This window comes from Marmota marmota, unplaced genomic scaffold, assembly GCF_001458135.2.
Source record: "Marmota marmota marmota unplaced genomic scaffold, marMar, whole genome shotgun sequence".
Classification (NCBI taxonomy): Eukaryota; Metazoa; Chordata; class Mammalia; order Rodentia; family Sciuridae; genus Marmota; species Marmota marmota.
The window spans coordinates 12,525,115-12,597,203 of NW_025999960.1; the positions used below are offsets into that span (position 1 = coordinate 12,525,115).

Below are 72,089 nucleotides of genomic sequence, written 5' to 3' on the forward strand. Positions count from 1 at the left end.
CTCTAGCAAGTCATTGGGAGAGAGAATACATACAAAATTGCTTTCTGTCTCTGTCTCTCACACACACATTGGAGACTGTCACGTCTGGCTCTTGTGACTTCCTGTGGAAGGAGATGCTGCCAACTCCTGAGGCAAACACAAGAAAACTGAAGTCTCTCAGATCCTGAGTCCAGTAACTAAGAGGTACAACTGTCAGAAGTCTGTGTTCTGAGACTGTTGGCTACCATGGCAACAAAGGAACCAAATTAGAGCCAGAAGTGTGGAAAGAGAAAAGGGGGATAGAAAATCAAAGGACCCATCTCTTTGTCTCGGTCGTTTTTTAAAAAATTTGTTATAATTAGTTATATATGACAATAGAATATATTTTGGCACATCATATATAAATTGAATATAACTTCTCATTCTTCTGACTGTATATGATGTACAATCAGTTGTGTAATGATATATAGGATAATAATGTATGATTCGTTATATTATCATTCCTACCTTTAAACCTCCTCCCCTCCATTTCATTCCCCTCTGCCTAATCCATAGTACCTGTAGTCTTCCCTAGCCCTGCCCCCCACCTCCCACCCCTGCCCCATGAATTAACATCCACATATCAGAGAAAACATTTGGCCTTTGTTTCTTTGGAATTGGCTTATTTTGCTTAACAGATATTCTCCAGATCCATACATTTTCTGGCACATGATATAATTTCATTCTTCTTTAAGGCTGAGTAATATTCCATTGTGTACAAATACCACATTTTCTTCATTAGTCTGTTGAAGGACACCTAGATTGGTTTCATAGTTTATCTATTGTGAGGTTAGCTACTATAAACATTGATGTGGCTGTGGTCACTGTAGTATGCTGATTTTAAGTCCTTTGGGTATAAACCAAGGCCTGGGATGTCTGGGTCATACAGTGGTTCCATTCCAAGTTTTCTGGGAATCTCCATACTGCTTTCCATAGTGGTTGTAACAATTTGCAGTCCCACTAGCAATGTATGTGTGTGTCTTTTCTCCCACATCCTTGCCAACATTTATTGTTACTTGTAATATTGATAATTGCCATTCTGACTGGAGTGAGATGTGATCTTAGAATATTTTTGACTTGCATTTCTCTAATTGCTAGAAATGCTGAACATTTTATCATATATTTGTTGATTGATTATATTTCTTCTTCTGTAAAGTATCTGTTCAGTTCCTTAGCCCATTTATTGACTGGGTTATTTGTGGGGTTTTTCATGTTAAGTTTTTGAGTTCTTTATATATTCTGGAGTTTAATTCTCTATCTGAGGTACATGTGATTAAAGATTTTCTCTGATCCTGTAGGCTCTCTATTCACATTATTAATTGTTTCCTATGCTGAGAAGAAGGTTTTAAGTTTGAATACATCCCATGTATTGATTCTTGGTTTTCCTTCTTGCACTTTAGGAGTCTTGTTAGGAAGTACTTCCCTAAGCTGACATGATGAACATTGGGCCTACTTTTTCTTCTATTAGGTGCAGGGTCTGTTTACTAGTGTCTTTCTTTGATTCACTTTGAGTTGAGTTTTATGTATGATGAGAGATAGGGGTTTAATTTCATTTTGCTACATATGAATTTCCAGTTTTCCAAGCAATATTTGTTGAAGAGGTTATCTTTGTGTCACTGTGATCAAAATATACAACAAGAAGTTCATAGAGATGAAAAAGTTTGTTTGGGACTCATGTTTTCAGAGATCATAGATGACTGTCTTACTAGCTCAGGGTCCAAGGTATGGGAGTACATCATGGGGGAAGGGTCCAGAGGAAGAAATGTGTCAACAGATGGTGTTCAGGATGCAGAGTTAGGAAGGGGCCACAGGAAAACAACGCTTCCAGGGCCAACGCCCAGTGACCCAACTCCTCTAAACATGTCCCACCTTCCTACAACTACTACCCAGTGAGTTCATTCAAAATAGGATGGGCTCATTAGATGACAGCCTTCACAATCTACTGCTTTGACCTCTGAATATTCTTGCATTAACAGGAGCTTCTGAGGGACACCTCACATCCAAAACATAACATTCTGTATTTCCTAAATACCTCACAGCCTTCTCACAGAGCAAGATGCATTCAGTTTATCTCCAAGAGTCTCATAGTCTCTACAGCTCTGGCACTGCCCAAGAGTCCAGTCCACATTTCAAGTCTCCTCCGAGACTCAAGACCAACTCTTGGCTGTGATTTCCTGTAAAAATCAAAACCCAGGTTCATATATTCAAAATACAGTGGCACAGAATAATCATTCCAATTTCAAAATGAAGGACAAGGGCATAGAAGAAGGACTGGGGCCAAAATAAGACCAAGACTCAGCTGGGCAAAGAGGCCCCCGAGTCCACTTACAGTAACCAGGACACTTGACTGTGAGGGATTACTTCCTCAGGACTTGGTTGCAGTGCACACCAGCTCTCTTTTAGTCTGGTGGTCTCTGCAGCCCCCAGCTTTGCTCAGCTGACCGTCCATGTTACTAGCATCTCTTATTCCCTGGGTCTCAGTTCAAGCTTTGGTCTCTCAGGGGCAACCTTCAAGGACTTGGACCCTGCAACACTTTTCCTGGCTTCCAGGTGTTCCTTTGAAATCTTGGTGGAAGCCTTCATGACCCCTTATTTATTTGTTAAAAAAGAGCCATGGATTTAAGCACACCTGAAAACACCCACACAAACACACACACACACACACACACACACACACACACACACGCTTACCTAAAAGTAGAATAAAGCCAAAAAATATCTATGTGAACTAAAAGAACCTCAGTGCTTTGGAATCTGTCAGTTTGATCTTTCCCAAATATTTGTCTCTATTTCCATTCAAGAAGATACTACTTCAAGTTTGCCTTGACTTTCTTACATTTTTCACTACTGAACTGGACTTAAAATTTCTAACTTCTGTTCAATAAGATTGTTGTAGGTGACTGTGTTTCAGAGTTTTGATGGCATGATGCGAGAAATAGGTAGAGCTGGGGTTGGGGAGAAATACCTAGTATCCAGAGAGGCAGCCTGGAAGTGCCTGTAGGCTGCCCCACCTGCCAGGAGGGATCTTGGTCTCCCTGAGTATATGCAGGTCTTGTGCTCATTTCCCATGCCCCTTTCCTCGTGTTAGTTTCTTTTAACCTCAGAGAAACCTATCAGCTATGTTTCATTGTTTGCCTCATTCTACAGAAGAACGTATAACATGTATAATTAGATAACCAGCTCACATTCCCACATCATAACCCCAGGCACCTGGATTCAGAGCAATCTGGCTTCAGAGCCCCAACCCCTGACCTCCATATGCCTCATCTTTGGGGAACTGAGCATTCACCCTGGAGACTGCCAGGGGAGCTCACAGAGTCCACAATCAGATCCATTTGCTGGTTCCTTGGAAGAAAGTCCCCTGGGGGTTACTTCATGCTCCATGGGAGAAGCAAGAGGAGTTGGTGATCCATGGGACTGGTCCTAAGCAGTGTGGCCTACATTTGGAGTAAGGGAAAAGGAAGATTTAAAATAAGTATTAAGCATCCTTTTTGGCATAATGAGATCTAAAAATCTTCTGTTTTGGCTTTTCGTGAGATTTCTGAACCTGTCTTCTAGGAAATTGGGGCCGTATCTTTCCTTCTGCACAGCTGGAGTGAAGCTGTGTGTTCTGTGGTTACCCATGAAATGGAGCACTTTGACCACAATCAAACACTAGAGGATGAAAGAATAATTTTCTAACCTAGACCCTTGACAAGTAGAGTGATTCTGAAGACAAGGGAGCTTTAAAAGGAGAAAACCTAGGAAAAGGAAAGAGGATGGGGATAGGAAAGACAGTAGAATGAATCAGAGATAACTTTCCTATATTCATATATGAATACAAGACCAGTGTAAATCCACGTCATGCTCAACCACAAGAATGGGATCCTAATTAGACTAAGTTATGTTCCATGTCTGTATAATATGTCAAAATACATCCTACTGTCATGTAGATCTAAGAAGAACAAATTAAAACACAAGAACAGTCCTTTTTAACAACTAATTAGTGTTGGGGCAACTGGATACTCACATTCACAAGGACGAAGTTGAACTGCTTCACACACACAAGATTTAACTCTATGGTCCTCAGACCCAAAGGTAAGAGCCCAAACCTTAAAACTCAGAAGAAGACAGAGGAGTAAATCTTTGTAATTTTAGGTTAAGCAAAACCTTTTTAGATATAGTGTCAAAAGCACAAGCAATAAAAGTAGATAAATTAGAGCTCATCAAAATTAAGACTTTGGGGCAAAACCCACTATCAATAATCTGAAAACTCAATAATAAAAAGACAACCCAATTTAAAATGGGCTAATGACTAGAATAGAGAGTTCTGCAAAGAAGACACACAGATGGGCATCAAGTCCATGAAAAGATGCTCTACATCATTAGCCATCAAAAGCAAATCAGGAACATATAATCACTAGGATTGCCTCATCAAATAGATAAATAATAGCAAGTATTGCTGAGGGTGTGGAAAAACCAAGTCCTTGTGCACTGCCTGTGGGGACAGAGAATGGTGCAACCACATGGAAAGACAGATTGGCAGTTCCTCAAACTGCATGACACAAAAACACCACTCCTAGGCATGCACTCTAGAGAATTGAAGACTTATGTTTGCATAAAAACCTGGACATTAATGTTCATTGAAGTAATACTCATAATAAGCCCCAGAGTAGAAAAAACCCAAATGTCCATCAGTAGATGAAGGGATAAACAATATATGGCAGATCTACCACATGGAATATTACTCAGTCATGAAAAGGAATGAAGTACTGATTCGTGACTAAACATATATGAACCTTGAAATCATGATCTCAGTGAAAGAAGTCAGTCACAAAAGATCAAATATCATATGCTTCCTATAATAGGAAATACTCAGAATATGCAAATATAGAGAAAAAGAAAGTAGAAGAGTATTTGCTGAAAAATACAGAGTCATTCCTAATGGGTCCAAAGTTTCTTTCTGGGGCAATGAAAATGTTCTAGAAATACACAGTGGTGATGGTTTCACCATTCTGTGAATACATAAAATCATATAACTGTACAGTATAGACCATGGCATGTGAAATATATCTCAATAATGCATCTTAAAAGGTAGAAATAAAGCACAGCTCTTGGCAGAGAAAGAGGGAAGGGGGCGGGGAGAGAGAGAGAGAGAGAGAGAGAGAGAGAGAGAGAACCTCAGAGAAAAATGGAACTGTTATTTATTTTTACCATTTCTCTGAATGTATGTGTGTGTTGCTCTCTGACCATACAAAGGCACATGCACACACACACACACACACACATTTTTCCCCATTTGAAATATGCAACTCAGGTAGTGAATGTCCTGACCCTAATACTCTCTCCTGCCTCAGAAATATAGATGATTACTGTTTGTAGTTTAGTATGTATATTAATTTATTCATATTTTTGTTCCAAAGCTTCTTAGAAGTTGCAATGACGCTCATCCCCCTTGCATGACATGCTGAAGAGTGCAGTCACTGCTAAATGATAACTGAGTTTTCACTGCTGTTAACAGATTAGGGGATTAGGGGTCCTCCTTCACAATACTTCTAGTGTTCCTTTCTTTCTTAGGGCCTTAATCAGACTTACTGCTCTAGCTCTTTTAGATTACAGGTTCATTATCTAAAATGGCATAAACTGTCTTCTCTTGAAGAAACATCATAACAAATCTTCTCCAATTATTAAAAATGATAATGTGCTGTGGATCTATGCTTTAGATCTAAATAAAGATCAGTAATAACAGTGACTTTCAGAGTTGGAACTTCCTGATATCCATTTGACTTAATGGGACTCGGAACCATAATACAAAAAGGAAGTTTCTAATTTACAAATTAAGCTAATATGATGGTTAATATTATATGTCAACTTAATGGGCCATTGGGTTTCTGGATATTTGTTTAAGCATCATTCTGGGTGTGTTTTTGAGGATGTTTCTGGATGAGGTTAATATTTGTACTAGTAAGCCAGGCACTGTGGCACATGTCTATAATCTCAGAGGCTTGGGAGGCTGAGGGAGGAGGATTGCAAGTTCAAAGCCAGCCTCAGCAACTAATCCAGGCTATAAGCAACTCAGTGAGACTGTCTTAAAATGAAACATAACAAAGGGCTGGGATGTTGCTCAGTGTTTAAGCACCTCTGGGTTCAATCCCCAGTAAAGCAGATTGACTTCCCCAGTATGGGTGGGCCTCATCCCAAACCACTGGAAGTCTGAATACAACAGAAGACTTCTCGGCCCAACTGTCCTGAAGCTTGTACATAATTCTTCCCCTGCCTCTGGACTTGGACTGAAACTTTTCCCATCAGCTTTCTGTTTCTCATGTCTTCAGACTCAGACTAAAATATTATCACCGGCCCTTCTTCGTCTCCAACTGGCAGGTGGCAGGTCCTAGGACTTCTCTGCCTCCATAACACCATAAGCAAACTCCTTATAAAAGTTTCTCTCTTTATGAATACAATCTTCCATTTTATTTATTTATTCATTTTGGTAATGGGGATTGAACCCAGGGGTGCTTAACCAGTAAGCTGCATCTGCAGCCCCCCCTTTTTAATATTTATTTTATAGTTGTAGTTGGACACAATACCTTTGTTTTATTTATTTATTTTTATGTGGTGCTGAGGATCGAACCCAGGCCCTCACACGCACTAGGCAAGCACTCTACTGCTGAACCACAAACCCAGCCTTCTGAAGCCCTTTTTAAAAAATATATTTTATTTAGAGAAAGGTTTTGCTGAGTTGCACAGGGCTTCACTAAGTTACTGAGGCTGGCTTTGAACTTGCAATCCTCCTAGCTTACCCTCCCAAGCCACTGCGATTACAGGCATGCACTACTATAATGTCCAGCCTGTAATCTCCTATTTAAGTTGCTTTTCTAAAAATTCCAGGTTACCTACTCTACCCTTCCTTCCTTCCTTTTTTCTTTCCTTCTTTCTTCCTTCCTTTGCAGTGCCAGGCATCAAACCTAGGACCTTGTACACACTAAGCAAGTAATCTACCACTGAGCTATACCCCTATCCCTTATTTTATTTTGAGACATGGTCCTGCCAAAATACCCAGATGGACCTTAAACTTGTGAAACTCCTGCTTCAGTCACCAGAGTAGATAGGGTTACAAGATGTACCACGGCACCTGTCTTCCATTTGTGATACAGTTAAAAGTATAAAAAGAGGCATCCTGAACCTGTCATATAATGCACAGAAGGCCCCACAAAGCTTCTGGGGATTCTTGCCAATGTGCATCATGTTTTTTTATTTGTTCTAGCTAATTATACTTAGAATGCATTTTGACAAAGCATACATAAATGGAATATAAATTCTCATTCTTCTGGTTGTACATGATGTACAGTTACACTGATTGTGTAGTTATTTATGCACATAGGATAATAATGTCTGATCCATTTTACTATCTTTCCTACCTCCATACCCCTTCCCCTTCCTTCACTCCCCTCTGTCTAATATAAAGTCCCTCTATTTTTTTCTTTATATCCCCACTTATTGTAAATTAGCATCCACATATTAGCAAAAACATTTGGCCTTTGTTTATTTGGGATTGGCTTATTTTGCTTAGCATGACATTCTTCAACTCCATCTATTTACCAGCAAATGCCATAATTTCATTCTTCTTTAAGGCTGAATAATATTCCATTGTGTATATATACCACATTTTCTTTATCCATTCATCTGTTGAAGGGCACCTAGGTTGGTTTCATAGTTTAGCTATTGTGAGTTGAGCTGTTACAAACATTGATGTAACTGCATCACAGTAGTATGCTGATTTTAAGTCCTTTGGGTATATACTAAGGAGAGGAATAAGTGGGTCAAATGGTGGTTTTATTCCAAATTTTCTGGGGAATCTCCATACTACTTTCCAGAGTGGTTGCACCAATTTGTAGTCCCACAGGCAATCTATGAAAGTACTTTTCTCTCCACATCCTTGACAGCATTTATTATTACTTCTATTCTTGATAATTGCCATTCTGACTGAAGTGAGATCCAGTGTCAGTGCAGTTTTAATTTGTATTTCTCTAATGGTGAGAGATGTTGAACTTTTTTCATGTATCTGTTGACCATTCATAATTATTATTCTGTGGAGTGCCTGTTAAGTTCCTTTGCCCATTTATTGATTAGGTTATTTGATTTTTTGGTGTTGAGTTTTTTGAGTTCTTTTTATATCTTGAAGGTTAATGCTGTATCTGAGGTACAAGTGGCAAAGATTTTCTCCCATTCTATGCGCTCTCTCTTCACATGATAGTTTCCTTTGCTGTGAAGAAGCTTTTTAGTTTGATATCATCCCATTTATTGATTCTTTATTTTACTTCTTGCACTTTAGGAGTCTTGTTGAGAATTTCAGTTCTTAAGCATACATGATGGAGAGTTAGGCCTACTTTTGCTTCTCATAGGCTCAGGGTTTCTGGTCTAATACCTAGGTCCTTGATTCACTTTGAGTTGAGTTTTGTGCAGGATGATAGATAGGGGTTTAATTTCATTTTGTTACATATGAATTTTCAGTTTTCCCAGCACCATTTGTTGAAGAGGATTATCTTTTCTCCAATGTATGTTTATGGTACCTTTGTCTAGTATGAGATTACTGTATTTATGTGGGTTTATCTCTGGGTCTTCTATTCTGTACCATTGGTCACATGGTGCTAATACCATGTCGTTTTTGTTACTATAGCTCTATGGTATAATTTAAGGTCTGGAATTGTGAAGCCTCTTGCTTCACTTTACTCCCTAAGGATTTATTTGGCTATTCTGGGCCTCTTATTTTTCCAAATGAATTTCATGGCTGATTTTTCTATTTCTATAAAGAACATCATTGAAATCTTAATAGGAATTGCATTAAATCTGAATAGTGCTTTTGGTAGAAAGCCATTTTGACAATATTAATTCTACTTATCCAAGAGCATGGGAGATCTTTCCATCTTCTAAGGTCTTCTTCAATTTCTTTCTGTAGTTTTCATTGTAGAGGTCTCTCACCTCTTTTGTTAGAATGAATCCCAAGTGTTTTATTGTGGGGCCGAAAACTAAGATGGCACCTAGCTAAATGCCAGTAGGAGGACACTGAAGTTGTTTTGAAACCTCCCTGATTGGCTTAGTTCTCTTCTGTGCTCTTTAATTCCTCCTGCTGATTTAACTTTCATGTTGATTGGTTCCTGCTTTTCTGTGTTTTAAAATGATTGGCTTTTTCCCCTTTCCCCTCACTTCCTCTTATATGTAATTTTGTATAACAAAGAGGGTCTCCTTCCTTTACCATGCAATTTCCCTTCTCTCTTTCTTTCCCTCCCCCACTCTTGACCCTGTTTAATGGGTGGTCTTCTTCTCATGCTCTTCCTCCCTATTCTGTTCTTAGTTGCTCTCCTTATATCAAAGATGACATTTGGCATTTGTTTTTTAGGGATTGGCTAGCTTCACTTAGCATAATCTGCTCTAGTGCCATCCATTTCCCTGCAAATTCCATGATTTTGTCATTTTTTAGTGCAGAGAGAGAAATGAATTACAGTAGATGGGGTAGAGAGAGAAGATGGGAGGAGAGGGGAGGGGAGGGGAGGGGGGATAGTAGAGGATAGGAAGGGCAGCAGAATACAACAGACACTAGTATGGCAGTATGTAAAAAAGTGGATGTGGAACCGATGTGAATCTGCAATATGTATACGGGGTAAAAATGGGAGTTCATAATCTGCTTGAATCAAATGTATGAAATATGATATGTCAAGAGCTATGTAATGTTTTGAACAACTAATAATAAAAAAAAGAATAAGAAAAAAAAAGATCACTATTGTGCCAAGAGAAAAAAAATAAAATAAAATGATTGGCTTTTACTCCTTATATAAGTTGTGTGTGCTTCCTCAATAAATGAGATCCTGCTTTGACTGGTCTCCCCGGTGTGTCTGATTGTCCTCTGGTGAGGAGGGCTGGGTGGGCGGCCGGCTGACCCTCACAATTCTTGATCCGTCCGGGTTGGGGCGTGCTCTCCTAAGCTTCTCTGAGGGACAGAGTGGATAGAAGAAGCTAAAAACCCCAACATTTTATTTTATTTTTTGAGGCTATTATGAATGGGATAGTTTTCTTAATTTTTCTTTCAGCTGATTCATCATTGTTTGTATTGGAACACAATTGACATTTGGGTGTTAAATTTATATCCTGCTACTTTGCTGAATTTATTTATGAGTTCTAGAAGTTTTGTGGTGGAGTTTTCTGGGTCTTCTAAATATAGAATCATGTTGTTGACAAATAGGGATAGTTTGAGTTCTTCTTTTCCTATTTATGTCCTTTTAATTTCTTTCTTCTGTCTGATTGCTTTGGCTAGAGTTTCAAGGGCTATGTGGAATAGAAGTGGAGAAGGAAGGCATCCCTGTCTTATTCCAATTTTTAGAGAGAATGCCTTCAAATTATCTTCATTTAGAATGATGTTGGGCTTGGGTTTAACATAGATAGCTTTTACAATGTTGAGGTATGTTCACACTATCCCTGTTTTTTTTCCTAGTTTTTTGAGCATGAATGGATGCTGTATTTTGTCAAATGCTTCTTCTGCATCTATTGAGATAGTCACGTGATTATTGTCTTTCAGTCTATCAATGTGATGAATTATGTTTATTGATTCCTGTATGTTGAACCAACCTTGCATCCCTGGAATGAACCCCACTTGATTATGGTGCCCTATCTTTTAAATATGTGTTTGTATACAGTTTGCCAGTATTTTATTAAGAATTTTTGCATTTATATTCATCAGGGATATTGGTCTGAAGTTTTCTTTCCTTGATGCATCTTTGTCTGGTTTTGGTATCAAGGTGATACTAGCATTGTTGGTAGGATTTTGATGACATCCTCAGTTTCACTGCTTTAAATTAACCTGTTAAAATTCTCTAGGTCCAATGTTTCTAGAAATTTGTTTTTGTCTTCAAGATTTTCTATTTTATTGGAGTATAATTTTTCAAAATAGTTTCTAATTATCTTCTGTATTTTGGTAGTGTCCATTGAGATATTTACTTTTTCATCACAAATTTAGTAAGTTGAGAGCAGGGAGGAAGAGCAGGAAGAAAAGATTAACATTAAACAGATACATGAGGTGGGACGGAAAGGGAGAGAAAAGGGAAATTGCATGGTAATGGAGGGAGACCCTCATTGTTATACAAAATTACATATAAGAGGTTGTGAGGGGAATGGGAAAATAAACAAGGAGAGATATGAATTACAGTGGATGGGGTAGAGAGAGAAGATGGGAGGGGAGGGAGCGGGGATGGTAGAGGATAGGAAAGGTAGCAGAATACAACAGTTACTAATAGGGCATTATGTAAAAATGTGGATGTGTAACCGATGTGATTCTGCAATCTGTATTTGGGGTAAAATTGGGAGTTCATAACCAACTTGAATCTAATGTATGAAATATGATATGTCAAGAGCTTTATAATGTTTTGAACAACCAATAAAAAAAATAAAAAATAAATAAATAAAAAAAAAACAAATTTGCTAAGTTGAATTTCTCCCTCTTTCTTTTCATTAGCTTAGCAAGTGAAGAAAAGTTTATCAATTTCATTTATTTTTTTAAAGAGCCAACGTTTTGTTTCATCAGTTTTTAAATTTTTTTGTTTAAATTATATTGATCTTTGGCTCTGATTTTAATTATTTCTTATCTTCTACTGATTTTGGTGTTGATTTTGTCTTTTTTGTCCAGAGTTTTGAGATGTAATATTGGGTTATTTATTGGCAATGTTCTATTCTTTTAATGAACTTTCCTCTTAGAACTGCTTTGATAGTATCCCAGAAATTTTCATATGTTGTATTGCTATTCTCATTTAAGTATTTTTAAAATTTCATCCCTGATTTCTTTTGCTATCCATTCATCATTCAATAGCATGTAATTTAGTCTCCAGGTGTTAAAGTAGCTTCTATTTTTTATTTTATCATTGATTTTTTATTTCATTCCATTATGATCTGATGGAATGCAGGTTATTATCTCTATTTTTTTTTATATTTGCTAAGAGTTCTTTGTGGCATAAGATATGAGCTATTTTAGAAGAGGGTCCATGTGCTCCTGAGAAGAAAGTGTATTCAGTCATTGATAGATGAAATATTCCTTATAAGTCTGTTAAGTCCAAATTATTGATCACATTACTTATTTCTACAGTTTCTTTGTTTAGTTTTTGTTTGGAGGATCAATCCAGGAGTGAGAGAGGTATATTAAAGTCACCCACTTTTATTGTGTTGTGGTCTATTTGAGTCATGAAATTGAGAAGGGTTTGTTTGATGTCTGCAGATGCTCCATTGTTTGGGACAAAAATATTCATGATTGTTGTGTCTTTTTGTTGTATAATTCCCTTAAGCAGTATGAAATACCTTCTTTGTCCCTTCTGATTAAATTTGGCTTGAATTCCACTTTTTCTGATGTTAGAATTGAAACCCTTGCTTGCAAATTATATGTGAATCCATGTGAATTATATGTTTTTTCCTATCCTTTCATCTTTAGGCTCTGGATGTCTTGGCTCCAAGAGGTGAGTCTCTTGGAGCATACTGTTGGGTCTTGTTTTTTTTTTAATTCAATCTGCCAGTCTGTGTCTTTTGGTTGATGAGTTTAGGCCATTAATATTCAAGGTTATTGTTGAGATATAATTTGTATTCCCTGTCATGTTTGGTTTATTTCTGATTTTTAATTTGAATTTCTTTCTTCTTTGATTATTCCTTTAGTGTAGTTCCTTGCTTTGCTGATTTTCACTTTCTTTTTTTCAATTCATCTTCAGAGACTATTTTGTTGAGAATGTTCTGTAGTACAGGCTTTCTAGTAGTAAATTCTCTTAACTTTTGTTTGTCATGGAAAGTTTTTATTTCATCTTCAAACCAAAGCTTAATTTTGCTGGGTATAGTATTTTGGAATCCATTTTTTTTTCAGAGCTTGGTATATATTATTTCAAGACCTCCTAGCTTTGAGGGTCTGGTTGAGACATCATCTGAGATCCAGATTATTTTTCCTCTAAATGTAACCTGTTGTTTTTCTGGTGGACTTTAAAATTCTATATATATTCTCTATATTGGTCATTTTCATAATAATGTGCCTAGGTGTGGATCTGTTGTAATTTTGTATATTTGGGGTCCTCTTGTATTTGATTTTCCTTTTCAAATGGTTTGGGAAATTTTCTAATATTAATTCTTTGAAAAGATGTGCATTCCTTTGGTATGTATGTCTGCACTTTCATCTCTCCTGATAAATCTTAAATTTGGTCTTTTTAGGTTATTTAATATTTCTTGGAAATTCTGTTCATAGTTTCTTAGCATCTTCTCTGCATGGTCAACTTTATTTTTAAGATTATAGATTTTGTCTTCATTGCCTGAAACTCTGTCTTCTAAGTGGTCTAGTCTATTGGTGATGCTTTCCATTGAATTTTAAATTTGGTTTATTGATTCCTTCACCTCAAGGATTTCTGCTGCTTCTTCTTCTTTTTTTTTTTTTCCCAGAATCTCTCTTTATTGCAATGATCTTTTACCTCTTGGATTTTTCTCTCTGATTTCACTCCTTACATTGTCCTTTACCTCCCAGATCAGTTTAACTATGTACATTCTAAACTCCTTTTCTGACATTTCTTCTCTTGTGGAGTCATTGGATTCTATTGTTGGTGCATCTTGGTTTGTTTGGGGTGATTTGTTCCCTTGTTTTTTTTATGCTGTTTGTGTGTCTACCTATCTAGTAGTGTGGATCTGATGCAGGACAGTTTGTAGACTTATAGTGTCCCTGAAGGTTTCCAGTACCTTGCCTTTAAGGGGGAGACAAATAATAACAGCAACCAAGGCAAAAAATATATATAACCCTAAGCCAAATAGCCCACTACAACATCTACAGTTTTGTCTCAATAACATAAATAATGTGTTTCATTATTGTCTACAATAAAAACCATAAGTTTGCAAAACAGTTTACAATTTCAGATAGTGGACAAAAAAAAAAAAAAAAAAAAAAAAAAAGAACAGGAGTGTTGTAGGATGTGATGTTTATGAGGAAGGAGGAGAGAAGATGGAAGTAAAAAATTATAGCAACAGTGAAAGAGGTTGATTATTAATCGAGATTGTTAGTAGGAGAAAAGAGAGAAAGAGAATCAAGGGAAACAGAGATTTCAGAGAAAAAATATATATGTAATACAATTTTTTTAAAAAAAATCTAAAATTAGAAAAAGGTATAAATAAAAGCATGCAAAACAAAACTGAAATATAGTATTCAGGCATCCCAGTCGTCAAAAAACTGATACATGAACAATAATTGCTTTCAAAAATAGTAGAAATGGGAGAAAAAAAGAAAAAGAAAAGAGAAAAAAAAGACTTTGATGAAAAACTGAATATTTGTTTCCATTGGAGTTCAAAAGTTTCTCAGCTTTCTTTCTCATCAATTAGGTGGGGTTGTCATCTGTTCTGTGAAGGGAAGATCAAGGCTGGGTACCTGGGCCTGTGGGCTGGTGCTGGGACCTGTGGTTGGCTAAGAAGCTGTGTAGTGGAAGATCTAGATTTCCAGTTTCCTTAGGCTTTGCCATGCTATAGTCCCAAGATTGTTCCTGTTTTGTGGACCTGTAAATTCTATATTTGATAAGTAAAAAATAATTACTTGTTAAAATTTCTTTTAATTTGAGCATATAATATTCTTAGTTTGATATCTGGCCATATATTTTTCTGGTAGGATTTTAAGTACAGCTTGATGGTTATTATTCAACCAGTCATCAATCTAGCCTCAAACATGTTTCTGGGTCCCAGGGAGAGAAAACTGTCTTTAACTAAAAGCCAAAATATAATTTAAAAAAGGTTTCCTTAAAATCTTCAATATATTGGTTCCCAAAAGTCTTTGATATCACACTCATAGAGTAAGTTATAAAGCTAAGGGAGAGACCTGCCACTCCTGCTACGCACAATGTGGTTTGTGTACTTTGAAGGTTGGTTGTGGCTTTCTCTAAAGAACTGCCATATGTGGCAAAGCCATAGGAGGGACTATGTTAAATATAGGGAACAGCATGTGATGGTGTTAAGTTTCCACCAGTGGTTGATAGAGCTGCAGTAGTCATCAGTAAAGAATTTCTTTGCTTTGTTTCACGGAGGAGTAAAAGAGGGATTTTTTTTGGGGGGGGGGCTCTTTATTTGTTTTGTTTCATTTGTAGTTCACTAGAACAAATATGGTGAGAGTTTAGGACCAATGAGATATCTAAGGAATAATTATTGGATAATTTGCAAGGAATTAAAATCATGTATATATCATTAGCAGGGAACAACTAGGGAATCAATTTGAGACTTAATAAAAACATGATAAAATGATGATGACAAGTGGAATTTAGGCTACCCTGTATTCATATCTATTCAATATCTTTACATGAGCCCTTTCTACCTTTGTTACTTCTAGTCAGATGTAGAAGTGTTTTTCTTAGCCTAAAGTGCTAATCTTTGAGTGGAAGAGGCAAATAAGAAACTTTTGCTAAAATCATATCTGAGAGGATAAACTATAACTCATGTTGGCTTATACATTGTGTCAAAAAAGGTGAAGCAAGCCAATATTTATTATCCACAGTCATTTTTTATTATTATATATTAAAGAAGGACTTATCCTAATTTAAGGAAATTGAGGAGTGACTCATTCCACTCTCACATTTTAAAAAAATGTAGTCCTATTAAAAGACCACCAATCTTGACCATTTCTTCCAAATTAAAATATACATAGGAAAATTTAATAGCATCAAAGAGAAAAAGTTCCATAATTATAGAAGCCAAAAGAAAGAATTTCCGTATTTTGAAGAAACAAGGAAATGAGATGTTAGATAATTGACCATATAATGCTTTCTTGCCATATTGTCGCCTGAGGAACATATTTGATAGATGATTTCCCTTAAGTAGTGATCAAGTTATTTCACAAGGAATCCCTACTGATTATCTTAATATCACATTGTTTTAGTTCTAACATTTAATATTTCCTGAAAATTCTGAAACAGTACTAAAGAAAAGACATTTAAAATTTCTATTACTCAAGGGAAGAAATGAGCATTAAGTTTCTTTAAAAATGGTGATAGAGATAGAATTCCCTGAGCTTTCTTGCTCAGGATTTGAAAATCCATCATTCTGAGTACCTTGTCTAATTTGGAAACAGATACATTAATTCTGTAGCAGCCTTGAATTGTCCCTGAAGCTGATGAGGTTTTTACAGTGCTTTAGAAGAATGTACAGTCATGATAAATTTTTCTCAGATAACTTGTGTTTTCCAGAAACATTAGGAATCAATGTAAGGTAGGTACCTGTTCATCTTGGAAGAAATTTTATTTTAAAATTTATTCATTGGCACAACAAATGTGGAATGTGACAGACCATTCCTTGTGTAATTTTTGTCATAGACTGCTGTGAGCTACACAGATGAACCCTAGAAATTTGTGAGGTACAACTAGGGATTAAGAAACATACATAAACATTTACAAAGAGAAAGCTGGGACCAGGTGGGACACTGACCTCTGATGGAGGAACAGTGACCCAGAGATAGCACAGCACATTTATTATATAGATTTTAACATCAAAAGACTATTTGTGGGAAGGTTTCCCCAAAGCAGGCAGGCTTGAAGGTTATAGCACTTACAAGATATTATAGTTATGTTGCTATGCTCAGAATTCTCTATCCCCAGCAGCTGGTGTCTGAGCTCAAGATCAACACTGAAATGAGTAGTGATCAAGTTATTTCACGAGGAATATTTCCATGAAATGCAAGAATAAATGCCTTTGCATGAAAAACTCTGCATCTTTTCATGGAACTTCCTCAGGCAAGGCACTGGCATAGCTCTGGGAAATATCATCCTGCATTTTTAAACAGAATATTCCCAGGGCAAAGTGTAGCCATAGCACTGAGGCAAAGACCATGGTCCACACCACTGCTCTCCACAATAGATATTACTTTAGGATCTAAATTTCAACATTTTAAGTTATTCTAATTTTAAAGCATAGGCTTGATTGGAAGGGAGTCTGTATTAATTTTAGTTATATTAGATCTCTGTCATGTGAAGGTATCAAAGTGGTTTGGGGAATAGAGGTAGTTGTGGTAATAGTAGATTCACAAATTCAAACATTTATTTAACTAATTTTTTGAATGACAGTTATATATGGATTCTAGGGATTCATGCTGATAGTATTAATAACTTCACATTTTCCACATTTGTTTAGAGTAACAAACTTCACGAATTTTCTGCTCCTGTGTTTTTGTTTTCCACCTATACAGTAGAATTCTTTTCAGCCATAAAAAGGAATGAGCTATCAACCACCAAAACCAAAATCAAAACAAGAAGAAAAACAAAGGTGAATTTTAGATGCAGATCACCAAGACAAAGAAACTAGTCTGAAAAGGTTATATACTGTATAATTCTACGTATATGACATTCTGGAAAAAGCAAGCCTATATTTATGGTAACCAGGTCAGCGGTTGCTTAAGATTTTTAGAGATGGCAAGTTTGAATTGGTGACAATTAGATGCATTTACGTTGGTAATGATCATGTATAGTACTAGAATGGTGATACATTATATTATGTATTTGTTAAATTAGTACTTTATAGCACAAATGGTGAATATTATTATAGTGAGTTTTTTAAAAAATCATTTAAGTGGTTGTGGAAAAGAGGGTCCTAGTATGGAAGTCTGGAAAAGAATAAAGTACATCTCAGGAACTGGGAAGAGAGGAAGTACTGACCTAACTTTGGAGTGAGTGGAGTTGAAGACAAAAGGTGAAGGAACTGTATATAAGCTCTATACTCTGGCTCGCAAATCTGTTTCTCATAGTGAACAATTCTGAAATCATTATAAATGTATAGTGGAATTAAGTAAATGAATAGTGAATGTTGGGAACCAAATTAGAGAGAGAGGTGAAGACAGCAAGGAGGCAAAGGCTGGAATGATCCATTCAAAGATTAGAGCTAGAGACCCCAATATGAACTCATATTTCACTAATACACATACCAACAGATATACAATGGAATATTTACAAATATGTGTATGTAAACAAATTAGTACACACACACACACACACACACACACATTTTCCTCACTCGGTCAGCTAGAGAGGACCTAGAAACACTGACAACCCGGCAGCAATCAGCATACCCAGCATTCAAATCTTGGTTCCTCATACCATTCTCCAATAAAAGAAACCCAGGCTCCTTGAAGAAATAGCTGATTATAGAGCTGGGGTAGGGGATATATAAGATGCTCTGAAGCATCTTATAGTGCCAGAAGGTAAGTGCTGAAAGGAATTAAACAACAATAATGGGGCATATCAAAGGGGCAGTTGGCCAAGTGAGAGAGCTCCCCACAACCAAACTGGAATAATGTGAATAACTAAATAACTTATTGGATTACAGCCCAAAGTATGAAAGAAATTTCAGTGAGACCATACCAATATATTTACTTTAGTGAGTAAATGTGGGAGAATATAAAACTTCCTGTGTAAGAACATTGCAAATAATTTATGCAGACATTCCACTGTCAAGGAGTTACACTCCTTGAGTTTGGGATGTGCTCAGTGACTTTCTTTCAAAGAATACAGTATAAAGAATGAGGCAAAAAAGAGTAACTATACAATGGGGAAACCTACCTGAAAAGTACTATCTCAGCCAAGTGATCAAGATGAACACCAGCAGTGGTAACTGAAGTTGATAAGCACAATACCTGTGTTATGTGAGGAGAATGGCACTTTACCTGTGTGGTTTTCCCTCCAAAATGCAGAACCCCTTGCCCAGTCATCAGAAAAACATAAGGCAAACTCCATTTGGAGGACGTTCTACAAAATACTTGATCAGTACTCCTCAAAACTGTTAAGATTATTTTTAAAAAGGAGGGGTCTTAAAAACTGTCACTATTTAGAGGAGCCTAAGGAAACATGATGATTAAATGTATAGTATCTTGTATAGTATAGAACCAAGAAGGACTTTAGGTAAAAATCAAGGAAGTTGGGATAAAGCATGGACTCTGGTTAACAATGTATCAATATTGATTATTAGTTGTAATAAATGTATCATACAAATGTAAGATGTTAACAAAAGGGGAATCTGGTTGAGAAGTGCATGAAACTACTGTTTCTGAAGCGGCTCTATAAGTCTAAATCTCTTCTAAACAAAGTTTTGTTTGTTTTGTTTTTTAATATTTTATTTTTTAGTTATAGATGGACACAATACCTTTATTTTATTTATTTTCATGTGGTACTGAGGATCGAACCCAGGGCCTCGCACATGCTAGGCAAGTGCTCTACTGCTGAGCCACAATCCCAGCCCCTTTTTTTGTTGTTTTTTTAAGATATAGAATTTGCTTTCATATAAAAACACATTCATGGATAATGTGGGCAGATGAGATCCTCCAGCTTTCACTTTGTGATTCTAGAGCTGGTGTGGGGAATATATAAGATGATCCTGTGGCATCTTATAGTTCCAGAAGGTAAGGCAGTACTTGAAAAAATTAAAACTACAACAATGGAGTATGTCAAAGACACAGTGGGACCAAGTGAGAAAGCCGGCAGTGGCCATTACCTATCCATTAGTAGCTCATGTGACAGTGCCCACAGAGGCAGAGAAGGTGGCACCGTGGTTCTGTGCTCTGGGTTTAGAGCCCTGCCCTCAGCAGTTGGGGTAGACTTTGTTATTAATAACTCTTGACAGACACAAACAGGAAACAGCTGTGACCATAGACGTGCCCACAACAGCACGTCAGTTCTCCTTAGCTTCCTCTGCAGCCATATCACAGAGCACTCTTCCCCTGATCTCTCTACTCTAGCCATACTGGATTTTTCTTAGTTCCTCAAGTCTGAGTCTTTGCCTCTGTTTCTCTTGTATTCTTTCTTCCTCTCTTCTTCCCCCTCTATTCCCACTCCCTCTTCCTCCTCTTTCCCTCTTCACTTCTTCCTGTGTCTGCCTGCCTTTCTGCCTATTACTCATATTTGTGAATAATACAGGAAAGATGAGAGTGGACTAGGGCAAGATAGGGAAGGATGAGCAGGAGCAGACCTATTGCCTCTCTGATATAGGATTGCAAAATGTACTAAATGAAAATATAGAGTACTTGGTTAGATTTGCATTTCAGATAAACAATGAATAATTTCTTGTTATAAGCATATCCCAAATAATTCATGCTCTAGTTTACATGGAAACTGTACTGGGATTGTTTTCTCTAGTACTCTCTCTCTAAATTTGATATTTCCTTTCCTAAGGGCACATGGCAGATTCAGAATAAACTCTCTGAACACAAATTTGAACACCTAACATTAACCCCTCTGCTATTATTTGATCTATGTAGGTATGTTATATTGTTCTGAAATAATAGTATGGATAAAATAATCTTCTAAGTACTCCCAAGTTCCCACAGATTATATTGGTTACTTTCCTCCAAAGACAACATGTGCTTTAAGTAATAGACACCAACTGGAACCAGAAACAAGGAACTTCATTGATAACTTCTTGTGAGGAAGGAGAACCAAAGTACATAATTATTGCTGGGAGAGGCAATGACAGGAAGAACAAGAGTGGGTTGGTGTTTTCTCTATTTTTATATTTTATTCATGTATATTTTGTATTTTTAAATTTCTTTCCCTCTTTACTTCACTTAGTGTGATATTTATATATGTACATTTAAAACGGTTATGGTTTTTATCCTAAGTATTCCTTCAAAAATAATGATTTAAAAATCATTTGAGGGCTGGGGATGTGGCTCAAGCGGTAACGTGCTTGCCTGGCATGCGCACAGCACTGGGTTCGATCCTCAGCACCACATACAAATAAAATAAAGATGTCGTGTCCACCGAAAACTGAAAAATAAATATTAAAAAATTCTCTCCTCTCTCTCTCTCTCTCTCTCTCTCTCTCTCTCTCTCTCTCTTTAAAAAAAATCATTTGAAGTCATTCATGTCTGGTGTAGTTTTGGTATTATTCTGAAAGTCTTACTCTCATCCTGGTCATTGCTCCTGGTATAGCATTGAATATGGTATGGAGATTGTTGGCTGTTATGAATACAAAAACTAAAAAAAAAAAAGTTCTATAGTATACAGTTGATGAACTGTTGCATAAGAAATTTAAGGGTAATAAAAGAAAATTAAATGTGCACAAAATCTCAGGGACTTATCCTCAACTTCATGCTAATAAATAGTCATTCAAAAAAACATCTTACCTATATCTATTACAAAGATTTATTTATATGGCTGTTAACCACTTTTTCAGAAAAATTTCCCCCACCCTAAAAATGGAAATGTAAAAGATAAAAACCAACTATTCTTTCTCTTGAAGTTCACTTCACTGAAGTCTTAAATTCAAAATTTAATTTGGGCCTTAAAATTGCTAGTATATTTACTAAGGATGAATTCTGAGTAGTAGAAATAGTTCTCTATCTCAAATTCAAGTAATAAGGTAGTTATTTTCATTTTTCAATACACTTTCTTTTAAAATAATATTAACTTCACAGTTTTCTCCTTTCCAGGAGCAAACATATTTACTCATAGAATTTTGTAAAACTGAAATAATAGCTTATATTCTGACATCAATTTTAGGGTCAATTATGTAACCTTATTTTGTTTGGAAAATTATGGTGATTTTTCTCTCCTTAATAATTGATCATACTAGATAATTTCAATCTAATAGAAAAGTAAGGCAAGGAACCCTGAAGTGTCTGGGTAGGATCTTTATTTGGGGTTATCAGAAAGAGACTTATTGAATTGGAGAGTTCATCAGTCATTTCAACTTATGATTTTACACAATAATTTTGTCTTTATTATTATTAATAACTTATCTCATGTGTTCATTCCTTTGCTCCATATCTATCAAGCACTAAGTTGTATTTTTAAAGATGCTACTAGAAAGTAAAAATAAATCTACCTGCAGGATCATCTGGCTAAAAATGATGCCAGCTGGCAAAATCACATTCTCCTCTGAGGTGTTCAGATGTTTCATAGCACAGGGTCTTAGTGTCTCTTGACCTCATTCTACCTGTGACCTGGCCTCCTTGTCTCTGCTTCTTTGATCACAGCTTATCTGATGCCCTCTATCATTGTCCCCAAGAATGTTAGCAATAGCCAGTTCTTAGGCTAGGGTTGTGGCTTAGATGTAGAGCACTTGCCTAGCATGCATGAGACACTGGGTTTGATCCTCAATACTACATAAAAATAAATAAGTAAAAAAAATATATTGTGTCCATCTACACTAAATTTTTTTTAAAGAATTACCAGTTCTTCATCTTAGACTTTTTTTTATTTCAAGCCCTGAATCGTTATTGCTCATCACGAGTCTCCCTAGCACAGAATTCTCCTCTCATTTAGTTCTTCCTACCTGCTGATGCCATCTTAAGTTTCTAGAATGTACTGCTTTGCTCCTGGTACCAACTGTAAAGGCTTTGTATGGACTTACTAGATTAAATTCAGAATCTTCAGTTAGGGCCTTTGCAGTGTGAACTCATTCTCTGCTAGGCTCCACTACAAATTCCTTGCTCTAACCAATCGGTTCCCTGAAATCTGTAATGAACTAAAAGGCATAGGTCTTCTAGGAGAGAGGTCAGCCAACTTTTTCTATTAAGGTCCAGGTGGTAAATATTTTTGGATTTGTGGGCCATAAGGTCTCTGTTGCAACTATTCATCTCTGCCACTATGATACCAAAACAACTCTAGAGGCTATATAAACAAACGAATGAGTCTATATTCCAATAAAACCTTACTTATGAACATAGAAGTTTTAATTTTATATAATTTTCACATGTCATGAAATTTGATTCTTATTTTGATTTTTTTTTCAACCACTTAAAATTGTAAAAAGCATTCTTAGCTCATGGATTGTACAAAAAGAGGTGGTAAGACAGGTTTGACCCATAGGCCACACTTTGCCTTGTGAGAGATCACTGATCATGGGATCATGGCCAAGGAGGGCTGAGGACCACAAGGCATCAAGAGCAGTGCCTGCTCTCACGGTGTCATCCTTTGCTATGCATTGTTAACTTTCATCCATATTTGTGTAAACTCATGTCATAAGAAATGCAGACCTGAGTCTCTAATTACCAGAGAACAAGGTGCCCCCACTAGCCACACTGCCACAAGAAGAGGGATACCACTCCTTGTGTCTGGAGCACTGGGCCAGATCAGAGTGGGTCCTCTAGGGAAGGTAAGTCCAACCTGCTGATGATGTATATTATTACCTCTTCTCACTTGGTCCCACTGGAGTCTTTCTAGGAACAAAAACCTCATGACTACATCATTCCCTTTCATTATTTTGAAGTACCTGTCCTGTGGGTAGAGGTCACTGGTAGATTTCCTGGCAAAGTCTTCAAATAGTCATATCACTAGTTGGGGACACTGAACCTGCAGCGTAATGCTACTAAGAAAGAAGAGAGGTTTTCTTGTTGTCTATGGCCAAGGGAGGCACTTGTCATGAGCTATCAATAAATGTGGCTCACTCTCTAAGCAGCTTACTTCTTAAGTTTTCCTCTCAATTTTGAGACCCGTAAGATAGTCCTCTATTCCTTTCCTGGAAACCAGATGTAAGAATTTCTAAATGAAAAAATTGGTATGATATGTCAAGAAATTTGTAATGTTTTGAACAACCCACAATAAAAAATTAAAAAAAAAAAGAAAAAAAAGAAAAAATTGGGAGTGTGTGTATAGTTTGGATCTGGAATGTCCCCCAAAGCCCCATGTGCTAAAGACTTGGCATCCAGCTTGGTGCTACAGGGAGGTGGTAGAGATGTTAAGAGATGGGGTCTAGTGGAAGGGTTTTGGGTCACTGGGAGTGGGCCCCTGAAGGGCACTCCACAACTCTGGTTTCTTTTCTATTTTTTCTCTTGCAGGTCATTAGGTGAGTGGTTTTGCTCTACCATGTGCCTCCACCATAATGTGCTACCTCACCACAGCCTAGTAATGGGGCTAACAAATAAATCATTAACTGAAATATCTAAAACTGTGAACCAAAATAGATCTTTTCTTTGTTTAAGTTGATTATCCCAGGTATTTATTATAGTAATAGAAAGTTGATTAACAGTGTCTTCCAATTGTGAATTTCTTTAAGAGGAATGCGAGGGCGGGGGGGGGCAATGTTGCAGGCGATGGTAAGATTGTGGATGCTCAATTCTCCTTTTCAATTCCAATCTTTGCTCTTGCATTTGGATTGTTACCAGAGGGTAATGATGCCTTTAAGAAGAGCCCAGCCTCCAGCAGGCAGGGGTCTAGAAGTCAGTGCTGACCTTGCATGCTTGTCAATGGCCACTAGAGGGTGCCAGAGCCTGAGCCCAAAAAGGCCTCGCCTATGGTCTGGAGAATCCATAGCCAGCCAGAAGCAAAGGCCATAGTCAGAATAGCAATTGACCTTAAGGATGCTCCTCTGCCTGATCATGTGAAGCAGCCTCAGGATTCAATGGACCAAGTGACTGCTTACTTTGGGGACAATGACTGAGGCTGGGAACTCATGAAAGTGGGCTAGGGGAGAGAATTGCTTTCTGGTTGCAGTGAAGCAGCTAAATAAACTTTCTACTTTCATAAGTTCTATGTTGAATACAAAAGTGAGAAAGTGCTAGGAAGTAAAATAATGAATAGGGATTGGGGTAGAGGTGTAGGGGCTTGGCTAACGTGGTTAGGGCCATGTTCATATGAAAGCAAGTCAGGAAGCGAGGGAAGGTGAAAAATGTTCCTTCCAAGTGTTCAGTGGCAGGCAAAGATAGCAGCTAAGGCTGAGCCACAGGGGTCTTCCCCACTATGCTCTCTGCTCCTTCCAACGATAACTTCCCCAGTTTTTTTTTCTTTTGAATTTTCAAAACAGAGAGAAAGTATATGGAGTCTAAAGGAAAAATGGTAATTTGCTTGGGATCTGTTTATAAAAATAAGATTATAAAATTGGCCTGAGCTGGGTACAGTGGCACACACCTGTAATCCCAGTGACTTTGGAGGCTGAGGCAAGGAGATTGCAAATTCAAGGTCAGAATGGGCAATTTAGCAAGACACTGTCTTAAAATAAAAAGGGATGGGGATGCAACTCAGTGGTACAGTGCTTGTCTAACATGCACAAGGTACTGAGTTCAATCCCCCCAACAGAAGAAGAAGAAGGAGGAGGAAGAAGAGGAGGAGGCTGGAGGAGGAGGAGGAGGAGGAGGAAGAAAAAGAAGAAGAAGAAGAAGAAGAAGAAGAAGAAGAAGAAGAAGAAGAAGAAGAAGAAGACGACGACAATGACACCTGTGGCAATATTGGCTTGAAGCAGCAGAGGTGAGAGAAGCAAGCTGCTTAGAGAGTGAGCCACATGTATTGATAGCTCATGACAGGTGAGACAATCTGTGTTTCCTATTTACTGAAAATTAACCACCTTGGGTGGAAAAATCTAGAAAAGGAATCTATATCCAAAGGTCATCTAGAAAGGATGATGGTGCCCAACTCAATAGTAACCCATGGGAGCCAAGAGATGAAAGACGAGTGAAAAGCAGCCAACTGAAATCAAAGGATCAATCATGCATGAGATGTTCCATTGGGTTTGTCTCTGAGAAATCCACAAAAATGCTCCTGAGGAGAAAGTCAACTTGAATATCCAGATCACAGTAATATTTGTAGATAATGTCATGACCCTTTCCCCTAGACCCAGCCTTGGAGGAAGGAGGTGAGCAAAGGAAATATGATTTGTTCACATTCTTCTGCCTTGTTACAGACTTCCATGGCTAAAGCAGACCCAATCCTGTAGAGGGGCAACTAAGTAAAATGAAGTTTGGAGCTGGGGGTCGTGGCATATACCTGAAATTCCAGGAACTTGGGAGGCTGAGGCAGAAGGATCATATGTTCAAGGCCACCCTTGGCAGTTTAGTAAGACCCTGTTCGTGGAGAGCCCCTGGATTTAATTCTTAGTGCTATACACACAAAAATGGAGTTTGGAATTCTCATCTCATTCTCATACTGGATTGGGCCTCTAAATGTGAAGAGAGAGAGAGAGAGAGAGAGAGAGAGAGAGAGAGAGAGAGAGAGAGAATTTACATATTATCTAAGAGTGATCAAAGAACTATGAGAACTGTCTAGGATTTAATTTTATCCAAGGACAGAATGTACTGTTTGATGGAGTAAGTTTACTAAGGACTGGTGGAATATGATATTTGTTTTTATAATTTTATTCTCTTAAGCTCAGTCCATTCAATATAGCTGTTGTATTAAAATCAGTTGGAGGACATGGAATGTAGTCAGTCAGTGGTTGTTATGCCTTAGATATGGGGTGTTCCCCAAAAGATCCTGGGTTAATGCAGGAATATTCAGAGGTGAAATGATTAAATTATGAGAGCTCTAACCTAATCAGTCCATCCAAGTTTGAATGTACTAACTGGGTGGTGACTGTAGGGAGATGGAGCACTGCTGGAGGAGGTAGGTCCCTGGGGGGGGTGTGCCCTGGAAGGGGCTCATCTTTCCTGTGGCCCCTTCCCTTCCCTCTCTCTGCTTCCTCACTACCATAAGCTGAGTAGAACTCCTCTGTCACACCCTTCCACCATGATGTTCTGTGTCACTTGGGCCAAGAGAATGGAGTTGGCAAACCATGGACTGAACTTTTGAAGTATGAGGCAAAATAAACTTTTCCTCCTCTAAGTCGTTCTTGTCAGGTATTTTGGTCACAGCAATGAAAAGCTGGTAACAAAGTGGTTGAGCACCTGCCTTGCAGGTCTAAGGCTGGGTTGATCCCCAGGTCTGCAATAAAGAAAAAGAAAAAAAAAAAAGTCGGATGAATCTTAAGCAAGGTGAAAAGTATTGAATAAAACCAAGGGTGATATTTTATGTTAATGAAATAAAGAATTCTATAACAATGTTACTCTTTCCTTTCTCTCTTCCTGCTCTTTTTCCATTAATTAGGAGATTTTCCTGTCTCTCTTCTCCTTGAGCTTCCAATTAGCCTTCACTCCACATTCTGTAAACATGACCTGGATACCAGTTCCCCCCTTTTTTTCCCCATGTGGTCAGAAGTTCCTCCATCCCTATGTATTTTTTATGCATAAGAATTAAGTTTGGCTCTATCAGTACATTGCTGTGTGACTTTGAGGAAATTACCTATCTTCACTGAATTTCAATTTATCATCTGTTAAATGGAAATAAAAATTTCTACCTTGAGAATTCAATAAGATAATGTCTGTAAATTTCTTAACATAGCATGTAGCACATAAAGTAAATGTGAAACAAGGTTAGTGATAAGAGAAATTTACCTAGATATTTCATCTTTCAGGAGCAGAAAATGAGCCTTCTCTGTGATGTATGCCATTCTAGCATACATAAAGTTCAGGATTCTGACCTGATGATGGTGATTATAATGACAATGACATGGTAATGACAGCAACAATTATTATAACAAGAAGATACCCCAGAATTGTAACAACAGGAAGCAAATAATTCAAAAACAATACCAATATGGGTAATGGGGCCTAGTAGATTATCACTTGGAATTGATAATAGCAGGCATATTATGTTGAGATATGGCAATCAGAGGCTTGGCTCGAGTTCAGCATAAATTCCATGCAGCTTCCAGAGAGAAACCAAAAACACAAATAGTGGTATCCATTAGAAAATATTTAATAAATATCCTCTAACATAGCATTCAGATAGACACTGTGCATGACATTCAGATAGACACTACTGATCACCTTCAGTTTTTTAAACTTTTCTTACTCATAGAACAGTGTGTTATCATATATAAATATGAAGGACAGCAATAAATCTGTTCTTAGTCTAACTTCAGCACCATCACATAATGTCAGAAACATTAAAAGAAAATGCAAATATCTAAAGGCTAGGAGAATTGTAATTTGAAATAAGTAAAGGGTTCTATAAAACAAATTGCTTCTGACAAAACCAATTGCAGTTTTGATAGAATTATGAAATGACTCCCTTATGGGATGGCAGTTATATTTGAACATTATCAAATCATTTGGCAATTTCTCATGCAATTTTAAATAAAGCAAATTAGACTTAAACTTGAGCAATCACAAAATAAAATGATTCAATGAAAACTGGCTGAGGGTCTGTAGATAAAGAGGTCATAATACCAACAATATGTCAATATGTGAAGCTCCGAATGAAGCTTGCGTGGGACTGCTCTTTCCATGTTTAAAATCTTAATTAAACAATGAGTGATGGAGTAACAGTATACAAATATAAAATGTTGTATTAGGTCCTTTTCAGGAAAGTCTATAAATATAAGGAAAAGGAACAACAGGAAAGAAACTCAGAGAAGTTAAAAAATTGCAGCAGGAAATAAAAACTTGCCCTTTATGTTGCAAAATTCAATGTAAATTATGTGGTATAAAGTATTATGACTCATAGGATTTATTAAGAATATATGGTAATGCCTAAAAGGGATATTTGGATAATGTCAGACAAGATATTTGAAATAAATTCATGATTACAGTTTTTCTTTGCATCCTAACCCCCTCAAAGAGCGTTCAATCTGTATAGATTGTAAAATAGGAAAAACCAGGAACTAGAAGCTGAAATATTAACTGAATGATAATAGAATTATAACATGTAAATAATGGTTGTGTTTACATTAATAAAGAAAACCAGATTTAATTTTCCATAAGGCTGTGCTTTCTTCCTATGTATTTATTTATTAGGTCCCTGGGGATTGAACCCAGGGCACTCTACCATGGAGCTCTCCCTATCCTTTTTTTAAACATTTTTTTTTTTTTATTTTGAGACAGGGTCTTGCTAAGTTTCCCAGGCTGGCCTCAAACTTGTGATTCTCTTGCCTCAGCCCCCCAAGTTGATGGGATTACAGGCATGTGTCAACACACCCAGTCCTTGTTATTTATTTTGATAGCAATTTAAAAAATAAATGCAAGAGATGATGGATTGAAATTGAGTAAGAAATATTTGGGGGGGGGGACGGATAGTAGAAAAATAAAGTATAACAAATGATGAGGGTCCAGATTGCTAAGGAGCCCTCTGAGATGTCTGATTTTAGACATATTTCATTGTAGACAAAGTTGAGAAAATATATGTGTAACTTGGAAATGGAATCAATATGTTCAAGTAGATAAATATCACTTATCAAAATATCAAAATAGAATTCTGAAGTGAAAAAAAGTTAATATATTTGCATGTTACAGATGAGGAAACTGAGACTCAAAATGATGCAGAAACCTGTTCAGAATGACACAGAAGTTTTGAAACACAGCCTGTCTTTTGCTTCAGTGTTTTTCCTCGCTGCCACAAAGTGCCCACTGTGTGGTGACATGAATGCTATGTCTCTTCTCTTTCCTTTTTGAAAAACTCGTTAAGAACTTAGACTCTGCAGCAAAACTACTGCCATTTAAATCCTAGTTCTATGGTTTTCTATTATGGTAACCTTGACCTGCCTCTTTCTGTTTCCTCATCTACGAAATGCAGATAAGATTAGCACTTATTTTATAGTATTGTTGAAAGTATTAAATTAGTTAACATGTATAATATGCCTAGAACAGTTAATAGCATGTAGTAAATATTCAATAAGTAGTAGTATTGTATTTATGATTAGAAGTCTAGATTTCATACCACTAAGTTTGATATAACACATCATAGAGTTTTTGTTGTTTTTTTCTCTTCAGTGTTAGGGGTGAACCCAGGGTCTTGTGCTTGCTAGACAAGCACTCTATCACTGAGCTATGTCTCCAGACACATCACTGGACTTCTTTTGTTCTTTTTTTTCTTTTCTATCAGAGCACTTAAAGACACTTTCCTGGAATACATGAAACAAGAAATAATTTATTTCCCAATTTAGTTGTATATTATTTTATGTCTCAAATATAATAGGAATCTATTTTTTTCTCTTATTGATCAGCTTTTAAAATGGTTGATTCTCAGTAGAGAAGGGGGATTCAGAGAATGGGAGGAGGGGGAGTCATGGGGAAGTACTGGGGAATGAAATCCACCAAATTATGCTATGTCCTTGTATGAATATATCACAATGAATCCTGTTTTTATATATAGTAACAATGCACTGATTCCAATAATAAACATAATAGAAGGGAGATCAGTAGAGGGAGGAAGAAAAATAGGGAAAGGAAAGGTAAAGGGGAATGAGATTGATCAAATTATGTTATGTGCATGTATGAATATGGCATAATGAATTCCACTATTATGTATAATTATGATGTGCCCATAAAAAGAAAGAAAAGAAAATATGTCCCTTAAAGATGACTGGGAAGAGGGGCTGGCGCTGGGGCTGGGGCTCAGTGGCAGAGCGCTTGCCTAGCATGTGTGAGGCACTGGGTTCGATTCTCAGCACCATATATAAATAATAAATAAAATAAAGGTCCATACACAACTGAAAAAATATTTTTAAAAAAAGATGACTGAGAAGAGATGATGGGCTCATTGAATGGGTACCCAAATATATAATTCTCAACTGTGATTAGGATTTAGCAAGAGTCTGATTGCTGGGTATGCTGGTGCACGCCTGTAATCCCAACTACCAGGGAGGTCGAGGAAGGAGAATTGCAGTTTCCAGCTGCTCATCCTAGGCCATTTAGTGACAATCTGTATTAAAAGAAAAGAAAAGAAAAGAAAAAAGAGAAGGGGAAGGAAGGGAGGGAGAGGGGGAGAGAAAGGAAGAAAGGAAGCAAAAAACAAAAGGGATGGGGCTATAACTCAATGGTACAATGCTCCCAGGTTCAATCTCCAGAACCAAAAACAAAACAAAGAAACACACACACACACAGACACACACACACACAGCCAAAAGACTTTGAATAAAAATAACATGTATGACAACAGAAAAAGTTGGATCATTGACATGTCTTAAGCTAATTTAGCCTCTTTTTCTTTCTTTTCTTTTAAAATATTATTAACTCATTATTTTAAACATATTTGATGAGGTTTGGTCCATTGCCGTTATCATTCTCACTGAGCCTCAAAGTAGATCCCTTCTGGTTAGCAGGAATCTAAGTGGACTGCAGAGTACTTTTTGAAAGGATTAAAGTTGTCTGATTCCTTGCAGACTTGTGTATTTCCTGCTTCAGTCCTAGGATCCCACCATTTTTTCCAAGGATTTCTGTTTCCTTTTAGTGAGAAATGGTATTTAGAAAACACAGTCTATCTGGCCTTTTTATAGGACAAAGAAAGAATTTTATTTTGTGGGTTTTTTTTTGAAAGATAAATTACAAGTTAATACTAATATGACAAATTCAAGATTACAATATTTATACATAAGCTCTTCTATTTTTTATATAAATCTTCTTTTCTCCCATGCCAAGTATTCTGTTTATCAATGATGATTGAGAATCATAGAACTAAAAACAGTAAAGATATCCAATATTTACTCATTTGCTTTATCACATATAATCATCTTTGAAAAACAATTCCTACACTACTGCCACCAGTATGATCACCAGAGATTGGGGTTTTATTTTATTTTTTACACTTAATATCATGAGACATATTCCACAGAGGCTCTATAGTCAAGTTTGTTTTTAAATTATTTGGAATTATTATGTTCTGTGTGGTTCTGTCATCAGCTGGAAATACATTTAGGTTTATTTATTTCACATAATTTGTTAGAATTTTTATTTAAATTTTATTTTATTTTATAGTTAAATAAAATATGTATGTTCTTCCAAAGTCATAGCTGTAAAACAAGGTGCATACCAAAAGTCTAACTATATGCTTTTTCCTTCCTCCCTTTCTCCTCCAAATTTATGGTTTATTATTTTAATATAAGCAAATATAGTCCATATATAAATATATATATACATATTTGTATGTCTCCTTTCTTGAATAACAAGTATGAATTGCACACTTTTCCTTCTACTTTGCTTTTCTTCACTAAAAACCACAACTCAAAGATGATTCCATAGCATCATAGATAGTAATACTCTTTCCTGCTTTTCATAGTTGTAAAGTACCCCATTATGTGGTTATACTTTATCAGTGGTGCCTGGACCAGCAGTGCCACCATCACTTTTAGAAGTGTATACTCTCAGGCCACACCCAAGACACTGAATTGGAAGCTTGGATTGGGGCCCACTAACCTGTGTGTTAACAAGTTCTCTGAGTAATTACAATAAACCAAAAGTATTTGAGAATCACTGGCCTATAGTTTATTTTATCACTTCAACAGTAGGGTTGTTTTCAGCATTTTTCTACTACAAACAATGCTGCAATGGATTCCTTATACTTATATCTCTATATTTTTACCTATGTTTTTTGGGGGTTGATTCCTAGATGTGGAATTTTTGGATAAAAGAAAAATTCATGTATAATTTTGCTAGATTTTGCCATGTATGGTGTTTCTACTTATGTAGACCTTTCCAACAGATTACTTTGTCAAATGTTTGAATATTTGCCGATGTAAAGATGAGAAATGATGTATTTGTGATGTTTCCATTTGCATTCTGTTATGGTTGAAAACTATTTGCATATTTTTCTGGGCTCCAGCCCATTTTCCTATGGTTAATGAAACTTTTATTTCCTATTTTTATAAGCTTTTTGCATAATAACTTTTTCATGCTATTTTCTTCCAACTAATTTTATTTTTTCTTTGCTTACCGTATCTTTTTTCAAGAAAAATACCTTTTATTTTATGTAATTGGTTTTTCCTTAATCCATATACACTAATTTATTGAGCCTAGTTACTTTTCAATTTTGGCCCATCCTGAATGTCTCTGAGAGTCTTGCACAGAGAAATCTCTTTTTCCCAAACTAACTCCTTGAGAAGGTTTAGCTATGGAGAACTAAGGAGAAAATAAATCACCACTGCTGGAGTGTGGAATTTAGAGCAATGTATTTAGATGCTCTATAGTCTCTGAAACTTCTTCACTATTACTAACAGGTGTTCAATGGTGTTGGCTGAGAAAAAGTTCAAGCTGGGCCCATTACATTCTCTCTAGGCTGTGATCATATTCTCTTCTTGGCTTCTAAACAAATTGGTACATTAATGCAGTTTTTATAAACTACTGATGCTTCACACTGTGCTTATTTGTAAAGCAATTCATGTAATAAAAATAGACTCCTGACACATTGGAAGCCTCTGGAAATGGAAAGAGTGGATTATATTCATTCCCCTGGAGTGAGCTAATTAAGAGAATTCAATGAAAATTCTGTTACCAATTTAGATATTCTGCTTTCATTTCCTTACAGGTGCATAGTAATCATCATGTGACTTGCATAGCTCCACTTGTTCTTTTGTGGCAATTCCCTCATTTGGCTTCGATGAAGAGATTTATAGTCTCCTTTTATGGAGATTACATGCATGGACTCAAAAGAAGAGAGACTTTATTCTAGAAATCAACTTCTACATAACTTCCTTAATTTTTGGTGAGTTCAGAAATATGGATGACTATAAATAATAGTCATAAATATTGATGTAAATATTTATATCATCTTACATTTGTTTTGTGCTTTTTATACTTATAGGGTATTTTCATATAAATTATCTTCTTTCTATTTATATAATTTGGTTTCCTAATTTTTATTTTTTATTTATTTATTTTTTAAAGAGAGGTGAGAGACAGAGAGAGAGAGAGAGAGAATTTTTAATATTTTTTTAAAAGTTTTTGGCGGACACAACATCTTTGTTTGTATGTGGTGTTGAGGATCGAACCCCGGCTGCACGCATGCCAGGTGAGCGCGCTACCGCTTGAGCCACATCCCCAGCCCAATTTCCTAATTTTTAAATTAAAAAATCTTGTTTTGCAGAGCTGGAAATCAACTCAAAAGGCTTGAGCATACTAGGCAAGCACTCTACCCCTGAGCTATACCTCCAAACCTACAAATGATCTTCTTGAGCCTCAAAATACATGAAATAGATGGGACTTTATATACATATATTGTATATGAGTGTTATGGTTTGGATATGAAGTGTTCCCCAAAGACCCATGTGTTAAAGTTTTGATCTCCAATGCAGAAATATTCAGAGGTGAAGCTTTGGAGAATTGACTGAATTATAAGGACTCTAACTTCATCAGTGGACTAATCTATCCATAGATGAACAGACTACTGGGAGTTGGTGGAAACTGCAGGCAGGTGGACATGGCTGGAGGAAGAAGGCCACTGGGGGAGTGTTCTTGGGAACAATATCTTGTCCCTTATCCTTCCTCCTTCTCTTTCTCTCTTCCTCCTTCTCCTCCTTCTTCCCCCTCCTATTTCTTCTTCTCCTTATTCTTCTCCCTTCTCCTCCTCCTCTTCTTCTTTTCCTTCTCTTTCTCCTTCTTTCTCTCCCTCTCTCCCTCTCTGCAGTGTTCATGAGCTGAGCAGCTTTTCCTGCCACACCCTTCCACTATAATGTTCTGTCTCACCAAAGCAACGGAACCAGCCAACTGTCACATTCAAATCCAAGTTGTACCAGAGCAGTGGATTATGCTGCAAAGAAACCAAAGAAAATACCAAAGAGAGCCTACAAGCATGGGTTTTATTGAGAATTGCTTATGTGGAAAGTACCATAGTGATAGGCTCAATAATAAATAGCACCTCTGTTCATCACAGTTCTGGGTAAACATTACCTCTTCTCCCTCATGGTGTTTTGTTCAGCAGTTGCTGGCTGGACAAATGAACATGTCCTTTCCATACTACCCTCAGTTCCACCCCAGTTGCCACTGATAGAGGGATTTTAAATATTAAGCTGCAGACACAGTAACATCATCAGCATTAGCTTGCTTTCTTAGCTTGTAGGACCAGCATCCTGAGGAGCAACTGTCCTGGGATACATGGAAGAAAGTTGCTATCTACAGATAACACTAACTTGCCCCAGTTCCCATTGTGCATAGAGAAAGCCAGTGTCCTTCAAGATAATATAAATTTGTATATTCTGACCCAACCTTGCTCTCATTTCCTCCTTAACTTGGCTAGGCTTTTAGGAATAGAAAAGGGCCATTCATAGTGTTTTACTGTCCTTCTTTTCTTTAAGGATGATACACTGACCATGGACTAAAACCTCTCAAGCTATGAGCTGAACAAATTTTTCCTCCTAAATTGTTTTTCTCATGTATTTATCATGGTGTGAAAAAGCTTAATAACACAATGAGTAACTCAGAAATTTTAAATGATTTGCTCAATTACCTATAGCTAATAAGTGGAGAAATTAGGGATTGTATTAAGGTCTTCCAGCTACAGCTACAGGGTTCTTTGTATTTGAGTACATTTCTTTGTTGGAGGAAGTTCAGTCTGCCAGATTTTTTTTAATGAAATTGTTTGAATTTTATCCTCACACTCTATTAGAGAGTAAAAGAGACAGAACCTGGTTTTATAGTAGTACAATTCCACATAGATACTGTAAGCTATAATTATGAAAGAGAAGAACCACAGATATAATCTAGTCAAATCTTGCCCTACAGCAAAGAAACACTATTTGTTTAAATTATTTGTCTAAAATAATGTCACATATTGTTGGTGCAGACAGATCTCTATTGGTTGAGGAGACAGAAAAGGTGACTTCTGAGTCAACTATAGAAGTTGCAGGTAAAAAGGTACATTGTCTAAGTCATCACAGAAAGCTGGTGTTTTAAATGAGAGGTATCAAGGTTCTGACAACTGAACAAAGTTCAATATAAAGGAATTGGGAGGATGTGTAGTTTTCATCTAGGAGTTCTTTTTATTGGTAGAAAAAAATTTTATTCAACATTAATTGAGTAATTTGTATATGCCTTGGAATTCAGAGGCATCTCAGGCCCATAGGAAGGAAATTGTATAGCAACTGGTGAGTTGGGAGAACCCAGGTACTAGGTTAATCTAAAGGTTATGACTCTGACTCTGGGGAAACGAATTAGCAAAAATAGGGCAGTAGAGCTGGCAATATCCCAGTCCTGTGAACTTGGGATCTTGGGGCCAGGGAAGCTGTGTCTCTGTAGTCACCATGGAAGCTCAGTGATCACCACAAAGACCCTGAATCCTGGGTTTCATAGACAACAAAGGAGATTCAAAAGCAGGAAATGTTGACATCAGAACATAAGATTCCAGCTTTTTCGTCATCTCTCTGCAGTGAAACCTCCCCTGATGGCTCTGTTTCTATTGCATCAGCACTAGAAAATCTCCCAGACCCACTGCCAGAGATTTCAGTGTTTCATTTGACCCCTCTCTTTTACTCCTTGTTCAGTTAGTTTTTAAAGGCACTTAACTTATGAGTCTCCATTCATTTTATTTATCCTAATGACTAGAAAACACTAAATTCATATTAAAAATAAAATCCAAACTTTCAGTTTTGGGTGAAGTACAGGAGATTTGGAAAATAGTAGGCAGGTCATTGTTAATAATAAAAAAAAATCACTAGTAGAGTAACAGCTTTACAAACTAACAATTATGAGAGGCTTCAGAATAAAGCTCAGAGCCTATATGTAATGCTGAAAGCATTGAGAACATCAAGATCCAACTCAATACTATACTGAATATCACAGATGAAAATAAAGTGCTATAATTTCACTTCTCTATTAAAGGAAAAATTGTCTTAATTAAAAAAATGTGGTTTGATGAGGAGTTTATTTAAACAGTGTCTAAATCATCCACTCTGTGTATAATGTGAATGTTCTATCAACAGGGACTTGTGATCTTTTTGTCTTTGTTTGCTGCAATTTAAATTTTATTCTTTAATTTTCTGAAACGCGTCAAATACCAATAGCCTCTGGCTGCTTATAAAATATTTATTTAAAAATATATTCAATAAAAAATCCAAACAGCAGCTGAGCTCATAAATAATTTAGCAAGTAGAAAACTGACTTTTACTCACATGCAGAGGCCAGCCACAGACATGATGCTCCCCTGAACCCTAAAGACAAACACAGCGTGAAAGAATTCTGGCAGAGCAAGAGGGGGGGAAGAAGCCAAAACAAAATACAAATGGCCTTATTCTTTTTTCCCCATAAAATTTGAGTTTGGGGCCAGAAATTGAGTATTAACTCATCATTGTTTTCATAAAATTATTTTCACCTGTCTTAGCTACTTAGGCATCTGAAATGTCTCTCCAGTTAATGAGCAGTGGTTTTAGGCTTTTGGGGTGGCAATGGATTTTCTCTAGCCATTGACCAGTAAGCAATCAAACTGGTGTATATGGTTCCATATCAGAGGTTTGGGTGGAATTTTTGGGTAGACTTTTTAAAGTACCTGGATTTGAAATTTTTTGGCTCTGAGCTTAAAATGCAATTTTGGTTTGCTGATATGAAAGCACAAATGCTATGAAGCTGCATTTCAGTACCGTGTGACTCTATCCCTCTATTCACATACAGAAATAATGAGCTTTAATGGAATACTCTTAGGTTAGATTCCATCATCGGATGCACTGATGGCTGAATGCAGTCTCTCTAAAAAGGTAATGTCCTTTCCCTAGTGTTTTCCTTTATCTACTGGAGGTGAGGGCTTTGAGTAGATTATTTTATTAGATGTATAAAGTCCCAGAGAAATCAGGAATGTCAACTGTATTATCAATAGATTACAGGTACACAATTTTAGTATGGCCTACCTGTTCTGTATTTCAACAAGGATTTTTTTCTTTATTACATTTGGCATCTAACCTTTTTAAATTTTCATAGTGATGTTAGTCATATTTTTAGCAATAAAAATAAATTAAATATTATTACAAAGAGGAATAACTGTAGAATATAATCTCTTAATCTCTAATGACTAGCTTTATAAATACTCATTTGCATATTTGGTCACTATAACACAAGCAATAGTAAGAGAATAATATTGACTATAGAAACCCCTGGAGATGTGGCTCAGTGATTGAGTGCCCTGAGTTCAATTCCCCAGTACCCAAAGAAAGAAAGAAACTCCTAGATATATACCCTTACATTCTTTTTAAAAGAAATTGTTATTTGATAAAATGGAAACATTGCTGGTTAGTTGGGACTGCTTCCTGTTTTTCCCTGTATTCTTTCATTTTGGTTTTTTCTTTCCTGGGAAACAAGGTTTGAATAGGAATTCAAGGAACATGGCAGTTAAAGCCTCCTACTCAGAAACTGAGTAGGAGGTTTAAAGCATATATTTTATGTTCATAAATAGTTAATATCCTCAAGGGATTGTTTTTTGTGTATTATAAGATTTGATATGAGAAAAAAGTGACTATTTCTACTTTCCATTGTTAGCAATCAAAGCACATGGTCCTTTTTATGTGTTCTTGAAAGGGGTGCCCCTTCTCAAATGCTGAATAATCCACTTGACTATAAATACTATTTTTAACTAATATTGCTGTTTGACTTCTCAAAAGAGTCTAAGTGAGAATGCTTGTCTCTACAGAACCAGGCATACACTTCCTCTTCTGAAAGGCACTTTTTTTTTTCCTTTATAAAGAGAGTTACTGTCTTCAGCCTCCATTCTGTTACACAAACATGTCAAGTTCTCTTCTGCCTGAAGCACTATGCATTTATCCCAGATAGGCATCTGGGCTACTACCTTACTTCCTTCAAGTTTCTTCTTTTTTCTTATCAGACTGTCCTTTGACCAAAATAGCAACCCTCACCAACCCCAGTACTGTCTGTTCTGCTTATCCTTTTTTTGCATTTTTCATTTAGTACCTGACTTATGTTTCTATAGTTCTTTATGATCTGTCTTCTTCCATCCGAATGTAAGTTCCTTAAGGACAAGACGGTTGCCTGTTTTATTACTGTTGTATATATCCTTCCCCTAATATAAATTCTGGCACATAGTAGAGGCTCAATAAATATTTCTTGAATAAATAAATGAATCAATCAATAATTGAATCAGATACTTATTGAACATTTTCTGTATATCAGAGACCTTGATAGATTCTTGAAACATAACTAAAATATGCAAACTTTTCCCCCACCTTTGTAATGTTTACAGTCTAGTGGGCAAGAACAATGATGTCAGCTGTACTGACATGTGAGTGCTGTGTACATGTATTTTCATTAACTTTAATATTCAAATCTTAATGGCTCCAGGTCTCTAAAAGCCCACTCATTCTAATTGACCAGCTAAAGAGTCCTCTGAGCCCACAGTTGATTCTTGTTTATTCATGGGAGATATGGCACTGACTGATTGAATATTAAACCATTGCTCATAGGGAAAATATAGGGCTAAATTCCTACAAGCCTCTGGCCACAAAATTTTCATCAACTGATCAACACATGACTGTGTTTCATGTGTTTTTCTGTTTAAAGAAAACTTATTAATAGATATACAGTTGATTCATTAGCAATGAACTCATGGCTACAAGTACTATAACTTGTTTGGAATAAAGCTTTTTAACACATGTATTTTCTCCCTAAGGCACATCACAGCATTTTTGTGCTAGGGGAACTAGACAGTACTTCAACACTATAGTTGGGGTTACTTTAAACAGTTGAAATCACCAACAAGAAACAAAAATAAAAATCTTGGCACTAAACAAACTGCAAAAAGGACATGGTATAGAACTTGAAACAAGAAGGCAGAGCATCACTTGTTCAACCTCAACTGAGAACATGTGTTTGGGGTGCCTCAATTTTTTGCTGCTCTACACTTATCCACATAGGACCATTAATACACCATGAGTAATGATTTGGGGTTACAAATACATTTTAGCAATGTCAGGAGTCGCTCTGGACAGGAGCTACGTATACACCTTGAAGTCCTGATTAAAGAGGTACTGGACTGGTATTGCACCCTGCAATGCAGGTGGACTTTACCTCTGCTTGGATAAGAAAGGTGCAGCTCTGGGAGTGGGCATCACCCCATGGGGTTGAATTATACCCACCTGTTTGTTGTAATCCTACCCTTTGCCCTTTTTTGGGATTGAATGTTCCATGGATTAGCTCCCCCCATTAATAAAACCTGGGTTCAAGACATGTTCCTTCTCTTTGTTGCCTGCTTTGCCTCCTTGGTGGGAGCTGGGTCAGAGGGGCCATCACAGAACCTAAAGAAAAAGGTATTTCTCTGTCTGTGTGTCGTTATTTCGTGCCAGCCCAGTTCTTCTGGAGTGACCCTGACCAGTTTAGTTGTGTATCACAGTAAATGGCACCGGAATAGGGACACCAGCGTGAATTTTAAAAATTTAGTGGGTTTGGAATTTCTCTCCACAAGCTAAGCATGCTTAGGATTTCAGAGTATTGTGGGTTGAATTGTAGAAAGTAAGTGAATTAGAGCAAAAATTTATGACATTAAACTTATAGCATCTGGGAATTTTTCGTCTTTAGAAAGACGAAATTGCAATTCTAGAAATTCTAATTAAGAATAGAGAATCCTCTCCCATGGGAAAAGCACTTTGATGGATCTTTTTTGTATTCTTTTTGTGAGTTTTTGTATTTCGAAAAATTAGGTAAAGATTTTTTGGGGTTTATATCCTAGGAATCTGCTCTTGGAGACTGAGAGAGAAGAAATAAAGGATTTTTTTTTGTGGTGGAACTTGACATGGGAGATTTTCTACTTCTAGAGAAGCAAATTTTGTTTTTCTACTGTTTTTAGAGGTGCTCAAACAATTTATACGGAGTCCCCTCACTACATTCTTGTTCTGCCAGGATATGAATGGTTGTGACCCAGCTTTTGTTCTGGGACAGATGCAGGGCTCTAATCTGCCACCAGTGGTACTTTTGACCCTTGGGCAACCTGGTATGAATGCCAAACTCCGACTGCCTTTAGATTTGGTGACGGCACCAGTGTCTACCACTAAAGCAGCTTCTGTTTTTAATTTTTTATTTTAAATACCTGCACACTGTGAGGGGGTTGGGAGTGGAACTGCTCCGTGCCACTGCCTTTGACCAGGGATTCTCAGGGACAGAAACCTCCCCAGGCCAAGGGCTCCAGCAGTGAAAAGCCGGGAGAGCTGAGGCTTGCAGGAACATGGGTGGAGCCACCATCCAGCCCATGAATCCCAGGCTCTGGCAGGGCACCCTCGGGAGCACCCACATGGCACTGTCCTGGAGGGATTCCAAGCGGGAAAACACAAACAGAATGGGCAGGATCCAGACATCTGGGAAAGTTCTGGGAGCCTATAACAACTCGTGGAGCCAGGAGCATTTGCCCCAGATAATTCTAAGCTGCCAATGTTGGGGGGATGCTAGCCACTGGCCAAGCATCATGGAGACAGATGCTTACCCCAGGCGATAGAGGACAATTTGCTGATTGCAACCCTACTCTGGGCAGACACCCGGTGCCACAGGGGCATCCTGCGGCTCGCCATTGGAACACACATCCCCAGGACAGACACAAGCACCGGACGTGGGCTCAAACAGCAACCAAATGCTGAATCAGCCCGCTGCCAAGGACTTTCACCATGGGAACCAGGTGCGACTGTGTAACAAATGACACACGGACAATGGGGAGGACTTGGGCAGCGACCGAAAATCGGGCTAGCCCAGCGTCAGGGACCTTTGCCAGGAGCTAGGCGCCACATGGCCGGAGGCACCTCCCTGGACAGTGGGAGCCCGCGGGAGCAGCCATAGTGAAGGCTGGTCATAGCCGCCATGTCCACATCACCTTGGTAACCGCCTGGAGCCTGGCCAGGCTGAGCCCAGCTTCCCATCCCGCCTGCTTGCTAAGGGAACGCAGAGCCACTCTCACGACCTCCGGGGGTGGGGGGTGGGGGTAAGCGGGTTGGTTGCAGGGAGATTTGGAGTGAAATGCAAACCCACGGGCCAACACCAGGGACTCTCAACTGGAGGTTGGTTCCTTGCTTCTACACAAAGAAATTCTGTAACCACGTGGAGGAACCAACATGGCAGATGAGTCCCACCTCCCACATTTTCAAGGGCTTCTTCCCTTTAGTCCTTCCACTGTCACTCAAATGGGGCTCTTGGTGCCGCCTCCCAATCTTTGACTCGTACTTCCTGTTTCACGCAGGCCTTACCTGAGCTGCCACAGAGCCTGCATTTTACTTAAGGATGCTCACCTGTCAAAATCCTTACCCCCCCCCCCCATAGATCTTCAATACTAACAAAATAATTCCTTTCCAGGTACAATTTGATTTGATAAACTTATTTATTGCAGCCACCAGCCTGACTGTTCTCAACCTGATTTTTTAATCCCTCAACAGTTTCCTTTAAAATCCTTCCTTTTCCTTTCTATGGTTGTGTTACTGAATAATGTCCCATTGATGAGAGGTGTAATACATATGCTTCTTTGTATTTTGCTTTTATTTTTGGACATCATGAGGATGCATTTTGCTCATCACAGGAACAAAAGCCGGCAACCTGTGGCAGTTTTCTTGCAGTGTTCACATGATGACCAAGAAATCCTTACCCTTCTCATTTCTGACTATATAAATACAGAAAATAAATAAAATTACACAAGGATCTTATTTTCACTAAATCATGTGACGTCACAGAGATAAAAAGTGCACTCTTAATCCAAAATAAATTAAAATGGATCCAAATATTTTAAGAACCATATGGTTTCATAAGATAGTTATAACTATACCTTTATTATTAATGCATATTTTCCAATTAAATAATCTATAATACTTAATTCATAAAATAATTAACACATATATCTATTTTTTAATATGTGTCTATTGACTTCTAATCATTTTTCTTCAACAGAAAACACATAATTTATATGTGCATTTATCTGATGCTCTGCTTTTTGTAGTTAAAAATAATTAAGATAAATGTTATTTACTATAAAATACTTATTTCAAGGAATCCATCAAATTATCTCTAATTCCTAAATCATTGCTCATGCTTAAGTATCTTTTTTTATTAAAAAAATAACAATTATTTAGATTCTAAGATCTACAGAAATTATTCCAAAACCATAGCCCAATAAAAATTTTAGGAGAAGAAGATGCTTCATCAGACAGAAAGCACACATTAGAAAGTCATAAGAGGAAGAAGAAATCGTCTTTGAGTAAAAGAAAAGATCTTTATATAGTCTAAGATTTTAATGATAAAGGAATTTTCCTGAATAGGGAAATATTTATATAATCGTCTAGACAGTGATGTAGAAAGTTGAGATAGTTTGAGAACAGATTTATGTATGACTGGATTAATATGGACAGATCAATCCTGTTGATGTTTCAGGCTTTCCCCCCTGATTTTATTATACTGATATGAACCAATATTTTGTCCATATTTTGACATGATAAAACCTATTGAAATATTAAGTTTATTTTCATTAAATAAGATCATTATTTACCTAGTGATTCTTACTGTTTAAGTCAAGGATCAATTTTTAGTGAATCCAATTCACACATCCTTGATTAAACAATAAATGTCTTCAAATATTACCTTGAGTTCCAATTTTGAAACTTCTCTTTAGAAATTAAAATTGACTAATTCAAATACATCAGTAATTATGATTATTACTGCTAATTCCTACATATTACCTCTGTTTATTAGATATTTATGGGATTTAGGAGAGCATTTTATTAGGACTGGTGTTCTCCAAATTAAAGTCATATGTTAATTTTGAATAATAAAGGTTGCAAACTTTGTTAGGAATTCATTGGTATAAGTTCTCTGACTGGACCTATTATCCATAAAATATATGGTAAGACTTGTATACTACTCCCTACTGGGGAAGTAACCTTAGTCATTGTTTTTTTAAAAATGACAATGAAGAGACACTTATTTAAAGAATAATATTCTAAGATACAAGGATATTTTGAGACCTTCTCTCAGAAAGAGATAGAAAGTTTTTTGTTTTTTTTTTAATATTTATTTTTTAGTTTTCGGCAGACATAACATCTTTGTTTGTATGTGGTGCTGAGGATGGAACCCGGGCCTCACGCATGCCAGGCGAGCGCCCCTCCACTTGAGCCACATCTCTAGCCTCTGAAGGTTTCTTTTGAATTGTCCATTTACATGTAGCATCAAGGTGGGATCATCTAGACTATATACTGAGAAATTACAATGATGAACAAAAGGTGTCTTATTTTCATATATTGTTAGATCTAGCCTCAATCAGTCATGAGACAAGGCCTTAAAAAATTGCCTACCAGAAAGTAAGATCAAAGGGAAACTCTCAGACTTGATATAAACCAAAACAAATTCAGAGAGATTTTTTAAAAGGTCCAAATACATTTATTGTACTGTTTCAAAATTTATGTCAAATGTCTGACCTCATCTAAAAAGATATTATGCTATTACTCAGCTAAATTTTAAAGTAAAAGACCACCCAAAAAACAATTTTGGGGAGATTTATCTTAACCATGCCCCAATAACACAGAATAGGGACAAACCTGATAGCTGTCTGGACCACAGACAACTCCCTGAAACAGATATCCAATAGGTAAACAGAATGCCTAAAAAATAATTTTAGTAATCTTTTACAGAAATTCTACTGTTTTCATAGAAAGACTCAAAAAGACAATACACAGCACACTAAATTTGTGGAGGGCCACCCAATTTCAAAGGATTACAAAAATTGACATGATCCTAACCAAATTTAGCTGTTACCCACAATTTATACAGAGATCAAAGAGAAAAAAATTAAAAACTTGTAGAGAGAAAGAGATTAAACTACTAATCTTACCCCAAGAAAATTAAGCTTCCTGATTAAAAATTTTACTTCTCTTCTAAGTTATAAACAGATATTGGAAGTCTCTAAACATTAAAACAGGGCCTTACTTCGAGCCCCTGTCAACAGTTTATTACTGAGAAAAAAGACTCTAGAAATAATTATCCCTAAAATATTACACAGATAGCCATGAATAAATCAGCTCAACAGCCGATAGCTTATTTCAGTAAAAAATTTAGTGTGATAGACCTTTTCTCAACTTTAATAATGTGAGGTAATGCCCTAAATACATTGATATTTTTGAAATTAGCAAAGTCATAAATTATACATAATTATTAGATCTAATTTTGTTACATTAAGTAAAGTTATTAATGATGTTCATACAACTGTTTCTTTTTATCTATCTATTTATTTATTTATTACATAGATGACAATAGTGGAGTGCATTACATTCATAATTATCCATTCACTGCACAATATTTTGTAACTCTGTATATAAAGTATGTTTACACCAAATTATGCCATTATACATGAGCTCTCTTATTTTTTTGCATACAATTCTTAATACACCTTCATACCACCATTTGTCATATCTCTGTTTGTATATAAGTTAACACCAAATTCATATCTTCAACTGTTTCTTTAAACACAAAGATTGTTTAGACAATAATCCTTCAAAATGTCATTGCTAGCTCAATGTCATACAAATTCTAAATTAGATCACTATCTTAATAATACTGTTGACTCATTCTTACCCATTAATATTTGAGATACTAATTCCCCACACTCAGGTCAACATTAAGCTTTATAACAATAAAAACAGTTTTTCATACATTGGTAAATAAAAGACTATTCATTTTTCTATTTCATTTTTTATTAATGGTAAAAAAGCAAAAGATCTTCTTTAGGGTTATTAAGCATGTGTGCTTCCTATTTTGGATAGATAGATCTATCTTTTTCCCATGCCCATAGTAAAGACCACCACTCCTAATTTAAAAACTCTGTCTCTAGCCTCATCCCAAATTGAATAATTATTTAAGTTAATCTAGAACTAATTTCAAAATATAAATTTTTATATGCAGCTTACTGTATTCTTCATTTTGGGGTAATTCTGTTAAAGTCATACTATTAGTAAAGGCTAACTTTCTATTTAACATGATCTCTTTCCAATTCACTAATATTGAACTTAACTAGTAGATGACCTTTGTCAAGTTTTATGACCAGCTAGAGATAATAAATCCTTTCTTGTTATTTACTTGTACTATTGTCTATAACTTAGAACTAATGATATTATGACGTGCCAGTCTTTTTATTCAATTTTAATAAATAAAAAATGGGGGAAACAGGATCCCACATACACATACTGGATCTTACAAATATTTCAAAAATTTTCTTAAACTGTAATATTAAAAGTCTTTCTTCTTTTCTGCTGAACATGATTTAGAAAGTTAAATCAGATTTCAAAGGAGAGTTTAAACCTGTCATTGTGAAAATGACTGAAAAACCTGGCACAGGAAGGTAAATGTCCAGCTGCAGAATTTACAACAATGTGATCTTCATGAGCTTGACAGATAAGTACAACTTATGAAGATTTCTATGGACCCATTTCTCAGGTCCACTTTTAATGTACATTACAATGTGGACTGGGAAATCCACCCATGTAACTAGATTAATTGTACTGACTATAATGGTCTGTTATACCTATATGTTGATCCTATGGTAAACAGGCTGTCTGCTTTTTTTCGAGAAAAAAGACAGAGAATGAGAAACCTAAACCAGCCAATTATGCTGGTCCTTAGAAATTAAGACTATATTTACATATCTTGACAATTGTCAAAATAGAAACTTGTTGAAATAGAATTTTCCTATATAGGCCAATTACTTACAGATTGGTCTCCTAGAAGGACAATTGCAGAAGCTTTAACCCTCAGTGAGATGGCATCCAAAAGGATGTTTGATGCTTAACTTCTGCCTCAGAGTTTTTACATTACTGACTGACCTAAAAGACTCCTTAAATGTGAAGACTAAGAGAAAAGATGATTAAATGTCCTATAACCTATAAGAAATACAACTTGCCTAGTTTTATCACTAGTTATAATAAAGGGAAAGGACATTGATCCTTCATCAATGTTTCTGCATCCTATTGCCAGCTAGCACGCTGAGGTTAAGATAAGATTCAGGCCCTGAAACAAGTGCATGCCATTTAACCAGACCTAGGTAAGTTCCTGATTCCATGATCCTTAAAGTGACTACTTAAAATATTATTCATTGTTTCTACAATTCTAGCCTTGTGGCTATGTCTCAAAACTTACAACATGTAAATTTTCTTAATAATTTGGCTTCCAGAACCCTCCATAATCAGATTGATGGAAAGATTGAAACTAAGTTGAATGCTCTAGAAGTCACTGTAATGAATAATACAAATAGCTCTATATTAAATGTGTTAGTATTACTATGGCCAAACATAATGCTTCCCAATAAAATTGGGAAAAGATTGAAAATCTTCTGATGAGTGTTTGGCAGAGTAATAATATAACCTGGATCTTTTGGAGTTAATTAAATGACTTTAATCCTGAAAATATGTTGAAATATTCTATATGATATGTTACTGGAATAAAATGTTTTCTACTAATTCCTTTTGTGTCTCAATGGTAGGTCATAATGATTTCAGACCAAGAATCCAGTGACTGGAAGATATAATTCCCCAATTTTATATTTAAGAAAAGGGAAATATGTTGGGAGCCACTCTGGACAGGAGCTATGTACACACCTTTATGTACACAGTACCTCAGTAAAGAGGTACTGGACTGGTATTGCACCCATTGCAATGCAATTGGATCTTGCCTCTACTTGGATAAGAAAGGTGTAGCTCCAGGAGTGGGCGTCACCTGATAGGGTTGAAGTACACCAACTTGTTTGTTGTAACCCTACCCTTTGCCCTTTTTTGGATCCAGTGTTCCATGGATTAGCTTCCCCCATTGATAAACCTGGGTTCAAGGTGTGCTCCTTCTCTTTCTTGACTCCTTGGTGGGAGCTGGGTCAGAGGGGCCATCACAGAACCCAAAGAAAAAGGTGTTTCTCTGTCTGTGTGTCATTATTTCATGCCAGCCCAGTTCTCCTGGAGTGACCCTGACTGGTTTAGTTGTGTGTTTAGAGTGTCTCAATTTTTTGCTGCTCTGCAGTTATCCACCTAGGACCATGAATACACCATGAGTAATGATTTGGGGTTACAAATACATTTTAGCAAACAGGCAAATTTTCTAACTCACAGAATCTGTGATTAATTAGAATTGATGGTATTTTGAAGGATAAATGAAAGGGAAGAATCTAAGATAACTTCTAATTATCTGGGCTGGATAAATGGTGGGGGACTAGAAATAGTTTTGAAAAGAATTGTGAAAGAAATTAATGATGGTTAGAGTTCTGGTTGCTTCCTTATTTAAGTTACTAAAACTGTAGCAATACTTTTATATCTTAGCAAAACAACTGAGGCTTCAGGGGAGCAAAAAAATTGAAGCTATGTCTGCAAAAAAAAAAAGAAATCTAATATTTAGGGACTTCATTAATTTATTTAATTACAGGAAGATAGTTGATAGCTGTCTTTTTGGCTCAGTGTTTCTGGCCTTCTGATTTGCTTTTTATTCATAAAATCTGGCATGCCTATTTCTCTATTTTTTTAAAATATGAAGTAAAGAAAATAATATAACTATTCATGCTCTGCCTTTGTTACCTATGAGGCCTAAGCACCATTTCCAAATATAAGGACTTAAAGAATCTATGCTTATGATATGGTGGATCAGAGAGTCTGGCAGACCACAGTTAGCATGGCTTGTTTGACAGTAACGCAAACCATTTTAGAAGACCTTATGGCTGTGGTCTCAACTTTATCTTTCACTTGTGAAAGACCCTCCAAGAGTGCCTTCCGTCTGAAGAGACCCGTACCCAAAGGACCAGCGAGACCACTAAGTTCGGATGCAAACAGCAAGAGGTTTATTCGAGTGCACAGGTACCCAGGGCGACAAGCTTTATGAGACTTGCGCGCCCTTGGCTTATCCTGAGGGGTTTATATAGAGCCTACAAGCAGAAGCGTGGATACAGAAGCGAGATGCATAGTTACAGGATCCCTATTGGAGGATTTAAATGAGGTGGGGGTTATAGTTCCTTCTGTTCTCGGAAATCAGATAAAGTTGTTGACTTGACCAGTTTCTGTTCCCTTCCTATATTTTTTTTCCGTTCCCTCTTTGACCAGATGTCTGCCTCTGCACATCCTGTTTTTGTAACGACCTTGAGCAAGCCCAACCGCTGAACTTGCAGACTCTGTTGCCCCTCTGACCTCCTTTGACAAACTATTTTTCAAGCCTTGTTTTATCTGGCACTACTAAGCTAAAGCTATAAGCAGCTGGGTTGGGGGGGACAGCTGGGTTGGGGGGGGGTGTCTTTCACTTGGATTCTTTGCTTTTCTCATGTTGCATGTGCCAGGCCTAGAATGTCCAATAGGAATTTTTTACTAACTTGGTTAGTGTCCAGGCTAGGATTGTCAGGATTAGCTAAGTTTTTCTTTCTCTTTATATGCTTATGTATTTGTCCATTTCGTGTTAACCTCAGGCTGGTTAACATAAAATAAGGTTTCTTTGGGTCATGATTCTGGTGGTTGGAGGGTTCAAACAGCATATTGCTGGTGTCCTGATAAGGGCCCCTGGCTGCATTACAACATGACAAAGATATGGAAAGATGAGCAGAAAGGGCCAATAGTATGGAGTGGCACAACTTTATAACAAGTGTCTCTCATAGAACCAACTCCATGAGACCAGTCTTAACCCTTCCACAGGCAATTCCCCCAGGACCTTATTACTTTGCACGAGGCCTCACCTTTTAAGTGTTTCATTTCACCAACAACATACTGAGGACCAAGTTTTAGCATATGAGCCTTCGGGGAACATACTCAAACTGTTTCTAAGCCACAGCAATACATCTGTCCGCATGGCTGCTTGGACTTCCCCACAGAGTGGTGATCTCTGGGCAGTCAAACTATTCAAAGGGATAATGCATTCCAGAGCCACAAGTGGAAGCTGCCTGACTCCTAAGAACTTATCTTAGAAACAAGTACAGTGTGATGTCCACTGGTTGAAGCAATCATGGAGTAATTCACACTCAAGGGGAGGGGCAAGAGATTCCTACCTATTTAAGGGAGGAATGACCATTTTTAATCCAATATGTGCATGTCCCCACTACTGAGATTGGCTAGATGTTAGCATTTTAAAAAACAATTATTTTCTTCAGATAGTTCTCCTAAAGAAATAAAATATTACAGAGTAAAAGTTCCATTTCCTTGACCTATTGCTCTTTTCCAAAGGTAATAATTTTCCTAAAGTTACTGTGCATCAATCCCATGACTTTACCCATAAACAACATGTATTAAAATTTAATTTGTTTTAAATTTGTTTTCATATGATGATTGACAGCTCAAATCCATTTGTAACTTTCTATTTTCACTAAACATTATTTTTAGAGATTTATCCATATTTGTGCAGGTAGCTATGGATCTTTTATTTATTTATTTTTTTTACTATGCTGGGAATCAAACCCAGGGCCTTGCTAGTTAAGTGCTCTGCCACTGAACTATATCCCCAGCCTTAATCATTTGTTTTAACTGTTGGATAGTATTATTTTGTATGAATAAATCATTATTTACCCATTCCTCATAACACACACACACACACACACACACACACATTTTCTCTATATTAATGTTGGTTATATATTGAAAGAACATTTTGAATATATTGAGTTGAATAAAAATATTAAAATTAATTCCAGTTGTTTCTTTACTTTTTTAATGTGGCTAATAGAAAATTTAACATTATATATGAGGTTCCCATTATATTTCTATTGATTAAAAGGGGTTGATAATATATCTGCATATATCCTAGATATGTGATTAAAAGAGTTTTCACCTTTACTAGGTATTGCCAAATTGCTTTGCCAGTTTGGTAGAGGTTGACCTAGTGTGCTTTTCCCCATTAGTGTGTTACAAGAGTTCCCATTTCCTATAGGTTTTCTAATTTTTATTATTAGATACCAACCTTTGCCAGTCTGATAAGATATGAAATGGTATCATTGTTGCTTTAACCTGCATTTCTCTTACTACTAATGAGGTTAAGAACTTCTTGGAGCTGAGTGTGTGATTCAGTGGTAGAGTACTTTCCTAGCATGTGTTTAGGCTGTGGGTTCAATCCCCAGTGCCACACACACACAAGAAAAAAAATAGTTTCTTATATTTATATTGACCATTTTCCTAATGGTGGTTTGCCTGGAATTCCCTTTTATTTGGTTTTCATATAGCAGTATTACCTTTTTTTTTTTTTTTGGATTACCATTTGCCAGGTGTACTACTTATGTTTTGAGTGTGTATTTTTAACACTGTACAGCTATGCGGTTTTATAATTTTAACTGAAAAATTTAGTCTATTTGTATTTATTTTGACTACTGAAATAGATCTACTTTCTGTCATGTTAATTTCACTTCCTATTTATGGTGGTTTTTTCTTTGCTTTTCCCTATTCTTTCTTCCTTCTATTGAAACTTTTTTTGTGCATCTACCCTGCCACAACCTTTTTTCTCCTCTATCTGAAAGCTTTACATTCTATATCTAGTATTTTATTCATCACTCTTAAAATTTTAGCATGTGTGCATAGTTATCTTAGTGTTTAATATGTCATATCTCTACTCAACTCCTGGAAAGATACAATGACTCTCTTCATGCCACTATTTTTAATTTATTTTGATCATTTTTATATTACCTAAATTAGCCAGTACTAATTTATAGTATATGTATATACACATACATGTATAGTATATGTAGATATGTATTATATGTATAGTTATTCTATACAGTTTATGGTCATTTTGGTTAGCTAAATGTTAAATTACTTATTTGTTCATAATCGCTTCTTGCCTTCCTTATACGTTCAACTTTCTGCTTTCTAAGTATATCCTTTAGCAATAATCTGTGAACAGACTTTCAAAAGCCCATATAAGTAGTAGTTATCTGAAAATATCTTGGTTTCCCAGTCAATCATGAAGGATGCTTTAGATATACAGAATTCGAGATATACAGTTATTTTCCTTTGATATGTTTAAGATACTCTATGGATGTCTTCTGACCCTAAATCAAGGTGATCAACTTGTCCTAGTTTAGCGCTTAAACCAGTAAAATTATGCACTAAAAAGTCCACAGTTCTTGGAACCCCCTTAGTCCCAGGCAAACTACAAACAGTACTTCAAAAGCTGCTGTTGAGAAATCCAATATGTGCTCTATTTTTTCCCTTGTAAGTGTGGAAATAAAAGGAAAACTGTGATGAAGGTACATTGAAAGAACTTTTCAAAATGGAATTCAGCTATTAAAGGTTCAGGCCTTGTGCACAATTCCAGTTACTGCCTAGGAATGTGGGAATGGGAACTTTGGTCACCTCTTTTAACTTCAGGAAGCTGGAATTACCCAAACAACTGGACAGTTGCATGCTCAAGATGTGCTTCAAAAAGTTATCAGACTCTTGTTTTGAGCACATTTTTATTCTGTTTATACATTATTTTCTTTATCTCCTAAGGGTTGTGGAGCCCCTGTTCCTTTTTGACTTTCAATAGCCCATATAAGCTGCCACATTTCCTGCCTTCTTTGGAGCACTGATTCAGAATTATCTGAATTGCAATGCCTAAGACGCAAATAAAGTCCTTTTTACCTTTGCAGTTTCTGAGTTTGGATTGATTGACATGAATAATCTCCATTTTTTGGTCGTTTTTACTTTTATGGATTTTCTCTTAAAGATTTTCTCTTCTTTCTCCTCTTTTTCTTCCTCCTCCTCTGATTCTCTCCTTCTCCTTCTCCATCTTCTTCTTCCACAAATTTGGTTGCCATTTCTAGAACTGAGCAGAGGGAAGGAGTTTAATTGAGCAGTATATGAACTTTCTTTTAATTCTCTTTTTATTAATATGTGTTATGGTTTGGATATGAGGTGTCCCCCAAAAGCTCACCTGTGAGACAACACAAGAAGGCTCAGAGGAAAAATAATTGGATTGTGAAAGTCATAACCCAATCAGTGAATTAATCCCTAATGAAATTACCTGAGAGGTAACTAGAGGCAAGTGGGGTGTGGCTGGAGGAAGGGGTTAATTGGGATCGTGGCTATGGGGTATATATTTTGTTCTGGAACTGGAGTTTCTCTCTGCTTTCTTGATCACCATGATGAAAGCTACTTCCCTCTGCCGTACACTCTTCCTCCATGATTTTCTGCCTCACCTCAAGCCCCGAAGGAATGGAGCCTGCCTTCTCTGGACTAAGACCTCTGAAACCGTGAGCCCTCACATAAACTTTTCCTCCTTTATAGTTGTTCTGGTCAAATCTTTAGTCATAGCAGCAAAAAAGCTGACAAAAGCAGTATGTGAACTCAACAGTGTCTCATGTCGCCAAGTCCCAAACTTGTCTGGTTTAACTTTCACTTTCTGCATGGTGGGTTAGAGGTAGTCACTTGACTCTTTGGATGTTAGAAGAGTATTTGGAGGTGCTGGGCATATAGCTCAGTGGTAGAGTGATTGCCTAGCATACACGAGACCCTAGGTTCAATTCCTAGTATCTCCACAAAAAGAACCATTTGGGGGATTTAGTTTTACTTTAAAGAATTCCAACTGAAATAGGAATTTAGGGAAACAGAACACTGAATCTCAAAAGAGAAATTTCCATAAAATATTGGAATGCAGAACAAACAACTCCTGAGCAACCCAAACTGTGTTCTCGTGCTTATGGCCCATGTCCTTGCCTGACTGGCTGATGAAAAACAACAAAACTGCACGGTAACCACAAGCCATCATCTGAAAGAGGCACTCCTTTAGGGAGCATGCACATTAAAGACAGAAATTACCCTAGGCTTATTATAATAGATGCACACCCCTGGGTGGAGATATAAGACTAATGAGACATGCAATATAGGACATATCATGATTAGAACAGGTGATGGTAATGTACAAGCAGGAGAAAAACTGGCAGGAAATTGCATAACCCTGCCCTGATCTCACTTCTAGTTCAATCCCCTTGTTACTATCCTGTAAATGTTTAAACCCCAGACCAGGGCTGGGGTTGTAGCTCAGTGGTAGAGAGCTCTTGCCTAGCATGCATGAGACAGTGGGTTCCATCTTCAGCACCACATAAAAATAAATAAAAGAAATAAAGATATTGTGTCCATCTACTACTAAACAAACAAAAAAACAAAACAACAAAAAAACCCACATCACAATGAGATAATCTCACTCTCTCTCCAAGATCACCTGTACTTCCTTCTTGAGTGTGTACATTCCCTTTATAATAAATCTCTTTCTCTGCAACTCATATCTATGCAACCCTAAATTCTTTTCTGTGATGTGGTCAGGAGCCTGAAGATCCAAGTAGAGCTCTCCTCTCTGTTCCTGGAGACTTCCTCAGACTCTTGTACAGTGACCCAACCAGTTGTTCTTTCATGCTGACTGCTAGACTTGTCTGCAGAGGTCTGGTGCTCTCAATTAGTAGATTTTTTTTTTTTTTTAACGTAGTAGCTTGAATTGCCTCTGTTCTTCTTGGCTTCTCTTATTCCCCACCACTCTTCTTACCACCAACAAATATTACCATATGAACTTCCACTTTCTCCAACCCAATAAATCAATCGCCATTTTTTCATCTGAGCTCCAGCTCCCAAATTTTCTCTCCTTTTGTTTTGTCCTTACATAATTAAGCCCTTTGTTTTTTCTTCACTTTCCTTCTGGTGGGGTTTCAGAAGGAGGCGAAAGTGTCTGTGTTTAATCTGCCATATTTTATCAGTACCTCAAGGATTATATGTATTTTTTTCTAAAAGTATCTATGTAGATTTTGTAAAATATCCATTTTTTTCACTACTGTAAACTTATTTTCTTAATATTTTAACAACTTGCAAAATTTTTAATACTTAAAACAATCTGTCAAAGGAAAAAAGTCACAATTTAGCTTAAAGATCTCAATCAACTCTATCAAATTGAGCAACACTTCATCCCATAAAATAGAAAAAGTATTCTGATGAGCTAAGCAGAAAAGGTTATAGACAGAAAGGGGATTAAAAAAAATCAACAAAACAAAAGTGGATCAGTCATTTCAAAGTTACTTTCCTTGTAAGATAGGAGAAAGGGAGACTGAACAATAGGGAAATAACTCATTAGGTAATATGAAGTTACTCTAGGTTACTTTTTTGAGTAAGGATTAAAACAAAAAAAAAAGAACTTCATTATTATGCTTGCTGAAACTGGCCCATTTGTCTCTCTGATCATGATTTCTCAAATGGTTGGCTAAACAGCTGAGTTTCCATTTTGATTTTCAGCCTGGTCCATTGGGACCTCTTGTGGAAGCTTAGCTCAAAACAATGGCCTCTTGTAATTTTTATTTAACAGTACTTATCTTAAAGTCCTTTTCTGATTGCTCTTTTATCTCAAATTAATGGGGATATGGCTTCTTATTTTTGGCGTCATTTGGCATCTATTAAGGTTGGGTTGTTTCCTCTTGTGTTTGATTAATTGAGATTATGAACTTGTTTATTCTTTGATGATGTGTTGTGGAAGTATCCTTCTACAGTAGCTTTGAGTGCTGTTTATGTGAGAAGCGTTTGCATGGACCAATTTTTATTTTTAAAATTTTGACATAGGAATTCCTATGTTGTATGATTCCAGTACTAAGCATGTGCAAGACTTAGAAATAGGGGTTTGATTTCTCATTGACATACCTTTGTCACTGAATGATAGAATTTCTTGCTAGCTTCTTATTTTCCTATAATGCAGTTTCCCTGAGGGATAGCCTTTTGAGATTCCTGTTTTTATGCTAAGGTTTCCAGTTCCAACCCACCTTACATAGGTGTGAAGGAGTTATCATTTATTCCTTCCTGAGAGGTTAAGATAAAGAGAATTATGGAGACTAATAAACATTCTCTAGAATATCACATTATTTGTTCCTATAATTACTGCCTCAATTTTCAGTTCCTGCTTTATTTCTGCACCTGGAATTTGCCCTACCTCCTTTTTTTTTTTTTTGCAAGTTCAAGATACATACTTCCTTGTTTTTGTGTTTTAAATGCTGGTGGAAGGAAGTTTTCAGGTTTCCTGGCCTACTATCTTACCATAATTCTTTATCTTTGTTTTCTTTCAAAATACTGGTAAATGGAGATTATAAAAAAAAAAGATGCAAAGGCAGATAAAGAATGAAAAAAATGCTTTTTTTCTGCAAAGAAATAGAAAACTTAAAGAGAACAGTACTCTGAAAAACTGTACAGAATCAGAAAGAATATATTTAGGTATATCAATTTAGGTAACACATTACTAAATATTTCCATTTCATAAATTTGCTTCCAAACGCTGGGGAACAATATTCATGTTTTTACAAATCTACCAGATAATGAAAAGAATGCTACCATTTAGTTCCTGTGTTAAATTAAGCAAAAACAAAGAGATACACACTATTTTATTAAAGAAGATATGTCAAAGAGTAACCATGAATGTAGTAAGGCCAAGTTTCTATACTCTCTCCCCTGCTTAAATTTAAGGATGATACTTTCATCTTTATACCCTAGCATTTTAGCAATATAAAGATATTCTATTTGAATACTCTATGAATTTACAGGCATCCTAAAAACTTCCAAAAGAAAAAATTAATATGTAAAATAAAAAATTTATCCCTCTCCAAAACAAACATGTGAGCTAGAGAAATGGGGGTAAAAGTGGTATATGGATTCTCTAATGTCACTGTAACCTATAAGCACAGACTTAGTGATTTAAACAATACTGTTTTGCTAATTTATCATTTTACAGTTCTATAGGTTAGACATCTTACAGGGATCATACTAGGTTAAAATTAAGGTGTTGGGAGCTAGATGTGGTGGCACTGAGGTAGGAGGATCATATGTTCAAGGCCAGACTCAGCAACTCAGTAAAATCTTGTCTCAAAATAAAATTTAAAAGGGACAGGGATATAGCTCAGTGGTAGAGTACTTGCTTGCCATGTGCAAGGCCCTGGGTTTGATCCCCAGCACTACCAAATGAATGAATGAATGTATGAATAAATAAACAAGTAAATAAGTGTGTTTGTTGGTGGGGCTACGTTCTCTCATGGAGTGCCCCAGTCCGGCTGGGCAAATAACCGGGAGGTGACAAGCAACTTGAAGGTTGAAGCGGGAACTACTTTATTGCAAGTGAAGTCAGCGGGAACTGAGCGAGAACTCAAAGTAACCGGCTCCTAAGGTAGAGGAACCGCCCCTCTGCGGGACAGCAGAGGTATATATACCTAACTAATTACACACAGCTTGACTCAATTAACATCATCTAGATACAGCAGTCAGCCAATAAGGAATCCTCATCATCTTAATGGCTCGCTGGCGTTGCTTCACAAACCACTCCTCCTGGCAAACTGCCAGGCGCCATCTTGACTTGATTTGCATCCCCAACAATGGAGGCTCTAGGAGAGAATCCATTTCCTTACTTTGCATCTTCTAGATGCCATCTGCATCCCTTGGCTCCTGTTCTATTTTCAAAAAAATTATATTGCATTTCTCTGAGCATTGTTTCTAATCACATCTCCCTCTGACTTTCCTCTTCTACCTCCCTTTTCCTCCATAAAGACACATATGGACAATTCCCTTGTATAACTCTTATATAATAAAAAACATGTATTTGATCTTTATCCCCAGTTCCTTACACAGAACTCTCAAAACTGTAAGTGATTACAGCAATGGAGGTGAAAGGAACATTTTTTTGTTATTCATGACAAGCCCTTTTCAACAATGCTCTTAAGGAGGAACATTGGTTGCCAGGGGACTCAATCACATTTTTAGAGGGTTGGAATTTTCAGCTCTTCCACTCCTCAATTCCCCACCCCAACTCACAAACAGAAGTGCTGGAGGTTTAAGTTCAATCCCCAATGGCCAAAGATTTAATCAGTCATGCCAACTTCCATAGAAACTCTAAAGGAAGGGGTTTCAAGAATTCTGGGTTTGTGAACACATGGAGGTGCTGGAAGGGTGATGTGCCCGCCCAGAGCATGGAACCTCCACGTCTCTCTCTTGTATCTTACATGATGCATCTCTTACATTTGGCTGTTCCTGAATCACATTCTTTATAATAAAGGTTACAACTTCATATTTAAGTGTTTAATAAAAATTACAGGAGTCCATTGTTTTGAACTAAGCTCCTGCACTAGGCCCTAATAAACCAGGCTAAGAATCAAAATGAAGTGGCTCATGCTAACATTCCATATCATCAGACTGAAACTAAGCATTTATCTGAACTTTTGAGAAATCAGAATTAGAAAGATAAAAGCCAAACAGGAAAATTTCAATGGGCATTAAAATGAAGTTCTCTCTGACTTAGTCCTTTCACAGAAAGTTAACCTAAAGGAACCTATAATTAACCAGCTATTTTTCTATTGTTCTGTCTCCTTTCCTTTACAAGGAAAGTAATTTTGAAATGACCAGTCTGCTTTGTTTCTGCTTTCTTCAGCTTTTTCTCTCTATAAAACCACTTTCTCTGCTCAGTGCATTGGAACATTTGTTCTATTTTATGAAATGAAATATTGCCTGATTCTAGAATCAAAAATAAAGATAACTAATGCCTTCAAACTAAATTGTCATAATTTTGTCCTATGAAACAAGTTTACATTCAAAGTAAATATAAGTAAATGACTCCCTGAGGCAATTCTGGGGAAATTCTAGAGAAACATCAAGGGGATTATGGGAAATAGAATAAAAGAAATAAGAGATAGAAAGAAAACAAAAGGAAGGATAAGGAGACTATAATCCAAAAACCTTTTTAAAGTTCTGCATATCTTCACTCCCCAAGCAGATTCTTCTCACAGGCCTGTCACTGCCAAATTTCTGGAAAATTGGTAAATCTTAAAGATCATAAATTCAGCCACTCATGAAAACTACCTTGTGCACTGTTAATTAGCCCATGTAATAAACAGATTAAGCAAAGAGAGGTATAATATTTTAAAAAAAAACTATCATATAGGGTACTTTTCAACATTATCTACTGATCATACAAAGGGAACCAGGCTATCACGAAACATCTTTTGATCAGTAAGCTGATGTCATCCCCACATAACTTCCCATGCCCAACCCTCACCTAGTTTTCTTTAAAAAGAATCTGAGAATCCCAAAAGCATCTCTCACTCTTGAAATAACTCTGTATCTCCCTTGAATGTATATTCCTTGCTTCCTTAAATAAATCTCTGTACCTCTAACTGACACGTCCTTAAATTCACTTCTCTAACATTTGTCAAGAACCCCACTTATCTTGAATTGAAGTCTCTCTGAGAACTCCTCCTTGGATTCTGAAGTTGGGGCAGTTTTGTGGGAACGAGGCCTTACCCTGTGGGCAGATAGTGTCAGAATTGAATTGAATTGAATTGAAGGATGCCTACTTAGTGTTCAGAGAATTGGAGAATTTCTTGATGTGGAAGAGACCCACACATTTGCTGTCAGAACTATTGTGGGTATAGAAAAATAATTTCCCCCCTTTTAGTCCTTGTGGTTATATTGGGCCTGCTGCAATAATTCAAGATAGTCTCTCTAATTTAAATTCAGTTGATAAAACTTTGATTCCATCTACAATCTTAATTCCCCTTTAGTTTGTAACCTGGTATAGTTAAAGGTTTCAAGAATTAAGTCATAGACATCCTTGAGGGGCCATTGTTCTGCCTATTATAGATTGAAAGTTATATTTTGGGCATGCCAAGTATAAAGTCACTGTGGTAGAGCCAAGTGGAGTTTCTTATATGAACTGAAAAAAGGAATCTGGAGCTCAGTTTTTTAAAAAAATACCTGGTGATACAGATTTAAGGAGGTATTGATATATTTATAGTTGAAGCAATAGGAAACGGAGGAGCACGTGATAGATGGGTAATTAGACTGAAAAGGGAAGGAGGGGAAGAAAGGAAGACAAGGGAGGCTTGGAAAAGTCAAGAATAGAAGATAGAGAAGGAAAAGAAATTTAGAAAAGGGTAATATATGCATTTTGAGGGCAGGCCAAGAAATGTAAGGAACTCCATGATGGTTTTCATTTAATCAGGAAGTGGTCGTTCAAGTCATGTACTATGAGAGACCATAGCAAGGACCTTAAGGAGACTGATGAAGGTTTGAAATGGTTGCTGAGGGCCAAAAGAAGGGGACAGACTAAAGATTGTTTAAGGATTGCTGAGTTGTTCCTGGGGCTTAGCTGAATTTACTATTCTTCTAAGAAGGTGGAAACTAAAGTTCTTTAAAAATGGGCAGACATCCTTGATAATTAATTATAAATTTTTCTAACTAGTCATCTCATAAACAGAGGAGTATCTATGTTAGGGCTACACATAACTTAGATTACAATGTTTCATATGAAAAAAAATTTTGAATTTTAAACAATTAACTAAAAGGCAAACTTTGGCACATGACCCACTGACAATTCTTCTGTCTTGTCTTATAATGTCCTTTGTTATCTGGTCCTACTTATTCAACCTTATTTTTTACTGTATAATATTTCCCCTGTTTCTCTTTAGCTGATCTCTTTACTGACTGAATTGGCTTTACACATGTTTTTCTATTGCCTAAAATTCTGGTCCTCTCTTTAGTGATTCCTCCAAAAACACTTATTTTTATAGATTATGTGTATGGTTCACCTATAACGACTTCAGCCTATGTTAAGATCTCACTTATTTGAATTACTGTAATCCCATGCAGTAGTTGAGCCACCATCTAAGGGATTCCTTAACTGAATTGCTTGGGTCATTCTTTTTTTTTTTTTTTTTATGAGAGAGAGAGAGAGAGAGAATTTTTTAATATTTAGTTTTTAGTTTTCAGTGGNACTTCGTAAATTGCTATTTGGTTGTTCATTTTTTTTTTTTATTTTTTGAGAGAGAGAGAGAGAGAGAATTTTTTAATATTTAGTTTTTAGTTTTCAGTGGACACAACATCTTTATTTTATTTGTATGTGGTGCTGAGGATCGAACCCAGCACCCCGTGCATGCCAGGCAAGCACGCTACCGCTTTAGCCACATCCCCAGCCCTTGAGTCATTCTTTATAACTTCTCATGTGTTAAGTTTCTCAGAGCTACTATTCACTTGTTCATTAGTTTTTTTTATTTTATTATTTTTCATGTGTCAGACTCTATACCAGGTACTGGATATACTGGGTATAAAGTTATGTTCAAAACAGATGTAATCTTCATTTCTACTTCTGATTCTCTCACATCACATAATATAGTGAAGAGCCCATGATGGGCACCTAATAGCACACATGTTGATTACTATATGATGCAAGATATGTGTCCAGACTACCCTTGATGCTAATATTGAATTCTGAAGTGAGGATTCAGGGTTCCACTGTTTTAGATATACTGTAATGTCCCTTTTCCTGAAAAATCTGTCAATAGGACCCTGTTGATTTCCAGAGGACAAAAAGATGCTGAGTTGGAGAAAACTGATTTTAGGTTTGGAATGTAAATACTTCAGGTGATAACAGACATTTGTCAGACTAATGAATGGGCAGGAAAACCAAAATACAGGCTGCAAAAAATTGTAAAATTATAGGTCACTCTGCTAAACGAGTACAGAGAGAGCATTCTGGCTTTCCTGGAAACCGAAAGACACCCCAAGTCTATAGCAATTTACAGTAAAATTGAAGGCGCCTTTTGAGCAATCTTGTAAGTAGAAATAATGTAATTTATGGAGGTATTGGGCCCTCTCAAGGTGAAATTAAGCAGATTAAAAACCTACTTGCTTAAGCTTCGTTGAACAAGACAGGGGAAGGGAATAAAAACCAATGGATCAAATAACTCACATTTGGGTCATAGGGGTCTCTTCCTCCTGTGGCCAAAAAGTAGAAAAAAATGTTCTGAAAAAAACAATAGCTCTTTTCTCTACAGACAAAATAACTGTATGTGTGTTTGTATGTTTACGTATAAGTGTGTGGAGAATGTTTATTTTGTTGTGGGGTAATAGGATTGATAAACTGAGATTAGATGAAACTCTGGGATAAGAATTCTTATGAAGGACAAAATGAAAATGGAGCCCATAACTGAGAGAGTTAAAAGAATAACTTTTGCGGGGCTGGGGATATATCTCAGTGGATAATACTTGCCTAGCACCAAGCCCTGGGTTTAATCCCCGCTACCCCGTCCAACCCCCACACAAGTAATTTTCCCTGAATCATCTTCTCCTTGTATCTGTTTTTCCTTATCAATACCTTTCCAGTTACCTCACTGAAAGCATCTGAATTTTTACAGAAGAGACAGTGGGACACAGGAGGTCCAGGGACAGGGGGGTTGAAATTAGTCAGGAGAAGCTGGTAAACTAGCTGATAGAATGTGATCAAGGCTTGGGAGATTTGGAAGAGATGAGTTTAAATGGTTGGTGGTGAAGAAACGAGACGTGGGCATAGGAGTAAGTATGTATGAACAAGACCAGAGCCTCAAGGACCTTTAAAGGAAAAAAATTTCACCCTGTGTCTGTAATCACTGTTGGATAATCCAGACAAAGATGAGAACTCATTTGATACTCAGAACAACTCTTCAAGGAAAGTACAAATTGCTTCTAGTGCTGGGACAAGAAACTGATCCCTAAAGTGACATGGTGCTAGCTAGAAAAATCAGGAGTTGAACCTCATTTAAAAAAAAAAAAAACATGAATTCTTTTCTCTTTCCAGTGATGGATGCAAACTCATATAATTTCCACAAGTAGAAAGAACAAGGATTTTGAGTCAGATGACTTCTCATCCTCTGTGATATCATCCACTCCAGCCTCCACTTCCACCCCTAAATTGAAGACACTTAAGCTAGGTTTAACTTCTCTTCTGAGGTCTATCTATTGTGATTTCTACATGAATAACTTTCCCCCAACCAGGTTTCCTCATTGCTCTGGTTTTTTTATTCGTGGTTTCCTAGGACACAGTTTCAAAGGCTTAGAGTTGTCTTTTATGGCTCTCCATCTCTTGTACGTCACTCAGTCCTATTAATTATTTCCCTAAATATTTTTCAAAATTGTCCCTTCTTTCTGTTCCTCCTTTTTCTCTTTTACCACCTTATCTATAATACTGATTATCATTACATTTCCCTAGACAGTGGTAAAATTCCCCTATCTGGGATTCTTAACTATAGTTTCAGCTTCTTTTAAATTCATCTTAAGCATCATTGATGGACTAATTAAGTTTCAGTTTCAAACATACAGCTCTTCTGTTCAGAAATCTTTAAAAATTCCCCATTGTTTAGTAAATCAAGTTCAAACCTGCCAAATTTAATAGGTGATATTTTTTGAGCATCTACTATATTCAGCATGATTGAAGCACATAAATTCTTCCAGTGAACCCACAAAATAGACTTATAAAGTAACATTTTCTATTGTCCTCATTTTAAAGCACTCAAAGGCCAAATAAACTAAATACACTTGTCCAAGGGCTGGGGTTGTGGCTCAGCAGTAGAGTGCTCGCCTCGCATGTGCAATGAGCAAGGGTTTGATCTGGGTTCGATCCTCAGCACCACATAAAAATAAATAAGTGAAATAAAGATGTTGTGTGCAATTACAAATAATAAAAATATTTAAAAAACTTGTCCAAACACACAGCAAATAAGGAATGGGGTTAAGACTCACCCCAGGCAACCAGTTTCAGAACCAGTACATTATATGTTGCCATTCCAATTTAGTTGCCACTTTTTGGTGATGAAGATTAAGTTCATACTAGCAAAATTCCTGTTTACAAACATATTCAGTATCTTCTAAATGTGATTTGTAATTTTTTTCTCCATGTGACTCTCCCTAATACAAAACTCTACATATCTTTAAAGACATATTCGAATTCAATCTCCTTTGTAATGTCAGTCACACTATCTCAAACCAGATGTTTGCCCACTCTTTTAATCTTATGAATATTCAAATATTGTAATAATCCCTTCACTTTATCTTTTGAAACTGTTTAAATCCCCTCTTCTTCAAAGTCAGGGACTTCCTTACTCATACATTGTGAAGTGCACTATATTATTAGATAGTTGGATACAAAGTGCTCTGAAAAATTGCTGTGACTCTTGGTGTCAGGCTGTTTGTCTCATATATGTTTTTTTTTCCTTCCATATTGGGGATTGAACCCATGGATGCTTTATCACCGAGATGCATAACAGGCTCTTTTATTTCTTATTTTGACACAGGCACTCTCTAAATTACTGAAGCTGACCTCAAACTTGTGATCCTCCTGCCCCTGCCTTTGAATGCTCCTGGAGTTGAGATTACAGGCATGCACCACTGTGTCTGGCTCTGTGTCACACATCTGTGCACATGTCCTCAATCAAAACACAAGTTACAGCTGAGGGTCCCTGAACAGAGTAGACATGATACAGACTATTCAGACAATATTCTGTCTGGGCTTCTGCCAACATAAACAGGTGATTACTAGGGGGTGAATGTAAGGTAAAAATTGGCATTTCCCTAACTTTGCCTATGTGAATATAGGTGTGTTTTTGTTATTTGTTTCACAGTATTGAAGATTGAACCCAGAGCTTCATACCTACTAGGCAAGTGCTCTACCACTAAGCTACATCCCCAGTCTTTTTTTAAATTTTATTTTGAGACAGGGTCTCACTAAGTTTCCCAGGCTGGCCTCAAACTTGTGATCCTCCTGCCTCAGTCCCCAGTAGTTGGGATTACAGGAATTGGCCTCCACTCCCAGTTCTGATTATAGGCTAATGGACTAAAAAAAGGGAAAGTGCCTCCCCAAACCAAATAACTTTCTTTCAACCAGGAAGTCTAAGCTAACCGCTTTCAAAACCATTTCTAATCCTCCTGATCAGGTACAGGCTCTTCTCCAATTTAATTCCTTAATTTTGCCTTTGGACTACACATTGAAAGTTAACCTTCAGCACTGAGCCAAGTTTTACATTTCAGTTTGCAATGTACTAAACCCTTAATTGATAAATAATGTTAACTGAACTGGAAAATTGAGAAGGTATCCTAATGATTCAGACATAAGCTAATCTTTAACCAGAAATATTTTTCTAAAACCAAAACAAAATAGAAATCACAGAGTCATAGTATTGGGTCTTGAGATGCTAGGATTTTGATACATTGCTTGGAGATCAAATACAAAAAAAAAAAATGTGAAGAGAAACAGAAAGCCTATCTACATATTTATCCATTCAAGAAGTATTCATAAAGTCCTACCATGTGGTGGGAACTGCACACAGTGCTAGAAATATATTGGTGAATATAAAATGTCAGGTCCTGTGGTCTCTCCTCAGATTTATGTTACTTATTGTATGTTGCTTGTGGAACTTTGTTCACCCCAAGAGTGAGCCAGCTGGAACCCAGCCTTCAGGAAAGGTTTAGATTGCTTAGATAGATATGTAAAGGGTCACTGAAGAGAAATAGGGCCGGATGAGAACAGATCCCTATTGCTCTGAGTAATAGCATAAGACCATATCCCTCCCCACAGAATTCCTTGGAGTTCGAACATAGGAATGCCTGGACCACCAGCTTATGTTAGCTTATCTCATTTTCTTTTCAATTACCTTAATTTACATGATGATTATCCCCTCTGATGTTAAGAGTCTTTCAGGCGCCAATGGCTAGGTTTAAAATAAGATATTCTAAACATTTATTCTGAAACTTTTTAAGATTTTTTTTTTTTTAATTTCCATGTGTCTTCAGCTGCTCTTTCCTCCAGTTGTCAGTAGGTGGCAGCATATTACTCCTTGCTCAGTATTGGGGGAGGGGGAATAGTTTATTCAATAAACCCTGTTTTGGAAAGACAGCCCTAATTAGAACATAGACTGATAGTTTCCATATCTAGTTCTTATTGTCTCATAAAGTTACTCTTTTAATTCTGTGCTTTATTTTATACTCATAATGCCTTTATCTTAAATCTCATCACCCATATGCCATTATACTAAATTAGCTTTATTTGTTTTGAGCAATATGAATTAAAAGATGAAAAACCTGAGTAACATGAACTTATTTTGAAACACTGTCTCTGAGCTAATATTAGACATTAGAGATTTGAGGGGCTAAGAAGAAATTGCCTTTCCTATGTCAATTTTCAAGACTGTTGTACCTCCTCAGGAGGAAACAGAAATAAAAATCACTATTCAATTATTTAGTTATTTGGACCATCTGCTGTTCCATGGATTTTGATGCATGCCAGTGTTTTCAAAGAAAGGGGAGACATTCACTCTTTGGAAAACTCACACGAATCAGTTGATTTTTAAAACTAAAGATTTTCAAGCTTTTAAAAATTGATAAAAATAAAGTAATCAGTTCAATTCAACAAGTACTTTTTGAAGGTTCATTTATTTAATTACCAACAAACACTTTTTGAACATTGTTCTGCAACAGGTATTATGTTGGGTGTTGTAGAACATCTGACTGAATGATGTACCTCCTGCCCTGAGGTAACTTGTAGGGAAGATAAAACAGGAATATAGTCAAAGATGAGGTATATGTTCAAGAAACATTTGTTGAATAAATGAACAGCCATAAGACAATTGTAAAAATGTGCTGTGGGGTTTCAAAGAGGGAAATTAGTATACAGATTTGGAGAATGTGCATGGAGGACATGGTGTCTGACATGGCTTTGGAGGAAAGATGTGACTGAGGCTCAGGGAGCAGGAGGGCATTCTAGCTGACTGGAGGATCAGGAACAAAAGCATACAGGGGAAGGACAGGAGTTCGGTTTGGCAGGAGTGTAGCTCAGGTGTCACCTTCTCACTTAAAGTATCAGCAAGGCACACTGTGGGACACAAAGCTTCCTGTAGCACACTGAGCAAAGCAGGAGCTGAGGCAGACAATCATACAGCCAGAGCTTCAGCTGGACCCTCCCGGGTGGACAGGCATTCAGAGCTCAGTGCTTTGTGAAGGACAGGCAAGCACTTTGGTATTCCTTGTCAACTGATAGGTAACAGTTTTTATTTATTTAGGACAATGACTTTCACCACCTAGGAAATAACCATCATTAATATTAGGTGTCACTTTAGACTTCTTTTGTTGTATATTTAAAGTTGGAAGGTTGGTTGGCTAGGAATAATTTTGCCAAAAATGGGGGCCACACTATGTGTTAATTTTATATAAGCATCAATTTAATTATACTTGAAGTTGAAAAGAAAAAAAACTGATAAAAATTAAGAAATTATGGAAACCTAGGTAAACATCTTTAGCTTTAGCTTTTAAGAAAAATAGGTAATATATTCACATGGTGCAAATTTCAAAAAAACATTGAAAATTTCCCTCCCACTGTGTCTCCCATTTACCCTGTTTCCTTTCCAGAGGTATCAATGGGATCATTTTCTTGTCTACCACTTCAGAGGTTTAAGTGGTTTAAAATTTTCCTTATCACAAAAGTATTAGTTTCTACAATTAAGAGAAAAAATATTACAAAAAAGCCTTAAAGTTATGTTTTTATCATTATATGTTTATATATACTATTTTATGTTTTATCATTATTTATGTTTTTAACATTGTATGTTTTATCATTTATTATAATGGCAGTGTTTAATGCTGGTCACAATGCTGAGAACTTTACATGAATTATTCCTTTGATTCCCAAACATTATCCTCTTCAGTAAGAGAATAAAGCAGTTAAATAATTTGTCTGCAACCATTGTGAGAATTGGCAGAGCCAAGATTCAAACTCAGGTGCTCTCACTCCTGAACTACCCACTACATATACTATATCATTTTAATACTGAATATCATGCCTTTTTTCCTAGCATGTCTGTTCATTTCTTGTGTAGCTTAACTTCATTTCTGGGAATTTTTCCCAAGAACATCTATATTTGGTAAGTCCTTTTCTGTTTGAAAAATGTGTGCTTACTGCCTTTATTCTCAAACAAGAAGACTGGCTAAGCATTCTTTATCTTTTGTAGTACTGGGTATTAAACCCATGGCTGGGTATTCTTTTTTTTTACTTTGAAATGGTATCGCTAAGTTACTTAGGGCCTAGCTAAATTGCTGAGGCTGGTTTTGAACTCACAATTTTCATGCCTTGGCTTCCCAAGTTGCTGGGATTACAGTGCTCAACCACACTTTCTTAAATCACACTTTTCCCTCTCAGAGTTGTGTAGAGCCAGATTCATGATCTTCTGCCATTGATTGTTGCAGGGGAAATCTAAGCCAGTATAACTTTGTTTTTCATGCAGGTGGCCTTTTTTTCTACCTTGATTCCTCTGTTAAAATCCCCAAAGGTCATTAGTCTAACTAGGCTATGTATCTGTTTTCATTGTTGTATACCAGTTTTTCTGGAACTCAAACTGCCTCCTTCATATGAAAAGTTAGTTCTTCATAAATTTTAGGGGAACTGTCTTTTTCAATATTTTATTTCTGTTTTATTTTCTGGTTCTCCACTTCAGAGACACCAGTCCTCCTTACCCAGGATCATCTCTATCTCTCACATTTATTCCTCTTGTTAAAATCTTCTCTTTTTTCCTGAATGTGTGGTGACAAGATCAATATCTTTTATCATTAAATTATACCATTTCAGCCTATTTGATCCTTGCTCTAATTTATTAGTTTCCTCATGGTGTTATTTTTGTCCTCAATTTGTAATCTTAGTTCAGCTTTTTCTTATTTTGCCTCTTGTTTTATCATTTGGCCTTTGAGATCTTAAGTTTTTCTATACCGTGAAACACTGCAGGGAAGGTTTTCTGATCTTAAAGTTATATTTTCTTCCAGCCTGTAATCATTGCATCATTTTTCTTCCTGTGTTTGCTTAGCAGGGTGTTTGCCAAGATGTTATACTTACTTTGAGATATTATGGAAAATTCTTCTTCTTTTGATAAATTCTTTTGATTCTTTTCCCACGTTATTTAGGGTATGTTTTTATCCTCCCCAAGTTACACATACACACACATTGCAAGAATATACATTAATTCCCAGAAATGGTAAAATCTATATTTACATATGAAGAGAGAAACATCGTCCTAACTATAACATGACCCACAAAGATGCTTCTGCACAAACAGAGTTGCTTCTTTCATTATTACACAGGAGGCAGAACAGTCAGATAGGCGAGAGTACAGTCCTCTAGGTTCAAATCCTGACCTTGCCACTTACAAGCTGTAACTATGAGCAAGGTTCTTCTGTGCCAAAGTTTCAGCTTCCTAATCTATAAATTGGATTATAATAGGCTTACCCTTAGGTCTTAAATTTGTCAGCTTTCTGTTGCTGTGACAAAACACTCAAGAAAGTCAACTTAAAAGAGGAAAGATTCATTTTGGCTCATAATTTCAGAGGTTTCAGGTCATAGACCCTTGGCTCCATTGCTTCTGGGCCATAGTGAGACAGAACACTATGGTGCAGAGCATATGGTGGGGCAAAGCTGCTTACCTCATGGTGGCCAGGAAGCAGAGGGGATAGGAGAAGAGTTCAGAGACAAAATATACCCATCAAGGGCACACCCCTGGTGACACATGTCTCCCAATAGGCTCTACCTCATAAAGTATCCAACACCTCCCAGTAGCACTATCAGCTGGGGGACCAAGCCTTCAACATATGAGCCTTTGGAGGATATTCCACATTCTAGATCTAAACTATAATAGGGCTCTTTGAAGTAAGAAATGGACGTGAACATAGGACATCTTTAGTAGAGTGCAGCACAGAAAATAAGTACTTGGTAATGTCACTTATTATTATCCAAAAAAGTAGCAGTCTCCTTTTGGTCACCCCCCTGCTTTCAGTCTTTGAGCAGGAACCTTCATGAGTGATGAACATTGAAGAGCCATCCACCTTCTGGTAGCACATCTTGGCTAAACAATGGAGATCCAGAGTAAACTGATTGCTGGTCGGAACGGAAAAGGTACACTCTAGAAAACAGATAGGTACTTTGCATAAAAATTAAAATATGCAATTGACCCAAACAGCTGTACTCTTGAGCATTTGCTACAGAGAAATAATAAAAAAAAAAAACTCTATATGATTGTTCATGGTAGCTTCATTTATAATAGAAAAAAATAGAGTCAGTTCAGATGTCTTTCAACAAATAACTGGTTAAACCAATTGCTGCATAGACATATCATGAAATCTCTTGAGCAATAAAAAGGATCAAGCTGTTCATATATGTAACAACTTGGGTGAATCTCCAGGGAATTATGCTGAGGTGGAAAAAATCTGATCTCAAACGTTAGATGCTGTATGAACTATTTACACAACATTATTGAAAAGGCAAGATTTTACAGAGAACAAGTTGCTAAGTGTTGGGAATGGGGGAGGAGATAAGGGATGTGAGTGTGGTTATAAAGGGACAATATGAGGGATCATTATAGTGTTGGAACTATTCATTATCTTTACTGTGGTGTTGGACACACAACCTACACAGGTGAGAAGATTGTATATAACTTAGTTGGGCTTGATGGTGTCTACCTGTAATCCCAGTTACTCTAGAGACAGAGGCAGGAGGGTCATCAAGTTTAATGCCAGCATGGGTGACATAATGAGACTCCATTAAAAAGAAAAAAAAAAAGTAAAGATGAAAATGTTTACCTCAATTCTTTCCCTGCCTCCTCAAACTAAGTGTCTTTCTCTACTTTTGTGGTCTCAACAGATTCGGGAGCAAAGAATTCTGTAATCTCTTAGAGGAAGGGAGAAAGTGTGATAATACAATTCTCCTGCTCCCTTGGTGTCTGTGGGGGACTGTTTCCAGGAACGCTCTCAGATACCAAAATCCACAGACGCTCAAGTCTCATATAAAGTGGTGTAATTCTTCTGTATTACTTACACACATCCTCTCTGAGACTTTAAGTCATTTCTATGTTATGTATAATACCTAATACAATGTAAGTGCTATGTAAATAGTTGGTATAGTGTGTTGCTTAGGAAATAAAGATGGGGGGCAAAGGCTGTCCATGTTCAGTACAGACTCGTTTTTTCCCAAGTATTTTTTGATCTGTGGGTGGTTGAATTCATGGATGCAGAACCCACAAACGTGAGAGCTAACTTCGTATTACATTCTAACAATCTTTCACCCCTGTGAGGTGAATAGGGGCTCTGGCAAAGGATGTTCCACCAACTGAAGGAGGAGGGAGCAAGAAGAGTCTCTGAACATATTTTGAGCTACAGAGTGGTATGTTTGTGTCACAGGAAGAATTACCCTGATGAAATTGTGTTATATAAGTAGAGAAAATTGAATCAAGAAGTTTGAGATAGACTCAAAGCTTTGGATACCACTCCATGGTATGATTTGGATGGTGATAAATAGTTTCCTCAGTTTAACAGTCTCTGTCTTTGGTCTCAGAGTTTGAAATTTGCTCATCAGTCAATCCTTATATTAAGCTCTGGAATAGTGCATTTTACAAAGCACTTAATATTATCCTGGGATTCTGACACATCTTGTTTTGAACTTCAGTTCATCTGGCTCAAGTTTATTCAGCTAGATTAAGATTGGAGAATAAAGGAATGGATAAGAGACTGAATACTAGTGGCTGAGGAGTGGCTCAGGGAATGACCAAGATATGTGAGCTGCCCAGGAGGACAGGTATGATGGGTTCTAGACCATCTGGGGAGCCACTTGAGGGCACTAGAGCACTAGGGGAGAGCTTGGGAAGTGCTCTGCATGGGCTTACTTTTTTTTTTTTTTTTTCAAATACAAGGCCCTTTATCACTGAGCCACAACCCCAGCCCTTTTTATTTTTTATTTTGAGACAGGATCTAACTCAGTTGCTGAGATTGGCCTGGAACTTGCACTTCTCATGCCTTAGCTTCCTGAGTCATTGGGATTATAGGTGTGCACCATGGCACTCGGCACATATTCTTTGCATATATTATTTCATTAGAATCACTCAGGGGCATTTAAAAAGCTGAGGCTTGGATAACTTAAGTAATTTATCCAATAGCACATAGTTAGAAGGTGGCAGTGCTGGATATGACTAAGGAACTTCTGAACATTAATCCAGGGCTTCCCAACCATATCATACTGGTGATCTTTTGTTGGGTAGTTTGGCTTTGCCAGAAATCTTACAGTTAGTGAAAATTAGTCCTATGGACAAATATATGCAAATCCTGCACATTTTGTAAATAGCAAAAAGTAACAAGCTGACTCCCCTCTCATGATTATTCGGTATCTCTTAGCTCCTTCTCTGCAAGGTTTTTGGAATCACCCTCATATTTGGCCACCCGTTCCCCACTTGCAGTTCACTCTTCAGCCCACTCCAATCCACTTTCAAGTGAAATCAATACTTTTCAACACTGGCCCGCACATTAGAATCACTCAGGGGCATTTAAAAAATGTTGACATCTGAGCCAAATTCTATGAAATTGTAGTTTAGTTGGTCTGGAGTGGGACTTCATCATAAGCACAGTGAGCAGTATCCTGGGGCTTTAAGTAGGAGAGGAACATTATCTGATTATAGTGACTTGAATTAGGATTATAGCATCTTGAATTAGGATTATAGCATTGGAACCCAGAGCCTCACACATGCTAGGCAAGCACTCTACCACTGAGCTATAACCCCCACTCTTTTTATATCATTTTGAGACAGTGTCTTGCTAAATTGCCTAGGCTGGCCTTGCACTTGCGACCCTCTTATCGCCAGAATAGAGAGTGTTGCCTCATGACATTCCGTGATTGATGCATCAGGGATGATTCCCATGTCTCTGGCATGTGTGATTGGGTAGTGGGTGGGTCATCTACTGATGCTGAGCTCTGGGGAGGGAACAGATAGGAGAAGAGGCAGATGGAGACCAGGAGCTCTGTGTCGCCATGCTACCTGGCATGTCTGTGCCTATACTCAAGCAGAGGTTGAAGCACAGAGTTGGATATT

At 36.8% G+C, this 72,089-nt stretch overlaps 1 long non-coding RNA gene across 1 annotated transcript; it reads left to right on the plus strand.

Annotated features, from left to right (window-relative positions):
• Nucleotides 1–30,292: 30,292 nt before the first annotated feature.
• On the plus strand, nucleotides 30,293–39,845 carry LOC125616615. Its single transcript, XR_007347343.1, has 3 exons — nucleotides 30,293–30,304; nucleotides 34,580–34,582; nucleotides 39,656–39,845. It is a non-coding gene; the product is annotated as an uncharacterized LOC125616615 (long non-coding RNA).
• Nucleotides 39,846–72,089: the final 32,244 nt, after the last annotated feature.